Source organism: Eucalyptus grandis, chromosome 4 (assembly GCF_016545825.1).
Source record: "Eucalyptus grandis isolate ANBG69807.140 chromosome 4, ASM1654582v1, whole genome shotgun sequence".
Classification (NCBI taxonomy): Eukaryota; Viridiplantae; Streptophyta; class Magnoliopsida; order Myrtales; family Myrtaceae; genus Eucalyptus; species Eucalyptus grandis.
In genome coordinates, this window is record NC_052615.1 from 14675291 (window position 1) to 14747150 (window position 71860).

The 71860-nt window shown below is 38.2% G+C and overlaps 6 protein-coding genes across 8 annotated transcripts in view; all 6 read left to right on the forward strand.

The window, feature by feature from the left end:
- Nucleotides 1–9653: 9653 nt before the first annotated feature.
- Nucleotides 9654–25251, forward strand: LOC104442768 (G-type lectin S-receptor-like serine/threonine-protein kinase At1g11410). Its single transcript, XM_039310727.1, has 8 exons — nt 9654–10926; nt 11255–11380; nt 11823–12025; nt 12100–12310; nt 12357–12380; nt 12433–12646; nt 24481–24631; nt 24732–25251. Exons 1-8 carry the CDS (start codon nt 9654–9656, stop codon nt 25035–25037), a joined length of 2508 nt encoding a protein of 835 aa, XP_039166661.1. The 3' UTR covers nt 25038–25251.
- Nucleotides 22537–23921, forward strand: LOC108959203 (G-type lectin S-receptor-like serine/threonine-protein kinase At1g11410). Its single transcript, XM_039311373.1, has 2 exons — nt 22537–22812; nt 23177–23921. Exons 1-2 carry the CDS (start codon nt 22620–22622, stop codon nt 23473–23475), a joined length of 492 nt encoding a protein of 163 aa, XP_039167307.1. The 5' UTR covers nt 22537–22619; the 3' UTR covers nt 23476–23921.
- A 4032-nt stretch (nt 25252–29283) lies between the features above and the next one.
- LOC120286217 (G-type lectin S-receptor-like serine/threonine-protein kinase RKS1) lies at nt 29284–33160 on the forward strand. 3 transcript variants are annotated; one of them, XM_039311359.1, is made up of 8 exons: nt 29284–29471; nt 29574–30590; nt 30922–31047; nt 31519–31721; nt 31799–32009; nt 32086–32323; nt 32432–32582; nt 32680–33160. In XM_039311359.1, the coding sequence occupies exons 1-8, from the start codon at nt 29315–29317 to the stop codon at nt 32983–32985; spliced, it is 2409 nt and encodes an 802-aa protein (XP_039167293.1). In that variant the 5' UTR covers nt 29284–29314; the 3' UTR covers nt 32986–33160. The 3 variants fall into 3 exon arrangements, with proteins under 3 accessions (XP_039167293.1, XP_018727472.2, XP_039167294.1); XM_018871927.2 differs by having other exon boundaries at nt 29284–30590; nt 32680–33159; XM_039311360.1 differs by lacking the exons at nt 29284–29471; nt 29574–30590; nt 30922–31047 and having other exon boundaries at nt 31606–31721; nt 31854–32009; nt 32680–33151.
- A 4905-nt stretch (nt 33161–38065) lies between these two features.
- On the forward strand, nt 38066–41732 carry LOC104442758 (G-type lectin S-receptor-like serine/threonine-protein kinase RKS1). The gene is made up of 7 exons (XM_018871929.2): nt 38066–39348; nt 39680–39809; nt 40277–40451; nt 40526–40736; nt 40835–41072; nt 41182–41329; nt 41427–41732. Exons 1-7 carry the CDS (start codon nt 38073–38075, stop codon nt 41730–41732), a joined length of 2484 nt encoding a protein of 827 aa, XP_018727474.2. The 5' UTR covers nt 38066–38072.
- Nucleotides 41733–51458: 9726 nt separating this feature from the next.
- On the forward strand, nt 51459–53200 carry LOC104441162 (U-box domain-containing protein 8). The gene is given in 2 exon segments (XM_010054172.3): nt 51459–51889; nt 51892–53200. Coding segments are annotated over 2 exon segments (1107 nt in total). The 5' UTR covers nt 51459–51738; the 3' UTR covers nt 52848–53200.
- An 18181-nt stretch (nt 53201–71381) lies between these two features.
- The window catches only part of LOC104441161 (probable NAD(P)H dehydrogenase (quinone) FQR1-like 1), a 2304-nt gene continuing 1825 nt past the window's right edge, over nt 71382–71860 (forward strand). The window contains exon 1 of the mRNA XM_010054171.3: nt 71382–71608. Within this exon, the coding sequence (XP_010052473.1) occupies nt 71586–71608 (23 nt within the window). The 5' untranslated portion in view covers nt 71382–71585. The remainder of the gene's footprint in view (nt 71609–71860) is intronic.

Genomic DNA, 71860 nt, shown 5'->3' on the forward strand with positions numbered 1-71860 from the left:
GTTAATTATCTAGGACGAATCTGGCCTTGATGTCTTCATGAAAAATCTACCTTGGAGTCTTGAATATCACCTGATAAAATTTCATAATTTTTGGACGTCATTCGAGTATTTAAGTTAAAATATTTCAAGAACCGCGCAATCTGATGTGTCCGAATTTTTGCAAGCTGTAATGTGTGAGCTATATCTTTTTGTGTGAAGTTCTTTTGGGAATGTGTTCTTCATGGAGTTGCTGCCTTTATGTCTTGACTAACACATGTTCAGATTTCATAATTTTGAAGATCATGTGGGCATTTAATTAATATGTCTTCTGAAATTGTGCAAGCTGGATTTTGGTAGATTTCAAAAAGTCATGATGTATGGATTATTCTAAGTTGTATGGACCCCATGGATTATGTTGTCATAAGTGATTGGATCTTGCTGCACATGTGATGATATTTGGAACTACATATAAGAATCAAAATGCTGAAAATGATCTTGTTGCCATCATATCATATGCCATGTTGAAATTGAGCCATAAATGTGAATGTAAACTATGATAAATGAGAATGCCGTCGGAGGTGTGAGCCGACGATGCCCCGGGAGTGTCAGGATGGCCGGCCAGGGAGTGTAAATGCCGAATGCCCAGAGGGTGTGTGCCGGATGTTCTTGGGAGTTTTCGAGATGCCCGGGATGTGGGGGTGCCGGAAGCCCGGAGGTGTGAGCCGGGGGATGCCTCGTGATGCCAGTTGGAGTACGAGATGTCCGGAGTGTGTGTGCCGGATGCCCGGAGGTGTGTGCCGGAGGTTCCTCGCGTTGCCAGGTTGGGTGCGAGCGATAAATGTGGGATGCAAATACTGGTCCCGGGAAAGAGAAATGTGGCAGCCCAAATTGAAAGAATAAAAATTAGAAATTGAAATTGAATCGTGCATGGTATGGTAACATGTATGCATGAAAGCTTGATGATGAGTGCATGGATGTATATGCACCTATGGCATGATGGTATATGCATGAATGCTTGATGACAAGTGCATGGATGTATATGCACCTATGGCATGATGGTATATGCATGAATGCTTGATGATGAGTGCATGGATGTATATACATATATGGTATGATGACATGTGTAGGGCTGCAAGGTAAGTAATACTTGGATGTATGAATGATATGAACCATACTATGATGTCTTGATTGTTCTGTGTGATGCATTGAGTAGTTTACTGGATCTTTTACTTTCTGAGTGGTTGTACTCACCCCTTCGGGGACCAACATTTCATATTAGAAAGATGCCGCTCCCTACCGTCACGCGGGGCACCTTCTATGGCCTCCCATCTGATGTGGAGGTAGAGTGTACGGAGATCAACTGCGTTACCATCCCTGGTCTGACGTTTGTGCGAGTGCAAGTGCTGGTCATATACGATGTGGGCCTGGTTGAGGGCCTAGTCATTCAGGAGTTTCTGTCGGTTCATGTTCGCCGAGATGGAGTGTTTAGGGGGATGTTGCCGCCACCACCGCCCAACGCACCAGGATGGGTGTGATGGCCGCGTGAGGGGTAGAGAGCTGATGTTTCTTTTTAGGAATAGCCGACACTGATAGATGGAGGATGACACGTGATCGAATATAGGGGTCGAGATATCTTTTGGGTTGTAGCCGAGTGGTAGTTAAAAAACTTGGCTTTCTTTTTTGTTGTACCGACCCAAAAATCCATCATGAAAATATGTAAATAAAAGTGGCTCGGCTTTATCTTTTCCTATGGTGCTTAGTGGTGTGCATTGTATTATGATAGTTGGAGGGAGAGATGATGATATTTCAATTATGCTTCCGCTAATAAGTTGCAATGGGACTGTTTTTTTAAAAAAATGCCTATGAATTGCAATGCTTCTACTAAGAGATGTAACTAGCGTTCATTAGGTATAGCGACAGGTACCTGTGGCGACCTTAGGTGTTTCAGGGTGCCACACATTCACATTGAGACCAAAACTAAGAGCATCTATTAATAAGATCATATATTCCAAATGCAAAGGCAATAATGATCCCTTAGGAAAGACAAAAACTAGTTTCGAATTAAGCATAGAAATTTGGTACTTGGTCTGACAGAAAAGAGAAGCATTTGATGATTGCTTTGATTTCATTCTACGCATTGTATGACTGCCTCGACAGCAGAAAGAAGCGGGTGTGGAGTACTAGCCAGTGTTGCTTCAAGTTCGACATAATTTGAGGAATCCCAAACGTGCAAAACGTCTGCAACCAAGGAAGAAGAAACACCGATCAACGCTTCTTTGAAATCAAGCACTATCATTGAAGCTACAAACAAATTTGTCCTTCCGCAGCAAGCTCGAGCAGGGTGGTTTTGGATCTGCATAGAAGGTAAGTTGATCCTCTCTTGTTATATAGGTTTCCCAAGCACGCATTGAATGATGAAAATTTCTTGGCATCCCAACTTAGTTCATCTTTCTTATGGTATATGCTAGTGCATGACTACTTACACAAGGACACGCCAATCCCCGATGAACCTAGAAAGGAATTGATGTAGAGTGGAAGCGGAGAGTCACATTCGACTTGGCTTCCGCATATTGCTTGAAGGTTTTTGATATAGTGGAGTTTTATTGCTATGTCCAACAATTTTAGATTTACTGTAACTCTTCCTTCACCAAGCCCTGTTATTGCTCTTGCTACCTAAAACAGTTTCCATGTTGGTAATGTCAGAATGTGTTGTCTCCATACATCGACTTCTGCACATAACAATTACCTCTCTTCTCATTCCCTTGGCAACCACCATCTTCAAAGCATCATGATCAGATGAATCCTTTCCAAGTTTCACAGGAACCTGCATATGAATTACTTAATGTTATCAACCGACTCTTATCTCTTATTGCATGATATTCATTATTCTAAATATTTCTTTCAATGTGATCACTATGTTGTGTTTCTAGGCAAAAGGTCACCAAATGATTACCGAGCACCAAAAGATCGCCCCATCACCTGATCTAGCAAAGGGCTGCCCTCGTCAGCCTCAAGCAAGGCATGCCCGGGTGTCACACCCTAATCCTCAGGCACGCACACATTCTTCTATTTGGTCGATTTTAGAATGCGATATCCCAGGACTAAGTATCGCCGACCCTTTCATTTTTAATAGCACATGCGGAAGCAGTTATAAATAGCCAGACAATAAAACGATGGGATAGAAAAGCAAGGTCATAATCTTCATACTAAAAATTCACAACCACACATTTTTACACACATCTCATAGTATTCTACAATACTATATATACGTAAGCTTGATCTAACATCTATTCACATGCAGACAAGGATTGACAAGACAGGATGGGATCTCAGTCCTCATCCAGGTCGTACTCGAGGTCATTCTCAAGGTCCTCCTTCAGGTACTCCTCTTCGGATTCTTTCTCCTCGGGTTCCTCATCAGGGTTCTCCTCGTCAGATTCCTCCTCCTTAGACTCCTCATCCGGGTCATGAAATGGTTATTCGATAACCATTGATACAACATCTCAGCAAGTTCTACCCCCTAAGACCTGATTAGTAAACTAATACACCATCCAGGTTGCCTATTCACAACACAAGTCAGAGGACTTGCCTTAGCATCAGATTCCACCTGCATATTAGCACAGATCAAATAGACATCCAAGCAATCACATCACTGATTAATATCCCGATCAAATTGACTTAGTCGATTACACGTTAGTCAGATCATTTCTAGGTCATTCATTCCCTCCCATATAACCTCCAATAGTATACTTAGTCACAGAGTTCCATCAATGCTCTTGGGCGTCATTTTCGCCAAGATGACGTATACACTAGACAATTGCATGCGTTCTTTAAGATGCCGTTTTTGTCAGTGATATCTTTAATCACCGAACCACGCATGCCTATAACGATGTATTTAATAAACAGTTACGTGCATTCTTTAAGGCGTCGTTTTCGCTAGTAATATTCCAAATCACCGAACCATGTATGCCCATAACGATATGAGTACTAGACCGATACGTGCGTTCTTTAAGATGCCGTTTTCGCCAATGATATCCTTAATCACCGAATCACGTAGGTCCATGAATCATGTACATTCTCTCTCTGGCGCCGTTTTCGCCAACGTGATGTATATTATAGACAGGTACATGTGTTCTTTAAAGCGCCGTTTTCGCCAGTGGTGTCCTAACCACCGAACCACGTATGCCCATAATTCACATGTATAATAGACCGTTACGTGCGTTCTTTAAGGCGCCGTTTTCGCCAGTGATGTTCTTAATCACCGAACCACGTAGGTCCATAATAATGTGATAAATAGACAGCTACGTGCGTTCTTTAAGGCGCCGTTTTCGCCAGTGATTTCCTTATCACCGAACCACGTATGTCTATTACCTCGTATTTGATCGATCTCAGTTAAGAGTATTCCCAATTCAATCTCACGATTCTCTCCATCTTACAGTTCATCAATGCATTATTAATGCTAAATATCCATAGTCGGCCACCTACCAATCGATCATTCAATTCCACTCAATTTCAATCAATCAAAGAACAATTCCTTGAATTGCACAATCAATTCAATTAAGCACAATGTGGAGCTCAAACAAATAAATGGACTACACCACTACAATCAGCATGAAATTTTGGTCACTGGCCATCCCAATTGAATTTCCAGAAAAATAAATAATTAAATAATTAATTTTGGAATTTAAATAAATAAATACAATAATTCCAATTTAGCACAATATAAAGCTCAATTAAATAAACGGACTACGCCATGATCATCAGCATAAAATCCCGGTCACTAGCCATCCCAGTTGAATTTCCGGAAAATAAATAATTAAATAATTAATTTCGAAAATTAATATTTAATTACTAAAAATTCCATTTAGGCCCAAATTGCCTAATTAAAACCCAATAAGGGTCGGGAAAAATCCTAAGAAGCATCCAATAAATATTATAGGCAATTCTCTATCTAAGTACACTAACCACTTAACTAATATGCAATGCAATTAACTAATAATCACTAATCCATTCTAATCTAACCATCTAATTATACTTAACTAACACTAAAAACCTTTAAGTATAATTAGCAAACTAAGAATGCATTAGTGAGTAAAACTCACTCAAAACGACGGGATCGACACGAGGATCGATTTTCTTCAAGGCGGGCGAGCATCCAGGCTCGGGAAACCGGCCAAAACAAGCCAAAACTCCACTGCGATTCCCATTTCTGAACCTCTCTGTTCGCTGCTAGATGGGGCAAATCCGAGGCTGAGATGGCGAGGCAAGGGCGGCTAAGGCCAAGCGGAGCTCCGGCGAGTCAAGATGGTAGCGCACGGTGGCGGAGGTGGTCGGCGGCAGGCTGAGGTGGCCGAACGGGGCCGAGTAGAGGCGACTGGAAGCTGGGTTGCACGGCGGGGAGGTGAGAGGCGCGGCCAAGCACGGCTGCACGCGTGCTCGCGCGGGGACGGGCTACCGGCGACGGCAGCAGCTCCGGTCCAAGCGACGCCGGCTGCTGCTTCTGCTCTGGCGTCCTCCCAGATCTGGGACCCCGAGCAATAGACAAAGGGAAAGAAAGAAGGCGTCGACGGCGGGCCGAGGAGGGTGAGGGAGAGCGGAGGTGAACGGTGAGCGGCGGAGCCCACGAGCGACGTGTGGGTGGCGAGGTGCGGGCGGCGATGGCGAGTTGATTCGGTTTTCTTCTCTCGGCGCTGTTGTTCTGCTTCTGTTTCTGTCTTCTTCGAACGGTGAGGGAGAGAGAGAGTTTTCCGAGAGAGAGAGAGAGGATAAGTTTGAAAAGTCAAAAAGCATAAAGGAAAAGGAGAAGCAAAGTTGGAACCGGCAGAGGGCAGTCAGTGGGATTTCTTGCACGTGGGAAAAGAGAGAAAGAGAGAGAGAGAGATGTGTCGGCCAAGTGGGGTAGGGGGAAAAAGAATTAAAAGGAAAAAGGATGTTTGGCCCAAAAATGGAAAAAGGAATGGGAATAAAATCAAAAATAAAAGAATTTCTTCAAATAGAAAATTCTTATTTCAATTTCTTTTGAATAAGCTCATAGATGCCCAAAAGAAATTTCATATTAGAGTACTCGGTCCCCACTTGCATTTCTGCATCCAATTACCCTCTTGAATTTCTCTCAGATGACTCTCAACAAATCAATTGATGTCTCACTCATCAAATTGATTTGTTTTCCTCATCCAAAGATCCCTCATGCTTCTCAATTTCACAACCAGAATTAATCATCGGCTTCAACAGAATGAAAATGGCCAAGAACTAACTTTTTCCCAAAAAGTCTCGGTTATCATAAAAATCTTCTGAGACTGAGTCGATATTCCTAAGATTTATTGTGATAAGACAGAATCTTAAATTTCTAAAATCGGACTCAGATTAGCAGTTAATTTTACTCGGGCACGTTTTTAATGTGACTTAGGCTACTAGGTAGTTTTCATAATTTTTTAGGACAAATAACCCGTGATCGATTTTTTTTCGAGCCACGATAAACCCACTCGATCCATTGGCAATTCTCGGTTGTCGATTCAAATATAGACACAGGATACCAAAACGATAGTAAAATCAATAGTGCCGGTCGACAAGAATTTTCCAATTTAGTGGAGTCACCCACAATCGGTCATTCATCTTAGTCGAACTAACCTATCTCTTATCTTAATTCGATTTTTAGCTGTGCCATAATGACCTCTAAAGACGAGCACAATCGAGAAATCAATTTCTGGTCGAATTTTCAAGTCTATCTGTCTTAAAGTCCTTAATAGCTTACCCAGCTAGTCTAGTCATCTTATGAGTGACCAACTTAGAAAAAAAAACACTGTAGTCGTGTTGATAAAATACCTAATTTATTTAATCGAAATCAGAACCCGAAAATCTGGATGTCACACCGGGCCTGGGCGAGGAGGCCCATGCCAAGTCGGCTGCCCTTGCTAACCTAGGGTGAGGGATGCTTGGGCTTGGCTAGCAACCTCCATCAAGCATCAACGAGGCCTAGTGATGGCCAGTGGAGGGAAAAAGGGAAAAAGAAAAAGAAGAGAAAGAAAAGGAAAAAAAGTAAACAGCGTAAAAAAGGAAAAAAATCTGAAAAAAAAAAAAAAATATTTAAATATTATTAAAAATTGTACTTGTCAAAACTATTTGTGTCACGTAAGATAGCCGTAGTCCATGTTAGCAATTTTCAGTTAAAAAATTACTCGAATAGACTCAATTGACAAAATTGAAAAAATTTAAAACCCAATCGACATAATTAAAATATTTAAAATTGAATTGGCAAAAGTATAATAAGTTTAAAAAAATTTAAAAAAATTTCTCCCATTCTTCTCACGCGCCACCTCACATTGCCAAGACTAACCATCTTTCCTCTTCGTCTCTTGGCCTATCTTTTTTTCTTTTTTGGGTCAAATTTCTTGGCGAATGATTGAACAATCTGCTTATTCTCATGTTTAACTTGCGAAACGGTGATCCAAGTCATCTAACGATGATGACAAAGTACTTCCTTCCAGACGGGGCCAAATGGGGTGACCGAGGAATCAAAGTCTTGGGTTGCCCTTTCTTCGAGGCACCTCGCATCCACTGTTATAAGTCAAGCGAAAGGACACCAGTTGACCAACTTTTATCTCTCGTTTACTCTATTTTGCGGATTCCAAAGGCCTATATCACATCAAAGAAGGGAAAAAAAATTCTTTGTTCAAGTGAGCAGGATTAAATAAATGCCAATGTTTTTTAATTGCATGGGTGTTCGATCGGATCATGACTTTGATTATCCGATCCAAGTATGTGTACAAAATTTGCACCGGTCGATTTACACAGAGTTTATGCTGATTTCTATCACACTAGTCTAAACTTACTGAATTTATTTTATTTTATTTTATTTTATTTAGTCAAAGTAACATTTCATTCATTTCCGTCAAAATACAAGAGAGGAACATCACGGTCTAACTGCAAACCAAAACAAATTCCAACCAATTTCAAAACAAAACAAGTTATAGATAACAAGATGAATTATTAGGACAAGATTAGAAATCACCCACTCGAAGAGCAAATCTAAGATTTTTTTTTTTCTAATCAAAATTAGCGACCACCGTATTTGTCTTCAGTAATGAGCATACATTAAGATCTCCATCTATCGCCATTCAAAGAAGGAAGGTGGAACGAGCACAAATTAGACACTTGTGAAACCAAAACCTTTACGAAGCTCATCCGATTTCCTTTGAAACTCGATTTATACACCAACGAAACTTGAGAGAAGCAAAAATTCCAAATTATACATGCAACATCCAAAATCTCGACTAGATGGGGATAGGAATCTCCTCGAAACAGGAGAGATAAGTTTTTAGATCTAAACTAGATCAAAAAAAGAAAAGCTCCACAAAACTGTGGAAAGTAAGAAAAAGAGAATAGAAAACCATATTAACCACGGAAAAAGGAAGGGGGGATCCAGATCTATCTCAAAGCCTCCCCTCCATAGAAGTTGAAAAAGAAAGCTATGTGAAAATTAGAGGGAAAGGAGAAAACCCTTAGGAAAAGAGAGAAATGATCTTTTAGTGACTTTATCTAAGTTCAGCCTGCCAAGATTAATTCTTTGTAGAGTACATAGACAATCCATAAGTAGCTTGCCATCATTTACAAAGAATTGCAAATTGCTGATGATAGGCACAATAAAGGTCAGAAACGCACCCTAAGGGAACGCATTTACTTGAGATTTCAGAAAATTAGTAAAAGCTGTTGGCATTGGCACGTGAAACAAACCTCTCTGCATCTGCAAATTAGAAGCACAAAAAGTGAAGAGATTCCATATATTTCAGCAATTGGAATAAAATCAAAAGAATAATCATAATATGGTAGATAAGCTCTGTCATATGAAAACCGGAATACTAACCTTGCATAAAGGACTAATCTGAAAAGGGTTTATAGGAAATCAAATGGCATATCTGACTCTATCCTTGAAAAAGACCTACGAAGTGGCTATTTTGGTGGAAGCTGCCGGGCGTTTTGACTTGATAGAACACGTGGACAACACGATTCTCCTTTCTCTCTTTCTTGGCAACTTCTGAAGTCAATGAGTTCAAAGCAAGGACTATTCTTCTGTTTTTCACAGTTTCTGCAATGAGCTTATGAATAGAAGATTCAAGATTCGCACTTTCAGCCTCAACTAATTGTTTCCATGTTAAAATCGCACTTGATGGAAACCAATGTGGTATCCCTCCCCGTCACAACAGTTTGAAATGTCAAGTTTTCTTTGTGATGAGCAGCACGATGATAACTCGAATCCTATTCTTTCACCGTAAACCGATTCAACGCAAAAGCAAATACATCTCAAGCAATTTCTTTCGACCACATTGATTAAAAGGACTAGGCTGCTGGGAAGGGAAAGCAAGGGGAGGTGCCAAGGTACGCATCCATTACTTCAATTTACATGAAGTAGGAATTATTTTCTTGTTTCACGATTGAGAAATATCGACCGAACATCCAAAGCTTAGAAAGGAAAACATTGGTATCATAGCTTGCACTTCATTTACATGGTGGACGAAAAAGGTGACAATTACTTGCTTAAATTCATGAGAAAGGTGGATCCTCACTAATTAAGACCTCGACCAAAGACCTCAACTACACTCCGTGGTATTTGAGGTGTCATTCGTTCAGTCACTTTTGTTGCCTCAGACATCATACCACATAATTCTCAAAAAGAAAACATGAACGCAGAAAAGGGGTTAGTGTATGCCCTGCTGCTTCTTTTTCTACTTCAGGTAAGTACTTGCTTGGACATCCTAAACCAAAACAACACTCTCAAAGATGGCAATCTCTTGGTCTCCAGTGGTAAAATGTTCACTCTCGGTTTCTTCAGCCGGGGTAATTCTAGCCACCGTTATGTCGGAATTTGGTATTCTCAAATTTCTGAGCAAACCATTGTTTGGGTTGCTAATCGAGAGAGACCAATCAGTGGCACTTCAGGAGCTCTTTCAATTGATTCTGATGGAAATTTGGTGCTCTATGAGACAAATGGAAGCTTTCCTGTTTGGTCCACAAATGTTTCTTCTGCATTATCCAATCATTCTACTACAGCCCAGCTCATGGATTCAGGCAATCTAGTACTTCGAGATTTTAGCGAAAAGATGATATGGCAAAGCTTTGATTATCCAACAGACACTGTGCTTCCTTTAATGAAAATCGGGTTGAACCGCAAAACCGGTTTGAACCAGTTCATAACATCATGGAAGTCCCCAGACGATCCGACACCTGGCAATTACTCCCTTAAGATCGACGCAACGGGCTACGCTCAATTGTTTCTGTACAAGGACGGGAATCCATATTGGCGTGCCGGGTCATGGACTGGAGATCGGTGGAGCGGTATACCTGAAATGACTCGTGCTTACCTGAACTTAAGTTTTGTAAATGATCCAAACGAGGTTTCTATAATGTATGACGTCATTGACGCATCGATCATCACCAGAATGGTGGTGAACGAATCGGGGTCACTCCGACGATCTGCGTGGCACGACAGAGACCGGCGGTGGATAGAATTCTGGTTCGCTCCAAAGGACCAGTGCGATTATTACGGCAAGTGTGGGCCCAACAGCAACTGCAATCCATACATTACGGGCCAGTTCGAGTGCACATGCCTGCCAGGGCTCGAGCCCAAATCCCCGGGCGATTGGTACCTTAGAGATGCATCGGCAGGGTGCGTAAGGAGGGGAGGGGTGTCAGTGTGTCGAAGTGGGGAAGGATTCGTGAGGGTGGCACGTGCGAAGGTGCCGGACACTTCAAAAGCACGTGCCAACATGAGCTTGAACTTGAAGGAGTGCGAGGAGGAATGCCTGAGGGATTGCTCTTGCACAGCTTATGCTAGTGCCAGTGAAAGCCTGGGAGGTTCCGGGTGCCTCATATGGCATGGCGATTTAGTCGATACAAAAACATTTGCCGATTCAGGTCAAGATTTATATGTACGGGTCGATGCCATTGAGTTAGGTACTCCTGCTTCTATAACTTATGTTACTAGTACTACTTTTGTTAATGTGATGCATATCCGGCATCGTTTGTTTTATTAAATTAGTATTGTCAAGCAAATGATGAATCGAACTTCAAAACAGATTAAATTCATGAGCATAAGAATTCACAAACACAATTCTAGGAATCAAGTTCGAGCTTTTGGATCGCATAAACTGTGTATTGTTTGAGATCCACTTCGTGATATATGGTTTCAAGTCGAGGTTGAAAGAATTTTACTTCCTTTACTTGGCACAAGCATTTTCGAGGTCATTGAATCTGAAATACTGTGTTTGTACTTTCCTTTCAGCTCGTCACAGGAAGACAAGATCCCTCAGCCAAAAGGCAATGGTTGCGATCATTCTAGTTTCAATTTTGACAGCTCTACTTCTCGCCGGCTTCTTCTTGTATGGCTTGGCGATCAAGAAGAGAAGGGGTGCGTCACTTAGTCCTCAACATTCGTGCGTTTTTTATTATATTTTCCAGCTAAAATTCATCACCTCTTATTGTTCACCACTTAATAAAGGACGCAAATTTTAGTCGGTTCAATCTTGGAACTATTCTTAGCTATAGGAAGTCAGTTACGGAGTGAATTCTATGTTTTATTTAATCAATTCCGAATCTAAGAACCTTGAACAAAAGAAAGCACGATTATGCCAATTCACATCTCGACGCAGCATTTCCACAATGAAACTAAACCAGCACAAGGCCAGTTTCAGGGTACAAGAGATGAAATCATAAAGTACATCAATATATAAACCAAGAAGATCTTTTCAAGCTTACAACTTTCATTCGGTGCAACGAAATGAATTACTGAACGAGGAATCTCACAATTTCTCCAAGGTTGTAATGGCATTTATGTGGTTGTCTTGAAACAGATCGCAGAAGCCATAATCCACAGGTGAGTGATATGACCAGTTCAACGTATTTCAACGGCCCTCAGTGTGTAAAAGACCGCAGTGATGAACCGAGGGGAAACAGAGATGTGCCGCTCTTTGATCTGAGTACCGTAGCTTCGGCAACAAACAATTTCTCCGTCCTCAATAAGCTCGGTCGAGGCGGTTTTGGATCAGTATACAAGGTAAATTTCCATTACACAACAAAGCTAGTTAGAAGAATTGATAAAGACTTGCATATTGGAACTATAATTGACAGGGCGTTATGGACAATGGAATGGAAATAGCAGTCAAAAGACTATCGAAACATTCAGGACAAGGAGTTAAAGAATTTAAAAACGAAGTCCGGTTAATTGCGAAGCTCCAGCACCGGAACCTGGTGAGAATACTAGGCTGCTGTGTCGAAGAAGACGAGAAAATGCTAATTTACGAGTATTTACCTAACAAGAGCTTGGATACCTTCCTTTTCGGTACATTTTCTGCTCTCCCACTAGCTAGAATACTCTGATTTCATAGATCGACCCATGACAACGAACAATGGTTTGTTGATGTCTTGATCTTGGTCCAAACAAAACAAAAGGACCGTTGCCAGATTGGAGAAAACGGTTCGAAATTGCTTCTGGGGTGGCTCGAGGACTCTTGTACTTGCACCAAGATTCAAGGCTCCGGATCATCCACCGAGACTTAAAGGCCAGCAACATCCTACTCGACGCTGCGATGAATCCAAAGATATCGGATTTCGGTATGGCTAGGGTATGCGGCGGGGACCAAATCCAAGGAAACACAAATCGAGTAGTTGGAACATAGTGAGAATTCTTGCCATCACAATGCTTTACCTGCTTATCGATTCCAAGAGCCTCAACTCAACTAACTAATCAAAACCCCTTTTTTTTCTGCTTCATTTTTTACACGGCAGCGGGTACATGCCGCCAGAATACGCAATGGAGGGTATATTTTCGATAAAATCCGACGTCTACAGCTTTGGAGTTTTGTTGTTGGAGATCATTAGTGGCAAAAGGAACGGTGCATATTACAATGAAAATCCATCTTCCTTGGTAGGCCATGTAAGTACTAGAACTCTGAATGAGTACAAGAGACAGGACTGGACTCATACATAATACATAGCCCAATATACTCAGCTTGTTCACTACACAATCGCAGGCATGGGAGCTATGGAAAGAAGGGAACTGGTGAGGACGTTATCGACGAGTCGATGGGTGATTCATGCACCAAAGAAGAGGCCTTGAGGTGCATTCAGATCGGTCTTTTGTGCGTGCAAGAATTCGCGGACGATAGGCCGGACATGTCCACTGTTGTGTTCATGTTGGCAAATAAAGATGTGGTTCTTGCATCTCCGAAACGACCTGCATACGTTTTCAAGAGCAAGCACCATGGCGCGAATCTATCCGCAAATGACAAACCAGCTTCTGGGAATGACGTTACGATTTCGATGCTCGAAGGCCGCTAATTATGCCATCTCTTGCCATAGATTAGTTTTATGATACAAATTCACTTTAAAATATATTGCAATAATTCTCGAGATTTTGCCCTAGATTGGTTATATAGCACAAATTCTCTTCAAAAACCCAAGTAGTTTATGCAAGTATTGGGTACTAGAATGCCAAACGTGTTTTGAGCCGGCAAAAGTCCAAAAGAGAATCATTTGCATGGCTCGGCTGTCAAACCGATATGTAATCCTTTTGTTCATAATGTTTGATATGTTTTGGAAACTAAAAATTGCATGGCGCTTGCTTTTTAGTTAACTTCGATGCTTCGCTTATAAATACCAGGATTGGAGTTCCATATAGGTTATTCTCATGATCTGATATGCACAGTCATACTAAAAGGAGTAAATCCACGAAAAATGTTGTGAGACGATAGCCTACTACTCTAAAGATTTAAATTTGTATGATGTATACACGGTTTAATATTTAAATGTTACAACATTACCCCTCACGCATAGACTGAAATTTGGCCAAAGAGCAATCTCAAAAAAAATTATAATAATTGATAAAAATAGGGGACTTGAAAGATTTTATTATAGACCTCCTATTATGATATCACGTTAACATTTATAGTCAAATTAAAAATAACGACTTGGTGGCTAATTGTGATTGCCTAAGATAGAGTAATCAATACAGTCAGGTAGGCCCGTCAAACGAGTAAATCAGGTCGGATTTAGATCGAGTCATAAATGGCCCAACCTAAATAGACCAAATTTGATCCATTTGTATGCAATGCAATTTAGTAACCCATATCTGACCCAACCCATATCCAACTCGATTCATATTGGTTCCATAGTTTATCCAATTTATGAAATCTCATAGCCAAACTGAGATAAAAGTGCGAAATGAGTGAGTGTGAGATCAATTGAAGGCAAGACTAAAGAGAGAGCTATAGAAATGAATTAGGTCTAAGTAAATTATAAACCAATTTATGACTCCTTAACACTCATGTTGTATTTGGACTCATTTATTGAATATAATTAACTCATTTATAATCCATTTAACACCCATTTGGATTACCAAATGGGTTTATGACCCATTTTAATGGGTCTACAATCTAAGTACAGATAAAAACATAATTATAGAAAGATTCTTAAGGCATCTCAATTACACATTAATAGTTACCACCAATCTGTTTTACAGAATTTGATATAGACCCTTGATGTGTTGTTGGATGCTTTATCATGAAAGACCGGGGGTGGTAGCGATGCTTATCCTCTTGCTTTTGTTTTTATTTTTATTTCAATAACATTTCTCACTAACCCAAAATTAATTAAAAGAAAAAAGAAATGAAAAGAAAAGAAACGGAAGAAGGCAATAGTTACAACCACGTTGATTCTGATACAAATTTGCTAAGTGGGCTTTTCCGACATGGCTTAAGTTAAAAGGCAGGCGCGAATCTTCCAGAGATTAGAAAGCAAAGAAAAAGGTTAATTATTAAGCATGGAAAACCGGGGGACAAAAAAAAAAGATGCCGAAATTGACTTACTCAAAGTCGTTTGCGTGCGCGACGATAAAGTTAAACAAAACCCCAAAAAAAAAAAAAAATTTAAATTTAAAAAAGATATATTATTAAAAAAAAAAAGGAAAAAGAAATCAATTTAACCCATATCAACGGCCCCAACTACCATGCCACTAGAACTTTTCAATTCTCGTGGATCACGTTCTAAGCTTTCAAATTTTTTATTTTTTTTATTTTCTTCGTATGTTTTGCCACGTCAGCCGGCCACTTTCGTGGTTTTCTTTATTATTGGCCTCGCTGGGGTAAATCTTAACGTGAGGTCGAGAGCATTGAACCGGTCCATGTCGGTCGCCTCGAGCCATCGCTTTCGTGACAGCTGGCAGCGTGATTCTGTGCGAACGTGGGGGAGTGGGGGCTCAAAGGGAGGGAGGAAGCTCACCACCACCATCCCCAAACCCCAAAAAAAGTCATTTTCATTTGGAGTTCTTTACCCCCAAATGGCACCAACTAAAAGGGTGTTCGGCAAAGAAAAATAGCCATGCAGATAAAAATAAGGGTGTTTAAATAAGAATAAAATAAAATAGTATATGTCATGAGAAATTCTAAATTAGTACACCCGTGACACATTTATTCAAAACTAATTTTTTTATCATAAAAATTTTAAACTTATACATCTCTTATAATTTTTCCTTCATTAATTTCCATTAAATTTTTAGTTAAATTGTCAAGTTAAATGACACGTGATAATTGATGAGTGTATCAATTTAGAGTTTTACACTATTTTTGTCACATGTATATCAATAGTATTAATTCAATTTAATGAAAACTAATAAAGGATAAATTTATCACAAATTACCAAATTTGTGATTTTTTGTGTTAAAAAAATTAGTTTAAGGTAATTATGTCACGAGTATACAAATTTATGGCCATTGGTAGTCAAACAATTGATTTGAAGTAAATATATTATAAGTATACTAGTTTGAGGTTTTTTTTTTTTTTTTGCGATATTAAACTTTAATAAAAATTAATTTATTAGGTGATATAAAATGTTCTCACATCCCGCGTTAGGGCTTGGACACAGTTGCCTGAAGCCGATTGGTTATGCATAGAAGAAAGTAGGTGATTGATACATAGATTTTTGTTAGACATTATGAGAGTCCAGATTTTTGTTAGACATTATGAGAGTCCGATTCTAAAGAGGTAGAATTGGGACTGTTAATGTTCTTTTGGGTTAAACATGTAAATAGGTAGATTGGTCAGTCAATAATGATTAAATAAGGTAGTAGATACAGGTGACCATCTCTTAGGAAATTGAGGTCAATGAGAGAGTCAGGTACGCTCCATCAGCACATCTGCATTGCCATAGAAGAAGGCATTGGGAAGTGTAGATGGAAAGCTACTTCATTCTGAAAAAAGAGTCGAAAACTTGAGAGGATTGCCTTTCGAAGTGTTTGCAAGTAAACTGAAGCGCTCACTTCTCAGATTATGTCAAGAATATGACATTCAAATGAGTATTTTATGCATATGGAATAATACCATATTAAATATGTAATGTAAAAAATTTATGTTTTTGGGATTAAAGAAAAGAAAAGAAAAAGCAAATGTTATCAACTTGAATTTATAGATCCCCATGGACAAATAAAATTATATTTATATCACTTACACTAATTGATGTGATGTAATCGATCAACCACTTAAAATTTTAGTATGCCTCATTTCAATGCACATTTCTATTCCTTAGCCCCATATCCCTGAACAGTATTTTTTGGCATGCATCCCAACTAATTTTTTGCTTTTGAATTTTAAATGCCTGCTTCTTAATTATTTCCTAGCATTTCTCTGTCATTGTCACGTAGTGTGATGATGATCACATAAAATACCTTCCATTCGCGGCCAATTCCACTTCGTCATAAGTGACACAAACATAGTCATTGTTACCTAAGACAGTGACCACCTCATGATGTGTGTCCCTTGAGGAATACAGACACCACCACGAGGTGGTACCAATTTACATATCTATCATAGAATTCAAACAAATATATAGAACATCTTCTAAAATGACTGCCGCAAGTTGATCTCCATCGTCATTGCCGAACTTTATCTCCCCATTGACCTAGTCACCTTCTAGACCATCTTCACATGACTTATTATAAAGGCAAAGGCTGCATTATAAACAGACAAGAGACCCATGAATGATTGGATTAGACTTCAAACTTTGTTGGCTGATGATGATGCATTCATCGTCCCTCAAAATTTTTTCAATTTTAAAAATCTGTCTAAATGGAGTTAGAAAGCAACTTGTGACACTTACGTGGCTTTTATAAACTTTTTTGGCTGAAAAATCATCTAACTAAACTTTAATGGAGGTAAATACGTCACATAGGTACAAGTTTGGGATTTTTTATGTAATAAGGAAAAGTTCAAAGTAAATGTGTTATAGTGAGTATAAGGAGTCACAATTTATAAATGTGTTATAGTGAGTATAAGGAGTCACAATTTATCTCCCCCATTGACCTAGTCGCCTCTAGATCCATCTTCACGTGACTCACGAAAAGAAACAAAGGCCGCATTATAGACAGACAAGAGACCCATGAATGATTGGATTAGACTTGAACTTTGTTGGCTGATGATAGGCTTTTCCTTGCAAATATGGCATGATATAAATGTAGGCAACTCAACTTTGATATTTGATTGTGGCAAGAAAATAAGAGTTTGTTAAGGAGTTCACTTTTTATTTTTATTTTTTGGTTCAATTCTCACAGATCACCCAATTCGTGTTTTATCTAATGGGTAATACCCGGAATCTTCCAAAATTTATAAATATCGACACTCGAAACTTTTAAAATTATTGGTAATTTAAAAAAAATGTAAATTACCCATTTGATAATTGCAATTTCTATCTTTTTTTTTTTATGGAGCATTTTGTTAACGAGTATACTTGTTAATTTTCAATGCATTGTCTCTTCTCATGTTATGTGTTGCCCCTATCTTGAAAATTGAACCATTCCTAATTAAGCATGCTTAACTAGTTCCCTAGGGCACACGTTAACAGAATCCTTTTATGAATTAGTAAGGTGATGTAATGAAATAACTCAAGTAGGAATTTTCCTAACCTACTTGTTGCGTACTTTCAAAAAAGAAAAGTCAGAATTATCCTTATTTTTAACACCAATACCACTTTACTCCCTCTTTTTATAAAAATCACTAATTTACACCCTGAGTTTTGGCTTTGGAAACCAATTTACCCAACCTTAGTTACCATCAATAGGGATGAGTATAGTTTTAGGGTAGAACCTAGAATTGGAGAAATGCATAGGTGAGAACCTGCTCAATTTAAGGATTCAAGATATGCAAGATAAATTTCAAAAATTGGAGAACCCGTTTCAATGGGTAGATTCTAGATTTTAGACAAGTGGAACCTAAAACTTAGAACCTGAATCTTAAATAAGTTTTTTCTATTTTTCTTGGTGTATATCTTCACACGATTTTACGGTATTTTATGGCATCAAATGATAAGTGCATAGTATGAAACCACTAGTCTGAACTTCTATAATATGATAGAGACTTCTACTTTATTAATGTTTCATGCTCTACATCTGTCAAACATAAGTTATGGTCAACAGATTAGCAACAAGTGATAGTCATTAAATATGATAATTCACTACAATGATTTGATTAATTATACAAGTGGACCCTAGAACTTATCCTATCATTAGAACCGACACTAGAACCTATGATAGAGTAGGTTCCAAGTGCATAGTAGGTTTCAGGTTCCAAAAAATGAGGAACTTGTTATAATGGACAGATTCTAAATTCCAAATAGAACCTAAAACTGCTCATTCCTAACCATCATAACTCTGAGGACAATATCTACGTTCTCCTTCCCAAATTGGCCCTAGAGAAATTTTAAATTTCTCATGTAGGCAAAACTTCCAAAACAACTTAAAATGCAATTACCCAAATCCTAAATCAAGCTCCATGGTACCCCAATGAATATCCACCTCACTCGTTGTCATCCACCAATGATCTCCCGTGCTTCCACCCTCCCTTCCTCTCATGATCAATCAAGGTTGCCAAGGTATCGGCGACCTCAATCCACATGCCTTCTCATGGGCTTGGACCACCTCAAATTGAGGTAACAAGCCTGTGGACTTGGACAACCTTAGGTTGAGGTCATCCATGGCAACTTGCAACCTTAGATACATCAAGATTTGACACACAATCACAAAGAAATAAAAAATCAAGACAAGAAAAAGAAATATAGACACAAGGTTTTTATCCCGATCCATCCTTAAATTAAGGTTACGTCCAATTGAGCATTCCACTATGGTTAATACCTCACACCTCTATTATAACTCTTAATTTACTAGAGAAAAATGTTATATATGCCCAATAGCTATTCATAGGCTGAAACTCAAATTACCAATAAAATATGGACTTAAATTGTAAAAGTCTTCTAGCAAGCTTAGGGGCACTGCCTCCGCAACCATTGGACCCTGCCTACTCATCGAGGAACGCAACTTCTATGCCTTCTTACTGATGGGGAGAATGAACCATATTCTTAACAAAATGGAGGTCATGAGCAGCATCAAGACTACAGACCACGGTGGTCATAGAGAGAGAGAGAAGGTGGCTGCTAAGACGGCAGTGAGAGAATGGTGGGGCGATTGTCTGCGGCAGGGGATGGTGGTGGATAAAGAGATATTAGAATTCGTGGCATCGGATCTTGCGAAATTAGAAACTGAGATTCCGGCTAAAGTCTGAATGACGGGAAATAGAGCCTTTGTACTATGGGACTAGCAAATAGTTAGTTCAACATGGGTTTAGAAATAGAGACTCAAGTGGCATCAACATCAGTGGTAACTAGAAATCTTTTTGTGATACACGCCACCCAAAATTTAAAGCAAACTGGCAATATCATTGATCTTATTGCAACAACGATGGCTTTCAAGAAATCAAGCTCTTGGGAAAGGAATAGGCAAAAACGACAAATCCCATGTGTTGCCGTCCTCCACAAACGCGCTAACTTCTTTTTATCTTTTGAAAAGCCGGGGTTGACGGTGGATGATGTCCGGAGTCACGTGGGCTTGTAGTCTAAGTAGCATTAACACATGATACGATATAACACAACACGTCGACACATCATTTTTTAAAAATAGAGAATTTCGACACATTAGGATACGTTATATATTAAATAAATGTTTTTATGTTTAATTAATTTAATTCAAATTCAGTATTTTTACTTTTCAAAATTATTTTTTAATTTCATTTATTTATTTTTTTAATTAAAAAAGAAATCTTCTTTCCCTCATCCATCCCCCAAATTTATTTTGCTTTCCCTCCCCACCATCGTCCATTTCCCCCCACTTTATTTTTCTTTCCCTCCTCACCACCGACAGACATGCTATCCTATCACTTTCCCTCCCCCCAAAATATGTGATGGCCATTAGAGTCCCCTTTTTTAATTACTTTTGAGTTTTCTATCAAATACCCTAGCTTTACTTTACCTCCTCCTCGCCGCTCATTGCACGATCCCCTTCCTCTCCTCTTCCTCTTGATCCTTCTCCTCTCCTCCTCGCCGCACAAGCACCTTCCTCTCCTCTTCCTCTCACCTTTGGCCCTTTCTCCCTCGCAGCTGCAGCCTCGTTGGATCCATCATAGCATCACAGTGGCGGCCCTCGCCTCAATCTATGCTCTTTCTCTAGCCATCTCTCACCATCACTCGCGGCCTCGTCTCTACTCCCTCACCGTCGCTTCCACCCTCCATCGTCTACTGGACACGCGTGTCCAAACGTGTCAAGCAAAAGTTGACCACGTGTCGGAAAATCCGACGGGCATTGACCGCATGTCCGACCGTGTTCGAGCATGTCGACGTGTCCGACACACTCCGACATGTGTCGGACACAACACGGAAGCATGGACAACATGTCCGTGCTTCATAGCTTGTAGTCCTTCACCATATTTAGCAGTCCATGCTGTGGCCTCACGGTTGAATGGAAAGAGCAAATCCCACTTACTCATCATAAACCACGCGCGCGCGCGAGAGAGAGAGAGAGAGAGAAGGATGCGGATGATACGTTTCCTATTTCCTTCCATGCTCAGCTTTTTCACCATCAAAGCTGCTGAATTCACCCACACCTTGAACACCTTGAACGGCCATTACTGCTTAAACTCAAGCACCTTCACCCCCAATAGCACCTATCACGCCAACCTCAATCGCGTTCTCGATGATCTCGTCAGAGACGCGGGCGCCAACCCTGATAACGGGTTCAACTTCACTTCAAGCAAAGCCAGCTCGAGCAACGCCGTCTACGGCAGCTTTATGTGCAGAGGCGATGTCTCCAAGAAAGAGTGCGCGGATTGCGTCGGGAACGCGAGTATTCAAATAACCCAGTTATGCCCGATGACAAAAGTCTCCTTCCTGTGGTACGATCGGTGCATGTTGCGCTACTCCGACACGAATTTTACCAGGAAGGTCGAGCTAAAACCTCGGTTGGCTGGATACAATGAAGAGAACATATACCAGCCTGCTGAATTCATGAAGGTACTGACTGTCACTACGGATCACGCGGCTAGAGAGGCTGCTCAGCATCCTCCTAGGATGTATGGCCATGGCGACGCCAAGTTTAGTCAGGAGAAAACGTTGTACACGTTCGCCGAGTGTTGCTTCCGAGTTGCTTTGTCAGGTTTGAGATTTACCCGTTTTACGGGAGCAGCTCAAAAGGTAAGGTAGAACCTAATAGTTGATTTTTCAAAAGTTCATCATCATGCTTCTTACTACTTCAAAGATTACAACAGAATTTGTGTTGTCCGCTTTGCAATTTCTTGACCATTGGGTAGTGTACCCCGATAACAGAAGACATAAAAACTCCAAATTTGCCCAAAACAGATGCCTCTTATTGTTGCTTCATTTTATTGTATCTGCACTCTTACTAATATGAGATTAGAAGGGCATAATCTTGGAGTTTTTCCTATCTAACTTATGTGGAGGAGAAAATGCTCCAGAGCTTTGAGAAGCTTCATTGTAAACCACAATATCATTCTACATTATGATTATATATGAAAATTAGCAAGCATCATCTTCTTGATAAGTCAAAAGCTGAATGATCAGATTGAACATCTTAATTACCTTGTAAACCGGACCAAATCCTCCTTCTCCTAACTTCTTGTTGTTCGAGAAGTTATCTGTGGCAGCTTCTATCGTTTGCAGATCAAATTGCAGGGAATGGAGTTCAGAAATTTGCCTCTTAACTGGCAGTTAAATAATTCAGATATCTTTAGACTCTGGTGAAACAGAATCAATAAAATTGTATGCATGCAATAGCAGTGTTTCTTCGAGTTACCAATCTGATCTTCTTTAATACCACTTTTGCTCCCCCTTCTTAGGATTCTTTTTCTTCCTCGTAGTATATGCCAGACTATCATGTAAAAAAGTAGCGCCACTCCTACGGCTGCGGCAAGGATTGCAGCATATATTTTCCACTTAAAGTGCACTTTCCCTGCATTTGTTGTCGGAGTTAATAGTTTCATTTACATACATGGAAGTATGGCTCGTTCTAGTCATGACAACGTCATGTTCCAGCACACACACGAGACAAGATATTCCCCGACTCCATTCAAAAGCTGTGGCAGACAGTTGAATTGACTGTACTTAACCGAAACGTGCGTTGAGTAATCCAACTGCAAAGATTTCAACTGTAGCAGAATTGAAAAAAAAAAAAAAATCTTTTGCTGGCTGAGAAACTCTAATAACTCCTTGAAGAGCAAAGAAACAGCTTATATTATTGTCTTATTTCTCCTGATCTCGTCTTGATGAAACTGTTTGCTTCTGATAGTTGTTGCATTCATTTCCGTAACATTTGCAACTTCCAAGTTCTTGTGCCTTCTTTTACAGCTCGTACTCTTGTCAAGACGACAATGGTGGCAACGATGATATCGGTATCTGCAGTAGTGTTGCTGCTCTTAGCCTTTCTTATGTACTGCCTTCGGCTGGTGAGGAAAAGAGGTGTGGTAATCTTGCCTTGATAGAAGCTTTTTCGACCATATATATTACTCAGTCTGTTTTACAAGTAGGTAATTATTTAGATGTTTAGGGATAAGAAATCCATTAAATTAAAATTGGAGCTAATCTAGCCAGGATTTTAGGCTACAGGGTGGTTGATTTCAATTCTGGAAACCTTGATCAACGAAGCTGCGAAAACAGTGCTTGATAATTAAAAATGCTGTATTGTGACAGCAGATAGAAGAGGAAAATTTGCATCGTTCCTGCCTCTAAAAAGAATTCCCAAATTGGCCAGAACGGCAAAACAAGAAGCAGTACAGAATTGCTTTCATTTTCATAAGCGTTTTGTTCAACTGTGTAAATGCAGATAGAAGAGGGCGTAATCATCTATTTGGTGTTGCCACAAGCTCAACATATTTCAATGAAATTCCAGGTCTGGAAGTCCTCGACAGCAAAGGTAGGCGAAAAATAGATATACCGGTCTTTGATTTTGAAACTGTAGCTGCAGCCACAAGCAATTTTTCCTTTGCCAATAAGCTTGGCCAAGGCGGTTTTGGATCTGTATATAAGGTAATTAATCTCCCTATTCAACTGAATCCAAATGGTGATTGGATATTAATATGTATATTCTTCCAACTTCAATTGTCTGTCCCTTATGGGGAATGATGTCCTTGAATAAAATGCTCGGAAGGGAACCAGTTTTATTGTAAAGGACTGTTTTGCTATTTTGAAATTCTCGAAAGGTATTGTGATCTGATTACTTCCACTATATATATGGAGGTGCATCTTGTGTCGACTCTTATCTACCCGTCGTCACAAACACATGAAGAAAACATCCTCCCGGGAAGTTTACTCATAGCAGCTTTTGAGCCACTGGCTTCACACGACAGGTCTAAATATTTATTCCTGTGATGTGTTCATTTTCACAGGGTGTTATGAATGACGGAACAGAAATAGCAGTTAAAAGGCTCTCAAAATATTCTGGACAAGGAAACGAAGAGTTCAAAAATGAAGTCAGGTTGATTGCCAAGCTCCAACACCGGAATCTGGTGAAAATCTTAGGTTGCTGCATTCGAGAAGACGAAAAATTGTTAATTTATGAGTATTTACCCAATAAAAGCTTGGATTCATTACTTTACGGTAAGTAACCTCTTCCAATGGCCAAAAAAAATTTCGGTCTACAGCTAGTAATATGGATAATAACTTGAGGTAATCCCCAAAATTGGTCCAGATGAAACGAAGAGATCACTTCTGGATTGGGGAAAAAGGTATCAAATCGCTTATGGGGTGTCTCAGGGACTCATGTATTTACATCAGGATTCAACTCTTGAGAATAATCCACAGAGATTTGAAAGTTAGCAATGTCTTACTGGATGTTGCACTGAACCCCAAGATTTCAGATTTTGGGTTAGCAAGGATATGTGGAGGAGACCAAATTGAAGGAAAACGAAACGCGTGGTCGGGACATAGTGAGTGTTTTTCTTAAGCATTAAATTCTACTTCATCTACTTAAAAAAATGAGATATTAGAACATGGAAAAAGAACTCCGACCAACCATTTTCTTTCTTTCATACTAAAGTTTCAACCTTTTGTTATGTCTCCCAAACTTCAAAAGGAATTTTATAAGATGAATGAGATGCTGATTACTTTTCTTCTTTTTGGCTTCCACAGTGGGTACATGGCACCGGAGTATGCTATGCAAGGCCAGTTTTCTATAAAATCAGATGTGTACAGTTATGGAGTTTTGTTGCTAGAGATCATCACAGGCCAAAGAAATAGCGGATGCTATCATATGAATCCCTTTTGCTATTTAATTGGCCATGTAAGTATGAAACTCTTATATAATTCATCGCTATGCACAACTTGACCAGGCTCTACAATCGCAGTCACAATCTGAGGTGTCTGGTATGTGTGATGTCCAGGTATGGGAGCTGTGGAAAGGAGGAAAATGCATGGACATTGTGGACAAATCAATTGGCAATACATATTCTGAAGAAATCGTATCAAGGTGCATTCAAATCGGTCTTTTGTGCGTGCAAAGATATGCATCGGACAGGCCAACTATGTCCACAGTGGTTTTCATGTTGGGAAATGCTGATGTGGTACTTCCGTTCCCGAAACAGCCCGCATTCATCGACGAGAGTGACTACAATGGAAATATTCAGTTGACATGCAATGAAACATGTTCTGTTAACAGAGTTACAATAACAGCTGTTGAAGCTTGCTAGCCACATGCCACCACAAGTCCACTGCGGTACTACTCAACTTGAGAAATTGAGATGCTTCCTGTATCGGTAGATAGACGACACCTGAAGGCTAATCGTGTTGTGTATGAGCTAAAAGTTGCTCTTGTGCTTAGGAGAAAAGTTTACATGTAGATTAGATATAATAGACTACTTTTGCAAATTTCCTTGAATATACATGAGGTAGGAATTATTTTCTTGTTTGATGCTTGGGACACGTTGACTGAAAATATCAAGCTCAGAAAGGGTAAAGTCGGTGTCACATCTTGAATTACATTTACATGGTGGACGAAAAATTTACAACTACTTGCTTAAATTCATGAGAAAGGTGGATCCTCACTAATTAAGACCTCGACTACACTCCAGTGATATTTGGGGTATTGTTCGCTTAGTCACTTACGTTGCCTTAGACATCATACCATAGTATCCTAAAACAAAAAGACGATATCAAAACAGAATTAGTTTATGCCAAGGCCCAGCAACCGGCTAGAAGAGAAAGAAGAAAGAGGGAGGAAAAAAAAAGGAAAATTTCAAAATAAATAAATAAATAAATAAATCTTAAAAAATACTTAAAAAAAAAAATTCCAAGTCACAAAAAAAAAAAAAAAAAAATTGAAGGTTGAACCAAATGATTTCTTATTCTTTTTCTAATTGAAGAATCAAAATTTTAGGATCATACCAAACACATTCTTCTCATCAAACTCATTTAGGGAATAAAATTGGAAAAAAAAATATTTTTGAACTGAAATTATTTCTGAAATAAAATTTTTACCAAACACACTTTTACTGTTATCCCATCATTTTCCTTTTATGAATCGTATGTTGATTTGCTTTTACAGGGTGTGACAAACATGGAATGGAAATGGCAGTTAAAAGGCTTCTCAAATATTCTAGACAAAGGATCGAATAGTATAAGATTGAAGTTACATTGATTGCAAAACTCCATCTTTGGAGTGTGGTGAAAATTCTAGGGTACTACATTGGAGAAGCTGAGAAACTGTTAATTTGCAAGTATCTATCTAACAAAAGCTTGGACTTCATTCTAATGTGTAATTGAGAAGGAGAAGAAAAGAAGAAGGAGGAGGATGATGATGATGATGATGATGATGATTATTATTATGATTATTATTATGATTATGATGATGATGATTATTATTATTATTATTATTATTATTATTATTATTATTATTATTATTATTATTATTATTATTATTATTATTATTATTATTATTATTATTATTATTATTATTATTATCATTATCATTATCATTATCATTATCATTATCATTATGATCATCATCATTATTATTATCATTATTATTATTATTATTATCATCATTATTATTATCATCATTATTATTATCATCATCATTATTATTAATGATCATTATTATTAATGATCATTATTATTAATTATCATTATTATTATTATTATTATTATTATTATTATTATTATTATTATTATTATTATTATTATTATTATTATTATTATTATTATTATTATTATTATTATTATTATTATTATTTATGTTCTTACGTGACTTGTGAACTCGAACTAGAATACTGCAATTTCTTCCTTTTTCTCTAATCCAAGATAGACTTCACCAAATTTTGAACTCCCTTGAATTTGCTTGGAGATAAAGTCCAACTTAGAAGACATCCAAAATACATGCAATACTTCAACCAGGTCATGTTCTATATACTTCTGCCATGTCAGATGTGTATAAACTCACACTTAATACATAACACATCACTAGCTCATAAGTATGGGAGCTATGAAAAGGAGGAAATGCCTAAACATTGTCGACTAGTCAATTCGCAATTTGTGTCAAGAGAGGAGGCTTCAAGATGAATTCAGATCTATGTCTTGTGCATGCAAGAGTTCCCATGCAATGCCTACGGTCTGTGTTCATGTTGGGGAATGCTAGTGTGTCGCTTCCGTCTATGAATCAGCCTGCGTTTGTCTTCAAGAAGAGCTACCATGGAGCAAATGCATTGTCTAGTAATGGCATTGTTTCAGCTTCTATTTATGATGTTGGGATTACTACAGTCAATGTGTTATAAATAAGTTCACAATTTTTTTAAAAAAATAAGTACATTGAAAGTCTTAAAACTTATCATGAAATGACAAGTGAGTCCTAAAACTTTCAAAAAGTGCAATTAAATCGTAAAACTTATCACAAAATACAATAGTCCTACAACTTTCAAAAAGTACAATCAAATCCTAAAACTTGTCAAATTGATATAATAAATCTTTCCATTTTCTTGCATTTTTTAAAATTTTAAAACTCAATTAAACTTTCGTGATAAATAATATGACTTAATTGCTCTTTTTTGAAAATTTTATAATTTAATCGCACTTTCGTAATAAGCTTTTGAACTTGTAGTGCACTTTCCTTTTCTTTTTTTTTCTTTTTTTCTAAAAAAGGCACTTCTAAAAAGATTTGCGCAGTACATATGTATGTTAAACTCTGAATGTAATTACCTAACGCCAAGTACATTGACAGTAGCTTTGCACAAAAGGGACTTGAAAATATTGCATAAATTGATTTTGAAGCCTCAAACTCACATCAGCATAGTAATGCACCGAGACTAATGTTGAGGAAAGTGTACTAATCTCTCTTCTCGAGCCTCACATCCGAGGGATCTAAATTCCTTTCCTTATCACTTTCTGCCACCATTTTTGGTGAGAAGCCCTGGTCACTTGGTCAGGGTTTCCCCAAGTTACCTTTTCATCTACCCTTCAAGAACTACAAGACACCCGCTTGTGCTAGTGACATATCAAGGCGACAATAAACAAATAAATGACCAAATGGACAACTGAGTAAACGAACAACCGTTGATAGATTGTGGAGTCTGTTCCATGGGGTTGCCGTCTTCTCACGCCACCTCGCATGGCCAAGAGAAACCATCGGTTTGTCTTTTTCTCTTGACCTATCTTTTTTCTCTTTTGCGGGTCAGACTTCTTGATCCATGATTGAACACTGTTTAATCTCTAGCCTCGCTCGTGAAACGGCGGTCGAAGTCATCTAATGAACGGGGGAAAGTGTCCCTTCCAGACGGGGCCAGATGGATGACCGAGTGCTCAATGTCTTGGGTAAGCTTTGTTCTAGTCAGCAGGATCAAATATATGTTAGTGCTTTTTCAATTGCACGAGCATCAGGCGTGGTTACTTGGATCATGAATTTGGTGATCCAAACAAGTGAGTGTACAAAATTCTAATCGGGTCGTGTTACACAGAGTTTATGCTGCTTTCTGTCACACTAGTCTAAACTTAGTGACTTTAATTCAGTCTGCCAATATTAATTCTTTGTAGGGTAGACTGGCAATCCATAATAGATTGCTGTCATTTTGACAGTATTGCAAATTGCTGATGATAGGCACAATACTGGTCAGATACACACCCCCAATGAAACGCATTCACTCTTGAGATTTTAGAAAATTCTAAAAGCTGTTGACATTGACAGGAGAAACAAGCCTCTCTGCATCTGTAAATTAGAAGCACAAACAGTGAAGAGGTTTCGTATATTGTAGAGTGATCAAATCAAAAGAATCATCTTAATATTGTAGCTTAGTTCTGTCATAAGAAAACAGAGAATACTAGCTTTGCGTAAAGGACGAATCTGAAAAGGATTAAATGGCAATTTGACACTAGCCTTGAATAAAGACCTAGAAATGGAATTTTTTTCCTCTGTTTCCGCAATGACATTAGGATATTGAATTTTCAGGCTCGACTGACTGTTTCTATGTTAAAATCGCTGTCAATGGAAACGACACGGTATCCATCTCTGTCCCAACAGTCTGAAATGTTAAGTTCTCTGCAGGATGGGCGGAGTGATGATAACCAAGAGCCCTGTTTATTCACGTGGAACCGATTCAATGGGGAAGCAAATACACCTCAAGCAACATCGATCCACCACATTAATTAAAGCGATAAGGCTGCTGGGAAGGGAAAGGTGAGGCGAGTCCCAAGGTGCGTGACCATTACTTCAATTTACATGAAGGTGGAATTAATTTATTGTTTCACGATCGAGAAATATCGACCAAGAAGAGTATGAAGCTTAGAAAGGACAACATCGGCATCACGGCTTGCACTCCATTTGGAGATCGAAAAGGTGACAATCACTTTGCTTAAATTGATGGGAAAGGTGGGTCCCCACTAATTAAGACCTCAACTACACTCCGTGGTATTTGAGGTATCATTACTCAGTTACTTTTGTTGTCTCAGAATCATACCACTGTATCCTCGATAGAAAGACAGCATGAACACAGAGAAGGGGTCAGTATATGCCCTGCTTCTTCTTTTTCTACTTCAGGGAAGTACTGGCTTGGACATCCTAAGCCAAAACAATACCATCAGAGACGGCAATCTCTTGGTCTCCAGCGGTAAAAGGTTCGCTCTCGGTTTCTTCAGCCCAGGTAATTCTAGCCACCGTTATGTCGGAATTTGGTATTACCAAGTTTCTGAGCAAACCATTGTTTGGGTTGCTAACCGAGAGAGGCCAATCAATGGCACTTCAGGAGCCCTTTCGATTGATTCTGATGGAAAGTTGGTGCTCCATGAGAATGGAAGCTTTCTTGTTTGGTCCACAAATGTTTCTTCTGCATTGTCCAATTATTCTACTACAGCCCGGCTTATGGATTCAGGCAATCTAGTCCTGGTTCAAGATTTTAGCGAAAGGGTGATATGGCAAAGCTTTGATTATCCAACAGACACTATGCTTCCTTTCATGAAACTTGGGTTGAACCGCAAAACCGGTTTGAACCGGTTCCTAACATCATGGAAGTCCCCAGAGAATCCGACACCTGGCAATTGCTCCTATAGGATCGACCCAACGGGCTACACTCAATTGCTTCTGTACAAGGACGGGGATCCATATTGGCGTGCTGGGTCATGGACTGGAGATCGGTGGAGCGGTATACCTGAAATGACTCATTCTTTCATCTTTAACGTAAGCTTTGTAAATGACCCAGACGAGGTTTCTATAATGTATGGCGTCATTGACGCATCGATCATCACCAGAATGGTGGTGAGCGAATCGGGGTCACTCCGACGATCCACATGGCACGACAGAGACCAGCGGTGGATAGAATTCTGGTACGCTCCAAAGGACCAGTGCGATTATTACGGCAGGTGTGGACCCAACAGCAACTGCAATCCATACGATACGGGCCAGTTCGAGTGCACATGCCTGCCAGGGTTCGAGCCCAAGTCCCCGACTGATTGGGACCTTAGAGATGGATCGGCAGGGTGCGTAAGGAGGGGAGGGGTGTCAGTGTGTCGAAGTGGGGAAGGATTCGTTAAGGTGGCACGTGTGAAGGTGCCGGACACTACAAAAGCACGTGCCAACATGAGCTTGAACTTGAAGGAGTGCAAGGAGGAATGCCTGAGGGATTGCTCTTGCACAGCTTATGCTAGTGCCAGTGAGAGCCTGGGAGGTTCCGGGTGCCTCATGTGGCATGGCTATTTACTCGATACAAGAACATTTGCACATTTGGGTCAAGATTTATATGTACGGGTTGATGCCATCGCGTTAGGTACTCCTATTTCTGTAACTTATGTTACTAATACTACATTTGTTAACGTGACGTATCTCCCGCAACCTCAATTGTTTCATTAAATTAGCATTGTCAAGCAAATGATGAATCAAACTTCGAAATAGATTAAATTCATGAGCATAAGAATTCACATCCATGATTCTAGGAACCAAGTTTGACCTTCTGCATCGCATAAACTGTGTATCATTTGAGATCCGCTTGGTGATATCTGGTTTCAAGTCGAGGTTGGAAGAATTTTTCATTCTATACTTGGCACAAGCACTTCCGAGGTCATTGAATCTGAAATACTCTGTTTGTACTTTCCTTCCAGCTCGTTACAGGAAAACAAGATCCCTCAACCAAAAGACGTCGGCTGCAATAATTTTGGTTTCGATTTTGACAGCTCTACTGCTCGCCGGCTCCTTCTCGTACTGCCTGGTGATCAAGAAGAGAAAGGGTGTGTCACTTAGTCCTCAACACCAGTACGCTCTTTATTTATATTTTCCGGTTAATTTGTCTGCTTAAATTAATTCTTCACCAATTAATAAAGGACACAAACTTTGGTTGGTTCAGTCTTGGAACTATTCCTAGCCGTAGGAAGTCAGTTAAAGAGTAACGTCTATGTTTTTATTTGATCATTTCCGAATCTAAGAACCTTGAGCCAAAGAGAGCATGATGATGCCAGTTTAGATCTTAATGCAGGATTTCAACAACGAACCTAAACCAGCACATGGCCAGTTTCAGGATACAAGAGATGAAATCATACAATACATCAATATATTTACCAGGAAAACAGTTGTAAAAACGTTTGGAAAGATCTTATTAAGCTTAAAACTTTCATTCGGTTTAATGAAATGAATTCCTGAATGAAGAATCTCACAATTCCTCCAAGGTTGTAATGGCATTCACGCAGTTGTCTTGGAAACAGATTGCAGAAGCCATAATCCACCGGTGAGCGATATTACCAATTCGACATATCTCGATGGCCCTCAGAGTGTAAAAGACCACGATGACAGACCCAGAGGAAACAGAGATGTGCCGCTTTATGATCTGAGCACCATAGCTTCGGCAACAAACAATTTCTCCGTCCTCAATAAGCTTGGTCAAGGCGGTTTTGGATCAGTATACAAGGTAAACTTCTATTACACAAAAAAGCTATCTAGAAAAAACGATGATACAGACTTGCAAAGTGGAAATCAATTTGACAGGGCGTTATGGACAATGGAACCGAAATAGCTGTCAAAAGACTATCGAAACTTTCAGGACAAGGAGCTGAAGAATTTAAAAACGAAGTCCGGTTGATTGCGAAGCTCCAACATCGGAACCTGGTGAGAATACTAGGCTGCTGTGTCGAAGAAGACGAGAAAATGCTAATTTACGAATATTTGCCAAACAAAAGCTTGGATGCCTTCCTTTTCGGTACGTTTTCTGCTCTCCCACTAGCTACAATACTCCGAAAAAGCAATGGTTTGTTGATGTCATGATCTTGGTCCAGACAAAACGAGAACATCGTTGCTGGATTGGAGAAAACGGTTCGAAATCGCATCTGGATTGGCTCGTGGACTTTTGTACTTGCACCAAGATTCGAGGCTCAGGATCATCCACCGAGACTTAAAGGCCAGCAATGTCCTACTGGATGAAGCAATGAATCCAAAGATATCAGATTTTGGTATGGCTAGGATATGCGGCGCAGACCAAATCCAAGGAAACACAAATCGTGTAGTTGGAACATAGTAAGCATTCTTGCTATCGCAATCCTTTATGTGTTATTGAGTCCAAGAGCCTCATCTCAACTAATTAGTCGAAACCTCTTTTTCTTCCTTCATTTTTTTCTACGGCAGTGGGTACATGTCGCCAGAGTACGCAATGGAAGGTATATTTTCGATAAAATCTGATGTCTATAGTTTCGGAGTTTTGCTGTTGGAGATCATAAGTGGCAAAAGGAACAGTGCATATTACCATGAAAATCCATCTTCCAATTTGGTAGGCCATGTAAGTACTGGAACTCTTAAATAAGTACAAGAGACAGGACTGGACACAGACATAATACATAGCCTGAAATACTCGCTTGTTCACTACACATTCGCAGGCATGGGAGCTATGGAAAGAAGGGAACTGCGAGGACGTTATCGACGAGTCGATGGGTGATTCATGCTCCAAAGAGGAGGCCTTGAGGTGCATCCAGATTGGTCTTTTGTGCGTGCAAGAATTCGCGGACGATAGGCCGAACATGTCCGCCGTTGTGCTCATGTTGGCAAATAACGATGTGGCTCTTGCATTCCCGAAACGACCGGCATACGTTTTCAAGAGAAAGTACCATGGCGCGAATCTATCGTCAAGCGACGGGACGACTTCTATGAATGACGTTACGATTTCGGAGGTCGAAGGCCGCTAGTTTTGCCGTTCTCTTGCCCTAAATTAGTTATATAACAAAATCTCTTTAAAACACTAGCAGTTTATGCAAGTATTGGGGACTGGAATTCCAACACTGTGTTCATGATGTTTGGTATGATTTGGAAACTGCAAATTGCACGATGCTTCTTTTTTAGTTAACGTTGATAATTCCCTTAGAGATTACGAATGTAGTCTGATTTAGGTTATTCTCGTGATCTGACATACATATTCATACTAAGAGGAGTAAACCGATGAAAATTTTTGTCAAACCATGGCCTACCATTCTGAAAACCGAAAGATGTCAGATAAATGTGTGGTATAATATTTAAAAAGTCTAACAGTTCCCCTCACGCACAAGCTGAAATTCAGCCTAAGAGTAAGCTCATAAAATTATAACAATAGAGACTAGTAGAGGCCTCCAAAGATTTGAACTCAATCCTCCTATTATGATATCATGTTAACATCTGAGTCAAATAGAACATAAATGTAACCTCATTCACATTGAGACCAAAACTATGATCATATATTCCAAATGCAAAGGCAAAAATGATCCCTAAGGAAAGACGAAAACTAGTTTCGAATTGAGCATAGAAATTTGGTACTTGGTCTGACAGAAAAGAGAATCATTTGATGATTGCTTGGATTTCATTCTACACATTGTATGACTGCCTCGACAGCAGAAAGAAGCAGGTGGGGAGTACTTGCCAGTGTTGCTTCAAGTTCAACATAATTTGAGGAATCCCAGACGTGCAAAACGTCCGCAACCAAGGAAGAAGAAACACCGATTGACGCTTCTTTGAAATCAAGCACTATCACTGAAGCTACAAACGAATTTGTCCTTCCGCAGCAAGCTCGGGCAGGGTGGTTTTGGATCTGCATAGAAGGTAAGTTGATCCCCTCTTGTTATATATGTTTCCCCAACCAGGCATTGAATTATGAAATTTCTTGGCATCCCAACTTAGTTCATCTTTTCCCATGGTATATGCTAGTGCTTGACTACTTACACAAAGTGTTGTGAAAAGGGGCGAGCGATTGAACAAAATATAGACAGATGAAAAAAGTAAATCGGACACCAGATTTATGTGGTTCAGTTGTAAAAACCTATGTTCACGGGGAGAGCAGCAGCGAGTTTCACTCGATACAAGGAGATTACACACTCAAGTCACTTAAACACTCTCTTGGTGTTTCCCAAGCCCTAATTACACTGAATACACCAATTTTTCTTGGATGTAAATCACGAAAATCTTTACCGCACGATAAACACGAAGACCCAAGCCAAGCACCCAACACCTATGAATGTCTCTCACGAACAGAACACTCACAGCACTCAGAGTAAAAACAGCGCTTCAATGTGTGGCTTTCCTCCCTCTCGGCGGCGGGCAGCTTCTCGTGGATCCTTCGGCGGCGCCTCTCCGAAAGAGATGAAAAACCTTTTATACGTGTGCCCAGAAAAGGTCAAACAATTGACCTGGGCCCACCATCCACGTATTTAGCTTCACGCAGCAGACTTCCTCTCTCGGCGGACGTGTGTGTGTGCGTGTGTGCCTAAGGTCAAAACTTTGACCTTGGCCCCACCAATAAACCAATCTTCGCATGAATAGGAAATGCCGTGCAGGAGCTTCACGAGTTTCGGATTCCGCTTAATTTCCGAAGAGGAAATTCGTATCTATTTTAATTTATATTTTTTATTTTATAAATCCATCAAAAGTCCAATGAATCTCAAAGTCAAGTCATAAATTAACACAAAGGACACGCCAATCCCCGATGAACCTGGAAAGGAATTGATGTAGAGTGGAGGCGGAGAGTCACATTCGACTTGACTTCCTCATATTGCTTGAAGGTTTTTGATATAGTGGAGTTTTATTGCTATGTCCAACAATTTCAGATTTACTGTAACTCTTCCTTCACCAAGCCCTGTTATTGCTCTTGCTACCTAAATCAGTTTCCATGTTGGTAATGTCAGAATGTGTTGTCTCCATACATCGACTTCTGCCCATAACAATTACCTCTCTTCTCATTCCCTTGCAACCACCATCTTCAAAGCATCATGATCAGATGAATCCTTTCCAAGTTTCACAGGAACCTGCATATGAATTACTTAATGTTATCAACCAACTCTTATCTCTTATTGCATGATATTCATTCTTCTAAATATTTCTTTCAATGTGATCGCTATGTTGTGTTTCTAGGCAAAAGGTCACCAAAAAATGATTACCGAGAACCAAAAGATCGCCCCATTGCCTAATCTAGCAAAGGGTTGCCCTCGTCAGCCTCAAGCGAGATATGCCCGGGCCTGGGTGAGGAGGCCCATGCCAAGTCGGCTACCCTTGCTAACCGAGGGTGAGGGATGCTCAGGCTTGGGCTAGCAACCTCCGTCAAGCATCAACGAGGCCCAGTGATGGCTAGTGAGGGAAAAAGGGAAAAAGAGAAAAGAAAAGGGAAAAAAAGTAAACAGCATAAAAAGAAAGGAAAAAAAAAATCAAAAAATATTGAAATATTATTAAAAATTATACTTATCGAGCTAGTTGTGTCACGTAGGACGGCCGGAGTCCATGTTAGCAATTTCCAGTTAAAATTGCTCGAATAGACTCAATTGACAAAATTAAAAAGATTTAAAATCCAATCGACATAATTAAAATATTTAAAATTGAATTGGCAAAAATATAATATATTTAAAAAAAAATTAAATAATTTTCTACCATTCTTCTCACGCGCCACCTCACATTGCCAAGACTAACCATCTTTCCTCTTCGTCTCTTTGCCTATCTTTTTTCTTTATGGGGTCAAATTTCTTGGCGAATGATTGAACAGTCTGCTTATTCTCTTGTTTAACTTGCGAGACGGTGGTCCAAGTCATCTAACGATGATGACAAAGTACTCCCTTCCAGACGGGGCCAAATGGGGTGACCGAGGAATCAAAGTCTTGAGTTGCCCTTTCTTCGAGGCACCTCGCATCCACCGTTATAAGTCAAGCGAAAGGACACCAGTCGACCAACTTTTATCTCTCGTTTACTCTATTTTGCGGATTCCATAGGCCTATATTACATCAAAGAAGGGGGAAAAACGCTTTGTTCAAGTGAACAGGATTAAATAAATGCCAATGTTTTTTAATTGTATGGGTGTCTAGAGTATTCGATCGGATCATGAATTTGATTATCCGATCCAAGTATGTGTACAAAATTTGCACCGGTCGATTTACACAAAGTTTATGCTGATTTCTATCACACTAGTCTAAACTTACTGAATTTATTTTATTTTATTTTATTTTATTTTATTTAGTCAAAGTAACATTTCATTCATTTTCGTAAAGATACAAGAGAGGAACATCACGGTCTAATTGCAAACCAAAACAAATTCCAACCAATTTCAAAACAAAACAAATTCTAGATAACAAGATGAATTATCAAGACAAGATTAGAAATCACCCACTCAAAGAGCAAATCTAAGATTTTTTTTCTAATCAAAATTAGCGACCACCATATTTGTCTTCAGTAATGAGCAAACATTAAGATCTCCATCTATCGCCATTCAAAGAAAAAAGGTTGAACGAGCACAAATTAGACACTTGTGAAACCAAAACCTTTACGAAGCTCATCCGATTTCCTTTGAAACTCGATTTATACACCAACGAAACTTGAGAAAAGCAAAAATTCCAAATTATACATGCAAAATCCAAAATCTCGACTAGATGGGGATAGAAATCTCCCCGAAATAGGAGAGATAAGTTTTTAGATCTAAACTAGATCAGAGAAAGAAAAGCTCCACAAAACTGGTGGAAAGTAAGAAAAAGAGAATAGAAAACCATATTAATCACGGAAAAAGGAAGGGGGATCCAGATCTATCTCAAAGCCTCCCCTCCATAGAAGTTGAAAAAGAAAGCTGTGTGAAAATTAGAGGGAAATGAGAAAACCCTTAGGAAAAGAGAGAAATGATCTTTTAGTGACTTTATCTAAGTTCAGCCTGCCAAGATTAATTCTTTGTAGAGTACATAGACAATCCATAAGTAGCTTGCCATCATTTACAAAGAATTGCAAATTGCTGATGATAGGCACAATAAAGGTCAGAAACGCACCCTAAGGAACGCATTTACTTGAGATTTCAGAAAATTAGTAAAAGCTGTTGGCATTGGCACGTGAAACAAACCTCTCTGCATCTGCAAATTAGAAGCACAAAAAGTGAAGAGATTCCATATATTTCAGCAATTGGAATAAAATCAAAAGAATAATCATAATATGGTAGATAAGCTCTGTCATATGAAAACCGGAATACTAGCCTAGCAAAAAGGACTAACCAGAAAAGGGTTTATAGGAAATCAAATGGCATATCTGACTCTATCCTTGAAAAAGACCTACAAAATAGCTATTTTGGTGGAAGCAGCTGGGCGTTGACTTGATAGAAGACGTGGACAACACGATTTTCCTTTCACTCTTTCTTGGCAACTTCTGAAGTTAATGAGTTCAAAGCAAGGACTATTCTTCTGTTTTTCACAGTTTCTGCAATGAGCTTATGAATAGAAGATTCAAGATTCGCACTTTCAGCCTCAACTAATTGTTTCCATGTTAAAATCGCACTTGATGGAAACCGATGTGGTATCCCTCCCCGTCACAACAGTTTGAGATGTCAAGTTTTCTTTGTGATGAGCGGCACGATGATAACTCGGAATCCTATTCTTTCACCGTAAACCGATTCAATGTGAAAGCAAATACATCTCAAGCAATTTCTTTCGACCACATTGATTAAAAGGACTAGGTTGCTGGGAAGGGAAGGCAAGGGGAGGTGCCAAGGTACGCATCCATTACTTCAATTTACATGAAGTAGGAATTATTTTTTTGTTTCACGATTGAGAAATATCGACCGAACATACAAAGCTTAGAAAGGAAAACATTGGAATCATAGCTTGCACTTCATTTACATGGTGGACGAAAAAGGTGACAATTACTTGCTTAGATTCATGAGAAAGGTGGATCCTCACTAATTAAGACCTCGACTAAAGACCTCAACTACACTCCGTGGCATTTGAGGTATCATTACTCAGTCACTTCTGTTGTCTCAGACATCATACCACTGTATCCTCAATAAAAAGACAGCATGAACACAGAAAAGGGGTCAGTATATGCCCTGCTTCTTCTTTTTCTACTTCAGGGAAGTACTGGCTTGGACATCCTAAGCCAAAACAATACTATCAGAGATGGCAATCTCTTGGTCTCCAGCGGTAAAAGGTTCGCTCTCGGTTTCTTCAGCCCAGATAATTCTAGCCACCGTTATGTCGGAATTTGGTATTACCAAGTTTCTGAGCAAACCATTGTTTGGGTTGCTAACCGAGAGAGGCCAATCAATGGCACTTCAGGAGCTCTTTCGATTGATTCTGATGGAAATTTGGTGCTCCATGAGAATGGAAGCTTTCTTGTTTGGTCCACAAATGTTTCTTCTGCATTGTCCAATTATTCTACTACAGCCCGGCTTATGGATTTAGGCAATCTAGTCCTGGTTCAAGATTTTAGCGAAAGGGTGATATGGCAAAGCTTTGATTATCCAACAGACACTATGCTTCCTTTCATGAAACTTGGGTTGAACCGCAAAACCGGTTTGAACCGGTTCCTAACATCATGGAAGTCCCCAGACGATCCGACACCTGGCAATTACTCCCTTAGGATCGACCCAACGGGCTACACTCAATTGTTTCTGTACAAGGACGGGGATCCATATTGGCGTGCCAGGTCATGGGCTGGACATCGGTGGAGCGGTACACCTGGAATGATTAGTGCTCACATCTTTAACGTAAGCTTAGTAAATGACCCAGACGAGGTTTCTATAACGTATGGCATCATTGACACGTCGATCATTGCCAGAATGGTGGCGAACGAATCGGGGTCACTCCAACGATCCGTGTGGCAGAACAGAGACCGGCGGTGGATAGAATTCTCGTTCTCTCCATGGGGACAGTGCGATTATTACGGCAAGTGTGGACCCAACAGCAACTGCAATCCATACAATAAGGGCCAGTTCAAGTGCACATGCCTGCCAGGGTTCGAGCCCAAGTCCCCGACTGATTGGTACCTTAGAGATGGATCGGCAGGGTGCATAAGGAGGGGAGGGGTGTCAGTGTGTCGAAGTGGGGAAGGATTCGTGAGGGTGGCACGTGTGAAGGTGCCGGACACTTCAAAAGCACGTGCCAACATGAGCTTGAACTTGAAGGAGTGCGAGGAGGAATGCCTGAGGGATTGCTCTTGCACAGCTTATGCTAGTGCCAGTGAAAGCCGGGGAGGTTCCGGGTGCCTCATATGGCATGGCTATTTAGTCGATATAAGAACATTTCATGATTCAGGTCAAGATTTATATGTACGGGTCGATGTCACTGAGTTAGGTACTCTTGCTTTTGTAACTTATATTACTAGTACTACTTGTGTTAATGTGATGTGTATCCGGCAACCTCATTTGTTTTATTAAATTAGCATTGTCAAGCAAATGATTAATCGAACTTCAAAACAGATTAAATTCATGAGCATAGGAATTCACATCCACAATTCTAAGAACCAAGTTTGAGCTTTTGGATCGCATAAACTGTTTATCATTTGAGATCCACTTGGTGATATATGGTTTCAAGTCAAGGTTGAAAGAATTTTACTTCCTTTACTTGGCACAAGCATTTTTTAGCTCATTGAATCTGAAATACTGGGTTTGTACTTTCCTTTCAGCTCGTCACAGGAAGACAAGATCCCTCAGCCAAAAGGCAATGGTTGCGATCATTCTAGTTTCAATTTTGACAGCTCTACTACTCGCCGGCTTCTTCTTGTATGGCTTGGTGATCAAGAAGAGAAAGGGTGCGTCACTTGGTCCTCAACATTAGTGCGCTCTTTATTATATTTTCCAGCTAAAATCCATCACCTCTTATTGTTCACCACTTAATAAAGGACGCACATTTTAGTCGGTTCAATCTTGGAACTATTCTTAGCTATAGGAAGTCAGTTACGGAGTGAATTCTATGTTTTATTTAATCAATTCCGAATCTAAGAACCTTGAGCAAAAGAAAGCAAGATTATGCCAATTCACATCTCGACGCAGCATTTCAACAATGAAACTAAACCGGCACAAGGCCAGTTTCAGGGTACAAGAGATGAAATCATAAAGTACAGCAATATATAAACCAAGAAGATCTTTTCAAGCTTACAACTTTCATTCGGTTCAACGAAATGAATTACTGAATGAGGAATCTCACAATTTCTCCGAGGTTGTAATGGCATTTATGTGGTTGTCTTGGAAACAGATCGCAGAAGCCGTAATCCACAGGTGAGTGATATGACCAATTCAACGTATTTCAACGAGCCCCAGAGTGTGGAAGACCGCAGTGATGAACCGAGGGGAAACAGAGATGTGCCGCTCTTTGATCTGGGTACCGTAGCTTCGGCAACAAACAATTTCTCCGTCCTCAATAAGCTCGGTCGAGGCGGTTTTGGATCAGTATACAAGGTAAATTTCCATTACACAACAAAGCTAGTTAGAAGAATTGATAAAGACTTGCATATTGGAAATATAATTGACAGGGCGTTATGGACAATGGAATGGAAATAGCAGTCAAAAGACTATCGAAACATTCAGGACAAGGAGTTAAAGAATTTAAAAACGAAGTCCGGTTAATTGCGAAGCTCCAGCACCGGAACCTGGTGAGAATACTAGGCTGCTGTGTCGAAGAAGACGAGAAAATGCTAATTTACGAGTATTTACCTAACAAGAGCTTGGATACCTTCCTTTTCGGTACATTTTCTGTTCTCCCACTAGCTAGAATACTCTGATTTCATAGATCGACCCATGACAACGAACAATGGTTTGTTGATGTCTTGATCTTGGTCCAGACAAAACAAAAGGACCGTTGCCAGATTGGAGAAAACGGTTCGAAATTGCTTCTGGGGTGGCTCGAGGACTCTTGTACTTGCACCAAGATTCAAGGCTCCGGATCATCCACCGAGACTTAAAGGCCAGCAACATCCTACTCGACGCTGCGATGAATCCAAAGATATCAGATTTCGGTATGGCTAGGGTATGCGGCGGGGACCAAATCCGAGGAAACACAAATCGAGTAGTTGGAACATAGTGAGAATTCTTGCCATTGCAATGCTTTACCTGCTTATTGATTCCAAGAGCCTCAACTCAACTAACTAGTCAAAACCCCTCTTTTTCTGCTTCATTTTTTGCAAGGCAGCGGGTACATGTCGCCAGAATACGCAATGGAAGGTATATTTTCGATAAAATCCGACGTCTACAGCTTTGGAGTTTTGTTGTTGGAGGTCATTAGTGGCAAAAGGAACGGTGCATATTACCATGAAAGTCCATCTTCCTTGGTAGGCCATGTAAGTACTAGAACTCTGAATGAGTACAAGAGACAGGACTGGACTCATACATAATACATAGCCTAATATACTCAGCTTGTTCACTACACAATCGCAGGCATGGGAGCTATGGAAAGAAGGGAACTGCGAGGACGTTATCGACGAGTCGATGGGTGATTCATGCACCAAAGAAGAGGCCTTGAGGTGCATCCAGATCGGTCTTTTGTGCGTGCAAGAATTCGCGGATGATAGGCCGGACATGTCCACCGTTGTGTTCATGTTGGCAAATAAAGATGTGGTTCTTGCATCCCCGAAACGACCTGCATACGTTTTCAAGAGCAAGCACCATGGCGCGAATCTATCCACAAATGACAAACCAGCTTCTAGGAATGACGTTACAATTTCGTTGCTCGAAGGCCGCTAATTATGCCATCTCTTGCCATAGATTAGTTTTATGATACAAATTCACTTTAAAATATATTGCAATAATTCTCGAGATTTTGCCCTAGATTGGTTATATAGCACAAATTCTCTTAAAAAACCCAAGTAGTTTATGCAAGTATTGGGTACTAGAATGCCAAACGTGTTTTGAACCGGCAAAAGTCCCAAAGAGAATCATTTGCATGGCTCGGCTGTCAAACCGATATGGAATCCTTATGTTCATAATGTTTGATATGTTTTGGAAACTGAAAATTGCATGGTGCTTGCTTTTTAGTTAACTTTGATACTTCGCTTATAAATACCAGGATTGGAGTTCCATTTAGGTTATTCTCGTGATCAGATATGTAGAGTCGTACTAAAAGGAGTAAATCCACGAAAAATGTTGTGAGATAATAGCCTACTACTCTAAAAAATTAAATATGTAATGATGTATACGCGGTTTAATATTTAAATGTTACAACATTACCCCCATTGCATAGGCTGAAATTTGGCCTAAGAGCAATCTCAGAAAATTATAATAATTGATAAAAATAGGGGACTTGAAAGATTTTATTATGGACCTCCTATTATGATATCATGTTAACATTTAGAGTCAAATTAAAAATAACAACCTGGTGGCTAATTGTGATTGCCTAAAATAGAGTAATCAATACAATTAGGTAGGCCCGTCAAACGAGTAAATCAGGTCGGGTTTGGGTCGAATGATAAATGACCCAACCCAAATAGACCCATTTTGATCCATTTGTATGCAATGTAATTTAGTAATCCATATCTAACCCAATCCATATTCAACTTGATTCATATTGGTAAACACTTCCATAGTTTATCTAATCTCTCAATTGAAGGCGAGACTAAAGAGAGAGCTATAGCAATGAATTAGGTCTAAGTAAATTGTAAACAAATTTATGACTCACTTAATACTCATATTGTATTTAGACTCATTTATAATTCATTTAACATCCATTTGGATTACCAAATGGGTTTATGACCCATTTTAATGGGTCTACAGTCTAGGTACAGATAAAAACATAATTATAGAAAGATTCTTAAGGCATCTCAATTACACTTTGCACATTAACAGTTAACACCAATCTGTTTTACAGAAATTGATATAGACCCATGATGTGTTGTTGGATGCTTTATCACGAAAGACCGGGGGTGGTAGCGATGCTTATCCTCTTGCTTTTGTTTTTATTTTTATTTCCATAACATTTCTCACTAACCCAAAATTAATTAAAAGAAAAAAGAAAAGAAAAGAAAAGAAAAAAAAAAAAAAGAAACGGAAGAAGGCAATAGTTACAACCACGTTGATTCTGATACAAATTTGCTAAGTGGGCTTTTCCGACATGGCTTAAGTTAAAAGGCAGGCGCGAATCTTCCAGAAATTAGAAAGCAAAGAAAAAGATTAATTATTAAGCATGGAAAACCGGGGGACAAAAAAAAAAAAAAGATGCCGAAATTGACTTACTCAAAGTCGTTTGCATGCGCGACGATAAAGTTAAACAAAACCCCCCAAAAAAATGAAAATTAAAATTAAAAAAATTATTAAAAAAAGGAAAAAGAAATCAATTTAACCCATATCAACGGCCCCAACTACCATGCCACTAGAACTTTTCAATTCTCGTGGATCACGTTCTAAGCTTTAAAATTTTTTTTTTTTTATTTTCAAATTTTTTTTTTTTTTCTTGGCCTCGCAATTTTCTTCGTATGTTTTGCCACGTCAGCCGGCCACTTTCCATGGTTTTCTTTATTATTGGCCTCGCTCCCCAAACCCCAAAAAGGTCATTTTCATTTGGAGTAAATCTTAACGTGAGGTCGAAAGAAAATAACCATGCGTTGAACCGGTCCATGTCGGTCGCCTCGATCCATCACTTTCGTGACAGCTGGCAGCGTGATTCTGTGCGAACGTGGGGGAGTGGGGGGGCTCAAAGGGAGGGAGGGAAGCTCACCACCACCATCCCCAAACCCCAAAAAAAGGTCATTTTCATTTGGAGTTCTTTACCCCCCCAAATGGCACCAACTAAAAGGGTGTTCGGCAAAGGAAAATAACCATGCGGATAAATATAAGGGCGTTTAAATAAGAATAAAATGAAATAGTATATATCACGAGAAATTCTAAATTAGTACACTCGTGATACATTTACCCAAAATTAATTGTTTGACCATCAAAAACTTTAAATTTGTACATCTCTTACAGATTTTCCCTTTATTAATTTCCATTGAATTTTATGTTCAAATTATTAAGTTGAATAACACGTGATAATTGATGAGTATATTAATTTAGGTTTTACACTCATTTTGTCACATGTATACTAGCTTATGGTTTTTTATAGTATTAATTCAATTTAACGAAAATTAATAAAGGGTAAATTTATCATAAATGTCCTAACTTGTGATTTTGAGTGTTCAAAAAATTAATTTGAGGTAAATATGTCACGAGTATACTGATTTAGGGTCTTTGGTAGTCAAAAAATTAATTTGAAGTGAATATATTGCAAATATACTATTTTGAGGTTTTTTTATGATACTAACCCTTAATAAAAATTAAATTATTAGGTGATATAAAATGTTCTCACATCCCATGTTAGGGCTTGGACACATTGCGTGAAGCCGATTGGTTATGCATAGAAAGAAAGCAGGTGATTGATCGATAGATTGTTGTTATATATTATGAGAGTTCGATTCTAAAGAGGTAGAATTGGGATTGTTGACGTCTTTTGGGTTAAGCATTTAAATAGGTAGACTAGTCAGTCGATGATGATTAAGTAAGGTAGTAGATACAGGTAATCATCTCTTAGGAAATTGAGGTCAATGAGAGAGTCAGGCACACTCCATCAACATGTATGCATTGCTAGAGAAGAAGGCATTCAGATAGATATAAGGGTGTTTAAATAAGAATAAAATAAAATAGTATATATCACAAGAAATTCTAAATTAGTACACTCGTTATACATGTACCCAAAAAATAACTTTTTGACCATAAAAAAAACTTTAAACTTGTACATCTCTTATAGATTTTCCCTTCATTAATTTCTACTGAATTTTACCGTTAAATTGTTAAGTTAAATGACACATGATAGTTGATTATTATATCAATTCAAGGTTTTACACTCCTTTTGTCACATGTATATCAATTTATGGTTTTTCATAGTATTAATTCAATTTAACGAAAACTAATAGAAGATAAATTTATCACAAATTACCTAATTTGTGATTTTTTGTGTTAAAAAAATTAGTTTGAGATAATTATGTCACGAGTATACCAATTTATGATCATTGGTAGTCAAAAATTAATTTGAAGTAAATATATCATAAATATACTAGTTTGAAATTTTTCATGATATTAAACTTTAATAAAAATTAATTTATTAGGTGATATAAAATGTTCTCACATCCCGTATTAGGGCTTGCACATAGTTGCCTAAAGCCGATTGGTTATGCATAGAAGAAAGTAGGTGATTGATCCATAGATTTTTGTTATACATTATGAGAGTCCAATTCTAAAGAGGTAGAATTGGGATTGTTAATGTTCTTTTAGGTTAAACATGTAAATAGGTAGATTGGTCAGTCGATGATGATTAAGTAAGGTAGTAGATACAAGTAACCATCTCTTAGGAAATTGAGGTCAATGAGAGAGTCAGGTACGCTCCATCAGCACATCTGCATTGCCATAGAAGAAGGCATTGGGAAGTGTAGATGGAAAGCTGCTTCATTCTGAAAAAGAGTCGAAAACTTGAGAGGATTGCCTTTCGAAGTGTTTGCAAGTAATTGAAGCGCTCACTTCTTAGATTATGTCAAGGATATGACATTCAAATGAGTATTTTATGCATATGGAATAATACCATATTAAATATGTAATATAAAAAATTTATGTTTTTGGGATTAAAGAAAAGAAAAGAAAAAAAAAAGCAAATGTTATCAACTTGAACTTATAGATCCCCATGGACAAATAAAAGTATATTTATATCACTTACACTAATTGATGTGATGTAATCAATCAACCTCTCGAAATTTGAGTATGCCTCATTTCAATGCACATTTCTATTCCTTAGCCCCAGAATCACTGAACAGTATTTTTTGGCATGCATCCCAACTAATTTTTTGCTTTTGAATTTTAAATGCCTGCTTCTTAATTATTTCCTAGCATTTCTGTCATTGTCGCATAGTGTGATGATGATCATGTAAAATACCTTATATTTGCGGCCAATTCCACTTCATCATAAGTGACACATAGTCATTTTCACCTAAGACAGTGACCACCTCATGATGCGTGTCACTTGAGGAATACAGACACCACCACGAGGTGGTACCAATTCACATATCTATCATAGAATTCAAACAAATATATAGAACATCTTCTAAAATGACTGCCGCAAGTTGATCTCCAAGGTCCAAACAAAAGGTGGCGCTCCGCGGAATTTTGTGCGGGATGTCGCTCGCGCATACGTGAGAGAGAGAGAGAGATCGGGCAACCACGGCGGTGACTATAGCCTTTTTGTTCCTTTTTCCATTTCTCCCTTCTTTTTGTTTTAATGTATCTAAGCTCATCATCTCTCCCGAGTCGAGTTATTTCATTTAGAGTAGATACTTTTGATGTATGTCTAAGTATATGCCCTCCCGGGACATTGCTGAACTCCATTCGAGCATATCTCATCCACGAGTATTATCAATCTCCGAGAAGAATGAACATTTCCTCATAAACCTTTGACATGCTTATTATACAAGGCAAAAGCCATTAAAAATCCAAAACTATGCTAACTGTAATACATTTAACTTAATTTTTTTGTGACATGAAATACCCTAAATTTGAATTTATGTGATACATTCACCCTCCCCCAAAATTTTGTCAACGAAAACCATTAAAAATTTGTCTAAATGGAGTTAGAAAGCAAATAGTGTTAATATGACACTTATGTGACTTAATTGAAATATAAACGACATTATTTTGGCTGAAAACTTATCTAAATAAACTTTAATGGAGGTAAATAGTCACATAGGTACAAGTTTGGGATTTTTTATGTAATAAGAAAAAAGTTCAGAATAAATGTGTTATATTTTGTATAATTTGGAATTTTTAATGTCACAAATTAGAAGCTTAGAGCAACTTTGTTACAGTGGAAAAAATTTAAAATTTTTTTTTATGGCTTTTTTTCTATCATATAATCTATGAAATTAGGGAAAAGTGAGGATGGATAGTAAGTCACGATTTCTGTTTTAACCCGCCGAACGTCAAGACAAAGCGAAGCACCCATCTATGTAAAACTAAGGGGTACAACCACACAAAGTTTACTTCTAGAGGACAATTTGACCTACACTATATTGTTAAGGAATAAGGACAATAATTAAACAATGAAAATAGGCTCTAATGATCAATGTGTGATATTCTGAATCCTTATTACTAATGGAATCGAAATGATCTTTGGATTGATAAAAAAGATCCTTTCAATTTGCTAGAATTCGTTACTTGAAGGAAACTAGATCTCGCAGAATCATATTGAATATTTGACAATACATTTTGTACCTTGCTAAAAAACTGATCCTTGTTTACCAACCACACATTGTCTAATCTCTCTCTCTCGCAGAATCATATTGAATATTTGACAATACATTTCGTACATTGCTAAAAAAGTGATCATTGTTTATCAACCACACATTGTCTAATCTCTCTCTCTCTCTAGAGAGAGCATATAATCTCGTAGCCCCTCAAAGAACACAAACTATATTCCACATGTCATTTCTCTAAAAATAATCACGTATATCACTTAAAATAACTAATCAATTAAATTATTTTCACTATCGACAATAACTTATGTCTAAATACTATTGTGAATGATAAAAATATTTATTGTCCATTTACTTTTGTGAGTAACACATGCAATTATTTCTAAAAATATTTTTAAAAATATTTTTTATTTTTGGCGGAACAAATGCAATGAAAACAATCTTTGATATTTTTTTTAATATATAAAGTTTGTTAGGGCGAAGATCTAAAGAATTACGATGCACTGGAAATCTCAATTTTATTCAATGTTTTTTATATCGCTAGATGTGATCTTTGTCAACTTCGAACGAGCAGAACAAACCCCGTGCCTCTCTTTAATTGCAAAACTTTCTTGTTTTTTTTTTTTTTGCAATTTACTATTCACAACATTGAACATGTGCTGCGGCACGAGGTTTGCACTATTCAAGCACGTTCTAAAGGCGCATAATTCCAAGACAATCCTCATCTAAGGTCATCCACTCATCTTTAGGACGACTCCCAACATCTAACTATTTTCTTTTTCAAAAAATCACCCAACTAATCCCAAACATATTACACATTTATGAAATCAGTTTTGAATTTTTCAATTTCTTTAGTTTAGTCTTAATTTTTTGCGTAAAATTTTCATATAACCATTCTAATTAATTTTCATACAAAAATTCTTAGGATCTAGTCATTGTGAGTCATTTTACATGGTATGCCGTCATGTCAACAACAAAAATTGGTCGGAAATATTACATTAGACTTCTGCGCAAAGTTTTTTTTCACCAAATTGACAAAATTGAAAATTTGTGACTAAATTAAAATCTGCACGATAGGTTTGGACAGGTTCTCCATGTGTTTTACAAGCTCAAAAACATTAGAATTATTGATCATGTATTTAAACATTATACAAAATTTTCTTTTAAATTTCGTTTATTTTGCTAAAAACGAATGATTTGGAAAATAATTTTTTTTAAATAATCTATCGTATCGTCAACAAAAATTGAATAAACGAAAAATATCTTCTTTATCCACAAAAATGTCTAGACATAAATTATCATCAGTAATGAAAAAAATTTCATTGACCAATTATTTCAAACGATACGAATGATTATTTTTACTAAATTATTCATTTTTCATGAACACTATCGGAGCCTTAATCACTAACTACAATGAGCAAAATTTCCCAGAGATTACGAACTGACCCCACAAACAATCTTAAATAAATTTTTATATTATATTTCCTCCAAATGTCATTTTCGTTGGCTCATTTCTTTTAATTCCACGATTTAGCCAATCCGGAAAAAGAGAAAAAGTGGGGGCAGAAGGAAATTAATAAACTAGAGAAGAAACGCGTTGCTTGAGGCGATGGCATGAAGAGAAAGAGCCACGGATTGGACGGAAGTTAAGAGGAGTTGACCCACCCGGTCGTCACGGGACAAACCCCCTTCATTATTCCAACGGCATCGCGCCCAACGACCGACACGTGGCAAATGCATTGCACCAGCAATCACAAAAATATTCGATTGTACGGACTTTCCTTTATTTACAGGGATGCAGTATTAATTCGGCAGTACCGTTAGTAAATAGCTTCCCTTTTATGGGTTTGCATTAATATGTGAATTAATTACAAGTTCATATATGACAAGGGTAAATGGTTCTAGATTTTATCTAAATTCCATTTAGAACGTGGAATCTATTTATTGGAATAGATTTTTCAATTTTTGAAATTTAAAACTTATCATGAATACACAATAACCTGAAATCTAGTAGTTTTGAAGTCAGTTTTAAAATCTACCAAATTTCTACCTATACTATTAATTGAACGATTTTCTTTTTTTGTTATAATTTATTAATCATGACTCATATTTTGATATAAAAAATTATGAAATATTAACAAAATAAAGGTTTTAATCATGAATATCTCCGGAAATGGAAGTTCAGATTAATGATTTTAGATCACGCACTTATTATTGAACGCAATGAAATAGCACGTGATCATGTGAATATATAAAACAAGAACACCATAGATTTGTTTTGGATACTAAGTTTTCGATTCCACTTAGAATTTGTTGGAACAAACTCCTCATTTTTGAAATCCGAGTCTTTCCATGCATATCCTAAAATTTAAAACTGAAGTGATTTCCTTCCGTTTAGTTCTTAGATTGTCGAGTTTACTTTGAAATCATGCTGACTCCTATCATCTATCAGCTCAATCTTCTAGAAAAATTGTGCTTTCGTCCCACATAATCTCATTATTATAAATATAGTTGACAAAATATAAGCGGTTTTTTTTTTCTTTTTATATAATCTTTTGTATCAGGGGGCCAAATTGTGTGATATAAGCGATTCGTAATTTTCAAACGGCACTTTTTCTGTGGACCACCTTTAAAAAAAAAAAAAAAAAAAAAAAAAAGGAGGAAGGAAAACTCGTCATTCACGGGAGAAAACCAGCGGTCCGATCAAAGCCCCCACGCAGCCCCCGACCGTTCGTGACTGTAGACTTTTCCCCGTGACAGCCGCGGGCCCCACCTTCACTTTCGTTACGTTACTGGAAGCTTTTTCCCCTTTTCTTTTCTTTTTCTTCTCCATTTTCTTTTTTCCCATAATGGGCATTAAATTAAAACGGACCGTTGGACCCGAAAGCGGGGGCGAAATGACCCTTTTGCCCCTCCCTCTTTTTTCCCCCCTAATCAACTGCTGAGAACAGGGCTTTTATTGGCTTTTTCTCTCTGTTTTTTTTTTTTTGGGGGTGCTTTTTTCCCCCTTTTTGGGTCTGTCATCAATGAAAAAGTCGAGAGCGTATGATGACTTTCGCTCCCCTCTTCCCCTTCCCCTTCCCCTCTTTGTTTCCGGCAAAGTGACCGACAAGCACCAATTGCTGATTGACTCGCGAGAAATAACCTCTTCCTCAATTTATTTCCCGGGCATGTTGTATGCCAAGGTTGTCCTTTCATTTGTTCCATTGGCAGGATGAGTTCGTCTAAATTTTGAGATGTAAAATTTGAAAGTACCCCCATTTAGGTGGGAAAGACAAAGATACTCTCAGAAATGAGGGGAGCCGTTGGGAGTTGTCCTTTCTTTTGTTCCGTTGCCAGAGGGATGAGGCCGTGCCGACCAACAGAAGGGTAACTTCCAAGGAAGTGGGGCAGTATGCTAGTGGTTTCTTCTTTTGTCTTGCTTCCCAAAGGTTCAAGACCCCGCAAAAATGGGTAGTCATTGAAAACTACTGTCTCTAAAGGGATTCGATAGTTCCGCTTTAAACGGCTGTATTTGCAAAATGAATATTGAAGATAGTAGTTAATGTTGTCGCTTTCGTAATTTTTGTAGATGATGTAACTTAAAATATCAAGGAGATGTGACGAGGGGTAATAGACTGACCGTTCTTTCTATCATAGTCTTAAAAAATTGAATTCGAGCCTATCAATGTGTCATGACTTAGTAAGTATTACTATGTCGTTCATGCATCTATTAGCAATTCTAATCGTTCGAGTGAGCTAGCAAAGTACCATATCTACGTCCCACTCATTGTATGGAGCATGTAACACTATATCATGTGATTTTCCTATTGTGGAAGTTGGTCTGTTCTCATTGTATTGGTTCAAGATCCACGTGGGTCAAGCTCCATGTACTGAACTTTGAAGGCAAGTCGCTACCATGTGTCGCTTCGCACAAACCGATCTAAGACCCAGTGTGAAATCTCGAACGTTTTGCAATTAAAACAAGATGCATCGAAGTGAATATCAGTCAAAGGAAAATTTGAATACGACCTTAGTCCGCCGATCTTCAAATGCACCACGAGCAAACTCTTTACGACCTAACTCGCCCGAACGCACGTGTTGCGACACATCACCGCACCGTCGCGAAAACCTACGCGTAATCAAAAAAATGCTGTCGAACCTTTGACGAATCTAAGCGGTTCCCGAAGTGTAATTCGGGCAGAATCCTCCGAACGTTTGCCGAAACGAGCTTTAGCCGCAAGCCGAGCTCGTTTCGTCAACCTGCTTCGGGCCAAAAGAAGATAAAAGAAAAAAAGAAAAGAAAAAAGAAAAGCTCCTGCTTAATCTTTATACCCATGGAGGAAGAAGGAGCAGTCTCCAATTCGAATTCTCGAGTCGTTTCTCTCTCTATATAGCTTCTCTCTCTAGAATTTCTCTGCCAAAAACCTCATAAACCCTGCAACGGCAGAGCAAGGACGCCATTGACGGACCTCGGTGGAGAGAGGGAGAGGGAAAGGAGCGAGGAGATGTCGACGACCCAGTTGCCGGACGACTTCCGGTGCCCGATTTCGCTGGAGATAATGTCCGACCCGGTGATCCTCTCCTCCGGCCACACCTTCGACCGCTCCTCCATCCAGCGGTGGCTCGACGCCGGCCACCGGACCTGCCCCATCACCAAGCTCCCCTCCCCGACCGCCCCTCCCTCATCCCCAACCACGCCCTCCGCAGCCTCATTTACAACTTCGCCCCCGCCCCCGCCTCCGGCGCCCGACCCGACCCGGGTCCGAGGCCCGAGCCCGGCGCCCTCGTGGCCGCCCTCACCTCCCGCGCCTCCCCTCTCGAGGCGAAGCTCGAGGCTCTGGCCCGGCTGACCAAGCTGTCCAAGCGCGACCCGGTCTTCCGCCGGCGGCTCACCGAGTCGGGCACCGCGTCGGTGGTGCTCAGCTGCGTTGACTCGGATGATGGGTTGATGCGCGAGAGGGCTCTGAGCTTGCTGCTCAATCTCAGCTTGGACGATGATAACAAGGTGGGGTTGGTGGCGGAAGGGGCGGTCTCGAAAATGGTCGGCGCGTTGAGGGCGGATTCGGCCAACTGCAGGGCGCTGGCCGCCACGATAATCACCAGCTTGGCGGTCGTGGAAGTCAACAAGGCCACGATCGGTGAGTACCCTTTTGCGATTAGTGCTCTGATTTCGCTTCTGAGGGATGGGAATGTCAGGGAGAAGAAGGAGGCCGCGACGGCGCTCTTCGCCATATGCTCGTTCCCGGAGAACCGGAAGCGGACGGCTGCGAACGGGTCGGTGCCGGTTCTGATTAGGGCCGCGGATTCGGGGATCGAGAGGGCGGTCGAGGTGTTGGCGATGTTGGCCAAGTGCAGGGAAGGGAGGGAAGAGATGGGGAGGTGTGATGGGTGTGTGAGGGTTTTGGTGAAGGTGCTGAGGAATGGGGGCTGTAAGGGAGTTAAATGTGCGTTGCTGACTCTGTATTCACTCTGTTGTTTTAGTGAGAGAATTTGTGTGGAAGTGAGGAGGCTTGGGGTTTTGGAGATGTGCATTAACTTGGTGGAGGATGATAACGAGAAGATTAGGAGGAACGCCACCAGCTTGGCTCAGCTTCTTCAGGGTGATTCCAATTGATCATGAGATGATCATTTGAGGGGGTAAATTTGTGGATGATTTTGGAGGGGTTGACATGAAATTGGACGTGTGTTTTGTGGTCAAGGTTCGGTTTTTGAATGATGCATAGGCGAGTCAGGTTTGTTGTTCCTGTGTCTTTCTCACCTTTTGTTGGATAGATTTCTGTACAGGGCAAAAAAAAAAGTTAGATTTTATTGATGGACATGTTTTCTGTATCTTGTATATTTGAATAAAGATAACAAGCATGGGCTGTTGCTCCAATTCTACTTGATTGCTCTGTATTTTCTGGTATGAAGAAAGTTCATTCTTCTCCGATTTTGTGATCGAATGACTTCAAGAAATCTGTTTGGATAGTTTAATAGATTCTTCTTTTGGTTCGTTTGGTAATACTAGTAATGGAGGAAAGCTAGTTCTAGAGGGTGAGTTTTGCTTTTCCATTTGAAGCTCGCGACTGGTAGAAAAGGAAACTGGAGGCATTTTTCTGTACTAGGGGTGTTACCCGTTTTGTCAAATTAGTTGTTTCTCTGATGGTAGAATTGAGGGAGTCTGAAATGAGTGTGATTCCAATTGTCCAATTTGACATGTTCAAACTGTGCGAAGATGTTTGCCTGTTTGATTTCTGATATTCTGTACATTATCTCCTCATGGTTTAATCTGGTCTGGCCATGATTAGCTTTTTTTGAATGGCCTTGAGTTAGCTAAGGTCTCATTCATACCACTGGTTCTATATCATAGTGAAGGAAATTTAGGGAGAATTTTCTTTTCACTTAGATCCACTGTCCCTGTCTTAACATTTATCAGTTGTATTCGCCTTGCGATGCTTTTAGATGATTGACATTTGCTCAGTTGGCATATAGAAATTCAAGGCTGACCCTGATGTAGAAATAGTTTATACACACTATGGTGGCAAAGGATATAGTGAAAAGTCTCTCTCTCTCTCTCTCTCTCTTCACCCTGTATATTGCTGCTCATCAAGCCAATTGTAAATAAATGTCAATTGCTGCAATATCGAGAGTTTCCTTGGCAAGCTTTCAGTCGACTGGCTTCCCATAGTACGAGTACATGTGCTGGAGACCTTAACTCGGCTGTCCGACGCAACCCTTCCCAAGCGAGTAAGTGCAGTAACTTCTCCTGCTTCCTTTATGTGTTTCATTTTGCAATTTGCTCGACTTCATTGCGGTGCAAATAGGAGTTGCAGCGGGTTGGTTACCGTAGGCAATTGTTGGGTCACCCGACTTGAAACTCTCTCCTCTGGTCAATCCGTGTTTGGTGGGTCTCTCTCATCTACTGTCGTTGGCTTCACTTCAACTGCCAAGCTTGAAGAGAGCATTAAAAAAGGCTTGTGCTTGTTACTTTAAAAAGAAACTGGAGAGGCGCACGAGTTTGCCCTTGGTTGACCTGATTTGGTCTTCTCTTTCTCTGCAACATGTTCACATTGATTGGTTCATGTATTCGTCGTGCTTGGCAGTGGTTGCCGGCGGACAAGAGGGATGTGGTCAGCAAGAGAAAGGTCTTGGTTATAAAGCCACCATCCTTGGGTAATTAAAGGTTTTGGCATGTTTTGTCCAAAGGGTTGAACCGGCCTAAAATATTGTTTGTACACGAGTTTACACATTATGAATATTACCCACGTCCAAATTTAACTAGAATCAGATGTGGGTAACGTGGGTTCTCGTAACCTTCTAAAGAAAACCCTATATTGGAAAATACCAAATAATTGGTTCTTGCAAACTCATTGCAGTATCTTGCTTCGAATTTAAGCGGTTTTGAATGTTGTGTGGTTGCGAGGATTTGGGATCTGGAAATGCACCATTTTTGGAAGAAAATGATTTTTTTTTTTTTTTTGTAAATGGGGCATGAGAATAATTGATATAAATGTGCAAACAGGTCTCCAAAGTTAAGTACGTATTTGGTATCTTCATAAATAGAGTTTTGTAAGCAATCATTGGATGGGAGATAATGTCCGTTTGTGGTAGTTTTCCTAATTCAAGGAAACACACAACATTTAATAGATTACTAAGAGGAGGTAGAATAAGTTCTCGGGAAAATATTGTCTGGGAATATTAATCCTTATATCCTATGAATGTCTTGGTAGACAAAGATCCTTAGACATCTAAGGATACAACAGATTTTCTCGTCAGTGGATTATGTGGTCCATTCTTGCCATGACCAATGACAAGCGTTATGCTGTTCCTGAAACTCCAACCGAAATTTTGATATGTTCAAGAATATTTACCACCTTGGGTGATCAAGGTGGCTTTATCATGTAAGTCGGCGATATGTTATTTCGTGCGGACCTAACTCTTCTTGAAAGGTAGATACTTTGAAATTCCTAAAAGTAAGTCATGAAATTCAATTGGGGGGCCATATTCGAGTTGACAAATTAGCGGTTACCTAATCCGAGGAGTTACATGTGGGGTGCTGGTAGTAAATATAGTAATCCTATGTATTAGATTAATCAGAATTGACTAATGGAGGCATTAGTGTGATTATGCAGTTCACGATTTGAAATCAGAAAAGTCAATTTGAAGATATGTCTATGGACCTATTTTCCAATTGGATCAACTTGACCTCAGTTTCTAATGGCGTCATGTCACCTATCTAGCCTTCGTGAATTGATAAAATCACTTTTTCTGCTTGACTTGAGAATAAGAAGGTTCTGTCAGATTATATTTTCCATCACCTTCTTTTCTACAGCTTTCCCTTTCGGGAGTTTATGGTCTTGGGACGGTAATTAGTGCGCAACTTGGCAGTACAATTTACAGCAACGTTCATTGCAATAATGGCTATTACGTTACAGGTCTATTATAAATTAATTGCATACTTGTAATAGTTTATTTCGCGGTTTTTTAATCTAGAATTGGTAATTTTTCTGAAGTCCTAGTGATTTCACATCGATAAAGAGGGCCTCTCTTTGGCCCACTGCAGTAGAGAAGCAAATAGGCCTGTAGACTGGGTTGCAAAAGCCCAACGACAGAACTACCTTCTTAGAAATTGGGTGACTAACCCCCCGACAGCTTTATTTGATTTATTATGCGCCGATGTTCTTGATGTATTTTCTCCGAACTTCGCTAAGTAAATGAAGAGCAATCGTATTACCAACCAAAAAAAAAGAGGCAGCAATTAAGGGAAACCTTTTTATTTTCTATTGTGTTTTTCAATATATTCTTCCAATCCTTATGGAAAGAAACTCTCTTCAACTATTCTTCTAATTTTTAATATTAACACATTATGAATGTTACCCACGCCCAATTTAACTAGAATTAGATGTGGGAAAGGTTCGGGCTCGTAACTTTCCAAAAACCCCATATTGAAAAAGATCAAATAATCATTTCTTGCAAACTCATTATAGTATCTTATTTAGGATTTAAGTGGTTTTATATGTTTCGTGTGGGTGCGAGAATTAAGGATTTAGGAGCGAGCATCTTTCGAAGAAGATGATATTTTTGTAATTAGGGATGGGAGAGTAGTTGATATAAATATGCAAATAGGTCTCGAGGTATGTATGTATTTGGTATTTTTCACAAGTAAAGGTGTGTAAGTAATCATTGGATGGAAGATAATGTATGCTTTTGGTAGTTTCCCTTTTTTCAATTAAACACGCAACATTATAATAGATAGCAAACTATGGGTTGTATAATTTCTTGGAAAAATGTTGTCTACGAATGTTAATCCCTACGTCCTATGCATGTTTCGGTAGACAAAGATGCTTAAATGCATTGGATTTGCATGAAACCCACATGATATAACAAGAGAAAATGACCAAAAAAGTCCTAAACATTTTGTAATTGTGCTAATTTAGTCATAAACTTATTTTTTGGCCAATAGAGTCTTAAACATTTTACAATTATGCTAATTCAATCCTTCTGGCCAAAATTAGGCGACCAGTGCTAACGTGGCCGTTGACTAGTGCCGACAACAAATTTTTAATAATATTTTATTTTTTTCTAATTATTTTATTAATTATTTTAATATTTTTTTTACCTTTTTTCCCTCCCTTCTCCTCCCCCTCCACCCTCCTTCATTTGGCTCCAACAATCCACTAGCCCTCATTGGTCACCGGACTAGCCCTCATTGGTCACCGGACTAAGGCTGCTAGGAGAGCTTGCCTCACCGTTGTTGGGCAAGGGCAAGCCCCCACTGAATCTGGTGAGGGCTTGCCTTGCTGGACCTAGCGACAGCGAGGCCCCCTCATTGGATCTGGTGAGGGCTCACCTCACCGTCGCTGGGTGAGGGGTAGCTCCCCTAGCCACTGGCGGGCAAGCCCTCGTTGGATTTAGCAAGGGCTTGCCTTGCCAGCCTAAGCGACGGCCGGCTAGCCCTCACCAGTCGTCGGACTGAGGGGATTGGACAAGCTCGCCTCACCCAGCAATGCCAAGCTTGCCCAGCCACTGGCGGGGGCGAGCCACTGGTAGGGCGAGCCCTCGCTGTAGTTGGGCGAGGGGCGAGGACTCCCTCACTATCGCTCAAGCTCGCGAGGTGAGCCTTTACCAAATTTGGTGAGGGCTTGCCTCACTAGTGGCTGGGGGAGCTACCCATCACCCAGCGATGATGAGGCGAGCCCTTGCTAGATCCGGCGAGGGCTCTCCCCGCTTGTGGCTGGGTGAGCTTGCCCTCAACTAGCGACGGTGAGGCAAGCTCACCTAGTCGCCTCAGTCTAGCGATCGGTGAGGGCTGGCCGGTCGCTGGAGCCAAAGAAAGAAGGAGGAAGGGGGAGGATAAAAAAGAAAAAAAGAAAAAAAAAGAAAAGAAAAGGTCAAAAAAATTAAAAATTAAAAGAATAAAAAAATATCAAAAAATTTGTTGCCAGCACTGGTCAGCGTTGACAATTTTGGTTGGAATGCTTGAGTTGGCACAATTATAAAAAGTTTATGACTCAATTGGTCAAAAAAAAAAAATAAGACTAAATTGGCACAACTGCAAAAGATTTATGACTTTTTAGATAATTCTCCCGATATAACAAAGTTTTGGATATTCCATGAATGAGTATCTCATCAGCAGATTATATGGTCCATTCTTGCCATAACCAAGGGTCATGCTGTTCATGAAACTCCAATCAAATATTGGATATGTTCAAGAATACTTATCACCTTGTGATCAAGGTGGCTTTATCACATAAGTTGATAATATTGTATTTCATGTGGACCTAACTGTTCTTTGAAAGGTAGATATCTTGAAATTCCTAAAGGTAAGCCACGGAATTCAATCGGGGCCAAATTCGAGTTGACAAATTAGCAGTTACCTAATTGGAGGAGCTATATGTGGGATGCAATAGTAAATATAGTAATCCTATTATATTAGATTAGTCCCAATTGACTAATTGATGCATTTTTTTTTTTTTTTAAGGAAGTATGATTATGCCATTCACCATATGAGATCAGAAAAGTCAGACTTGAAAATATGCCTATCTTATGTAGGAGGCTCTATAGACCTACTTTCCAATTGATCCAATTTGACTTCAGTTTCTAATTGTTTAATGTCACCTATCTACGTTTGATTATTAATTATAATTAAAAGCTACGTTAGTTTTTACTGAACTTATTTGGATCTGTATAACAATAACACCAAATACATGATTAATAAATATAATGGTGAACAATTAAAACATTGATAAAAACAATGATGTTATCTTTTATAATATATCGCAATTTAATATATTTGAACGTATCCGTAATAATGATTATATATTTCTAATTATATTAATTAATCTTCAAATTGTAGTAAAATTTTAATTTTCAGATTCCATCGTACTATTAGTTATAATAACTAATGCGTGTTTTAACATAATCCCATATATATAATTAATTTTTTATGATAATTATACATTAATTATCAAAAATCAAAAAAGTTATATATCAAAATGCAGTACCTTGAATATATAGGATATTAAACCCATGATTGGCTGTTCAAATGATAATTATTATTTATAATGTTATTTTTATACATTCATATGTTATGTGCTTAAATGTTAATTCTATTAATAATTTATTGAAATATAAAAAGATTAATTATCCGGGGGCTAAGGCATGGAGGCGCAGCTACGTGAAGGCCCATGAAATGCCTTGCAAGCCCCATGAATTGGTGAAGTCTAGGACTTTAGCCTGTACATGTGCCCTGATTTAGATGATTTGCAAACAATTGATGAAATTTGAATGGACGACTTCACTTCCTGATTTGCAAATTAGGCAATGCCCCAACTAATTACACCAACTCTTCAGAGTCAAATATAAATAAATATTTGACAAAAATAAATTTTGCATCTAATAATACATGGGAGCCATTAGACATACCGACCATATCAATCCTGATTGTAGGGGTAATCTGAGAATTCTAATGCTACTCCCGCTTATTACACATGTCAGTCATGAAACTAAGCAACGTAAATAAACCAAAGAGTACAATAGGTATTACAATTACATTACCGCATAATTCACGTGCTTATTTCATTACTACAACCAGACGGGCTGCTAGCGAATTATAATTCAAATAGGTTCAATATCTGGTTGATAAAAAAAAAAAAAAAAAAGATTTCCCGTAGCATGAACTTTTAGGTTTGACGTCACTCGACCTATCGCAACCTCCTGAGGCAATCTGCAAAGAAGTGATTGTTTGCTAGTCTTGCCAATCATGGCACTGCAAGCCAATATATTTATTCCTTCAGTTTTTGTCAAAACCTCATAAATCAGGTCAAATGATAAAAAGCGAGTATCGTTATTTATTTCTTTGAATTGCAAGGGGACAAGCATAGAGACTAGACGGGAAGATCACGGAACACTTTACAAGTCTTAAATTCGATTAAATTTGGGCATTTTAATATGTGCAAGTGGCTCTAAATTAGAGATTTTGTTTTACATAGTAGGATTTGAATAATGAAATTTCCGATGCACCAACCATGCAAAAGGAGGATGGATACGAGCAGGAATTTCGTTAATCAACTGTGACGATAGGCTTACATGCTGGCCTGCTATCCCAGCATTTGGGCCGGCTCATTATACTCTTAAATTGTCGAAGGTGAATTGCAATTTGCCGAGAAGCCCAATTGAGCCTAGCAAATAGTCAAGATTGCTTCTTAGTTCTTGCCAGCAACCCTATCTTGTAGTCGCGGATCGTGCTCGTGTTGGGTCAAGTTAGAGCAGCATGTTAATAATATAATCCCGACATGGCCATTCAACTTCATTATGTGTAGATCATTCAATTAATCATGCACGCAAGAACTTTGCTCCTCGCATAATTTAACCAATTTGTTAATTGGAAATACATACGAGATATGAATAGCTCGATCCATAAGTGAAGTGGACCACTGTAATTCCAAGCACAACCCACCATAGAAGTATCTATCAATATATATAATGATGGGAAGAGACTTCCTACTTTTCAGAATTGATCCACCTGACTTTTTCTTTTATCCTTAAATTCATTTGGGAGGTTTGGCAACCTCAAGAAATTTAAAAATTTCAACTTGTTAATTGAACCATAGACGTGATAAGGATATGCAAGGCACAATACATAGGTGAAGTGGACCATTGTAACACCTAGCTTTTGCTGTTAATAGACAAACATTAGTTGAAATATATTAAAATTTAGAAACAATACATTTGAAACTCATTGACAAACCCCACCTCCATCGAACTCTTATGCACGCTAAAGATTATATTCGAGAGCAAAATATGCGTAAACTTTCTAGAAAAGTGTCGACTCTTACTTTCTCCTTTTTCTTTTTATTTTAGCAACTTGTGGCAACGTGTGAGACTCTTTATGAATTATTCAGCTGAATTCTATCATTAGTTAAGTTACTGGCACGGGCCAATTTCCAATACAATCATGTAAAACCCCAGTAGAATTGCAGGCTGATCGTATCTAGCGTATCGTGTTCGAATCATGTTCATATATCTCGCGTCCAAATAGGCAATCCTAGGAAAGCTCTCAAAATGGACAACCCTCAACTCGCCGGAAAAAAAACCAAACACATGAATGTTGCAATAGGACTTCAACATGTCGAGACGAGGTGGTGGATCCCGACATTGAACCTTTGACTGTGGAGGAACTGATATGCTGGCGGTCGGCCAACTTTGATTTTCCCTTTATTCTTTTTCTTCTTAAAGCAAACAGAAAAGATAACAGGAAAGTGATGTGGGTTGAGATGAATCATGTGATGTTACCACGCACGCAGGAACACGAGCCTTTTTCATGATTGTATCCTCCCAAAAAAAGCCAACTCGAAGCATGATTATGCAGGCGGAAGACGATAAAGAAATGGGAATCGTAATTACCCATGAGTAGTTCATAGAATCTAAGGAACCGTTTAGGCTATAATGACTATAATGACTTTGATTGCTAGAGTCAATTGGTGATCCACCATTACTGGGTTACAGGATTACAGCCTGCTATTTGGACCTAACAAGTCATGAACAAGCTTGTTGTATCTGAGTGGCTCGTGCATATGGTGCCCCTAAGTTAATACTTGGCTAGTAGGGGTCGTCCCCTCGACCTTTCTTGAATGGCTACACTTTTCGAGATTGGGTTGATCATTGTTACTCCTTGAGAGTGCACTTATAGTTCTTGATAAACCTGCCATTCGCCTTTCTTCAAGGAGATCAATTGTGTTGGATATCGGTCTAATCTACTGTAACGTTGTGCTTAAATTGACCTAATTATGTGGAAAGCTGTACCTCGCTAGTCTATGTCATGCAGTACTATGTTGTGGCATGTAGCCCAAGCGCTAATCGATCGTGTCTATTTGTGATCATGCTTATGTCATCGCTTTGTTGTCTATATGCCTGCTCCTATTGTATTCATATTTTTTTCTTTTCTATTGTCGATCACTCATTAACATTGACTAGGGCTTTGCCTTCTATTCTTAGTGTCTCCATGGAAATCATAATTTTCCGCTAGAATTGAACTCGAAGTCAGTCGGTCACGTGCCTGTCGGGCAAGGCCGTGCTATGGGTGGCTCACCCAACCGCGACCTCAACAAGGACAAAAAGGAATACCGATGAAGCTTCATGGCGCTTGGCTTGCATATTGCCGAGAGACTTCCAAGATTCTTCCTACCTACGATGTTTCCTTGCATCTAAGTTGATCCCCGATGCGTTAAGACTTTTCTTTCGAATTGACACATGATGACCGGTTTGGGTTTCTAGAAGTGTCTCATAAACTTTTGTGCAACGCACAGACCCCTACTTTGGAGAGGTTTACGTCCGTCACCACGATGTTCGTTTTGTCTCTTCTGAATTTGGAGATGATGTGACGTCCTTCTTTTTTTCCAGGATGGTTGAGAGGCTTCATCAGGTCCAATTAATAGTCGGTTAGGACTTTGATCGAAGAACGGAAATATTCCTTAAAGTTTAGCGACCATACTCATGTTTCATACTAAAAGTCCAATCAAATTCTTGTAAGAATTTAATATATTATATATCACATAGAAGTCTAAGTACCTATTTGGATTGATCTTTACACTTTGCTTAATCTGAATCTTACAACCTACGCACTTTCACTATTTTAAAGTTCACATATGGTAAAAGTACTTTTGGCTTATTTTTTGGGAGTAAAAAACAAGCCCTGATACACTAAAAACAAAATTTCAAGCTAATAATTAATGGGGAGTGTGTAAATGAACTAGGAAGTGCTCAGAATCCGATTAGACGGGCTTAAAATCTGTGATTTCCATGAGGATCGGTTCATTTCCCGATTTTGGATGTGGAATTGCCAGCTCGCTTAATTACCTGGATTGGATCGGTACACATACAATTCTTTTAAATTTTTTATGTTTTAACATTTAGATCAAAACTTTAATATCTTCTACATCTCTCACCTCACTCATCTCGTAGCATTGTTTGCCTCTCTCACCCTAGCTCTTGATAGCCTTTGGCCTCATTGATCCCTCTATCACTCTCACTTTCGATCACCTCCAGCCTCATCGCTCCTTTTGTCACTCTAACTCTCGATCACCTTTGGCCTTTGACCTCATCGCTCGCTCTCAAGTTTCATACCTTTTTTGAAGTGGGGTCATTTCAACCAGTTCCATGGACGAACAGTTTCCAGTTCTAGTTTTTTGAAACTAGCCATTGATAGTTCTTAGTTCTAAGGTGGAAGCTGCCCACTCTAGAAATGATTACCCCTACAACTAACTTTAATGATATATAATGCAACTTTTCAAACTTTTCTTAGGGAAATTATTCACCTTCTAAAAAATTATTAGGATATTAAAAGAAGATGTGATTTGTTAGTTAAATACTCCAATAAAATGGAAAAAGTACCAAAAAAGTCATAAATATATGGCATTAATACAAATTTAGTTTTAAACTTTTTAATTAGACCGATTCAGTTATAAACCTTTACATATTGATATCAATTTAGTTTATTCAGTCAATTTTGAGCTGCGATGTTGACATGGACACCCGGTCGGTCGGTGAACATTGACGTGACAACCTTTAAATACTTTTTTTTTTTAGAATTTTTTTTTTCTTTTTTTTTTTTTTTTTTTCCTCTTCTTCCTCTTGAAGAAGGCCAAGAGGAAGAAGAGGAAAAAAAAGAGAAAAATTTAATTAAAAAAATTATTTCAAAATTGCCATGTCAGCGTTCGCCTGTCGAATGGCATCCACATCAATGTTAGCTAAACAAAATTGACTAGATGGATTCAATTAGTATAAATATGAAAATATTTATGATTATATTAATCTAATTGAAAGGTTTAGAACTAAATTGGTACTAATGTCATAGGACTTTTTTGGTACATTTCCCACAATAAAACTATTAAATGAAGAGGTGCTTTTGATATTTCGATGCTCTAACAACTTTGAATGACATAACATAAGGGCCTGTTTATTTAGGTTTAAGTGAAAGTAGAAAGGTCTCGTCAAATTTTAAGATATTATCCAATTTGCATTAAAAAAAAAATTCTGTGTTAATCCAAATATCGTGAATGTTTCAGACAGGTTAAAGAAATTCAAAGCGAATCTTTTGCAAAATCTATGTTCACATTTAAAAATAAAAATTAAAGGTCAATCAAGCCAGCCCTAAATGGCCAAAATATCGATATTCGGCTAAGGCGGACACAAGGTTGGCAGGTCAAATCTTTTAAATGCAGGAAGATATTTGTGGAACCTCAGCTGAAGTCTTGAATTACTACGAACTAAGAATATTCCATGGGAAAGATTTCGAATCGATGCCTTTTTACCTTGACCCTCCGAAAGTTTTGTCATGACATAACATTAAAAAAAAAAAATTAGTTGGCACAAGGACCTGAAAGATGCTTTGCAAGGTCGTCGTACGACTCGTTCAAGCCTGCGCACAAACAGTATAGAAATAAACAAATATATATATATATATATATACTTGACAAAAATAATAATTAAACAAGAAAATCCGTTTACTAGGAGAAGGAAAAGCAAAACTGAATGCGAATTTGGACAGTACCCGGCGGTCTTGTTAATTTATTGATTTTTTTAGAATCGATTTGTACTTGTCATGTGAGCCTGGTGATCTGTACCCGGCAAGCCACTCAGAAGATGTTTGGAATTTAAAATCCTATTAATTTATTCAGTTTCTATATATATTATATCTAATTTCGCTGCGTCCGCACGACTCGCCCACTATTTTATGGAAAGTCAGGGATCTCGACGCCTCAACAGCTGTGTGGTTTGTTGTATCTAGACGACGCCGCTGTCCAAAAGCAGAGGATTTGATCTGACAAATTAATGAATTATTTCCTGTTCTAATATATATATAAATTTGGAGTGCCGGCTCGCCTGCTGACACAACTAAATTCACTTCCCATAGCCTGGTTTTAGTTTCATTTGATCTTCTCCTATGAAGTTAATTGTCAAGTATATATAGATTGGCAACATATGAGGAGTGAAAACCCATGTCATATAGAGGATTACGAAATTTAAATATTAGCTCAATTTTGAAATATGCACAAATTTAATGGTGAGATAGGTCCTTAACCCTATAATTACATCGTGTTAAACGAGTTTCTAGATCAATTTGGGATGAGTATAATTCTAAAAAAAATTATGAATTTAGCAATTGATGGCGACTTGTTATGCAATCTGACTTGATGTCACTAAAGCATCATTAAATCATTATGTAACTTGACTCGATATAGTTTGCATATTTTTAAGTGTATTTTGAATCTGAGTTACTTGATTGGTTGGTTTGGGACTTTCCATATGAAAAATTCATCTCGGATTTTTTAATTCAAAGTCGCATTGATAGGGATTGAATTTTAAGTCTACCATCCCAATGTGAACCATGGGAAATATTTAGGTGACGATAGAATGATGCAATAGTGAGGTATGGAATAAATTTGTTATTTTTGGACAGTGACGTGAGGAATACGAATTTACCTTATTGAATCCGTTTGGTAGATGTTAAGATTGCCTTTAAAAGAAAAAAAAATCCCGTGTACGGTAGGACCTCTGATTTGCAAAATTGCAGTAAAATAAGGTCATTATAGGTTCCTGCATAGAGCATGAGAAAATTAATGAGTCGCCCTCTGATTTGAAACTTGTTGTCGAATATTCATTTAATGCCTTTCTTTTCTTACCCATATATTCCATAGATATATTTGATCTATTCTATAAAGCAAAGATGACCTCCTACCCACGAGGATCGCAATTCTTCTCTTCTTTTCCAAAATATCCTTTAGCAGTTTTTTTTATAAAGAGTATTCTATTGATGGAGAATTCGAATTCCTAATTTGTCAGGAAGTGTAGAAAAGAAACTATTTTCCAAAAACTGAAATTCTCATGATCCCACCCCTCGATCGTAGGGGTTTAGTTTTGGTGCTAGTTTTTTTTTTCCTTGATTGAAAGAAAATTATATTTATTATTCAAAAGAATACAAAAATACATAGTATTTGTGACAAAGCAAAGTGAAACAAAGCATGAATGTTGGAAAACAAAACCAAATCCATGAAATAAGGAGAATCAACAAGCATTAGCAAAGTTAAGCACAAACTCGTTTTACAAGAATAAATCCATCAAACAAAATCAACAGCTCACTAGATCTTATGTTTTTGTTAGTGATAGGCACACGTCGAAAATTCCTTCTCTAGTAATTATGACGTTGTCAGTTCATGGTGTGTGTCTAGGTTTGGCTTCCTCAATACCATTATCGTATAGAGACAACCATAGTAGGTTAAACAAATACAAATATAAGATGTGGAGGAGTAAGTCTTTGTAATTTAACGACACGTCAAAACTCCTATGATCATCATTGAAGCTGGAGGTAGAAAATCTGTACACGAACAAAGCAGAGAGGCATTCAATCCCCAAAGATATATTTATCAAACTCTCATATTTAGATAAGGAGAGGATAGCACCCAAACCTAGAAAGAGATAGAGAAAGTTTGAACTCTCAAATCGAAGATTGGACTAGGAGAAAAAAACTCCCAAATCTAAATCGGAGAGAAGAAAAAGTAAGAAAAGAACAATAAACACAAACAATCAGAGATGGAGGAGAGTGAGACTAATTCAAATCCTACCCCATGGCTAAAGGATGAAGAAGATGATGGAGAGAGAGAGAGAGAGAGAGAGAGAGAGAGAGAGAGAGAGAGAGAGAGAGAGAGAGAGAGAGAGAGAGAGAGAGAGAGAGAGGACTTTTCAGCTCCTTGATAGAGCATTTTTGGTGTTAGTTCTATTTGCCCTTTTCGTCCAAAAAAGACGGATTCGAAGGTTTTCTTCTCAAGGTAGAGAACTTCTCTTGTTGTCCTTCCTTCAATTGGTCATGACTCCTAATGGTGTGTATGACAAAATTTCTATTTATCTACTTCTTTATTTTTTTTTCTTTTTGGAATAAAAATTTTGGTAATAAAATTTATTTCTAGAATAGATTTCTATTCTAGAAATAGATTTGGAGTAAAAATCAGAAATTGAAACTTTTAACTTTTTTATTTATGGAATAAAAATAAGAAATGGAAACTCTTCTTATTGTTTATTCTTGTCACCTCCCGCTGCCTACTTGTCATCCCTGGGACACAAGCTGCTGGTCACCAACCATTGGACATCGACCGCTAGACACCCGTTGCCTGTCGCTAGCCGCCCATTGTCAAATGTTGAACACTGGATATTGGCCACTCACAAGACTCCAGTCACTCACCGAACACCGATTGACAGACACCACACAATGGTCATTGTCACCTTAGAAATAGAAATTTTATTTTGTTATCAAATGAATTTCTATTCCTAAAACAAGAATTTTGAATTATTATCAAATATGTTTTTTTACTCAGAAACTCGTTCAGGAAATAAAAATTGAGAAATCAATTTATAACCAGAAAATGACTTATGTTCTAGAAATTTTGTTATATGTGCCTTAATTTCTTCTAATCCAATTAATCATATAAATTGGCAATCGAATCGAAAACAAGTTAGAGGCATCTTATAAGTATTTCTCTCTTTGAATGTACGTGTGCAATTTATTTATTTATTTATTGCGAATTGATGCTTTAGATATTTTGTAATAAAAAAATTCTAGCAAAAAGGATATAAATGTCAATTTTTGATATATATTGTGCCAAGCATAATTAACACGAACATTATTAAGAAAATATTGTCTTATCATAGTGACAATTTCATTCGAAAGATTATGGATAATATAAATATGTTATTATTCGATGAGATTACTAACCATGGCTAATATGCCTTTCTTTTGGTAAGGTCAAAGAGAAGTTTAGAGATATATGACAGAGATTGAAATGTGACTAAAGAACGATGCAGGCATGACATCAACAGGGTTTGGATATAAGTAAGGTGATAAAAATAAAAAAGTGTGAGAGTGTGATTGTGTGCATCCGAAACATCCACAAATACGATAAAATTTAATGCAAGCAGGAAGAGAAATACAAAATGAACTTTATCAAGAAACCATGACATCATAATGCATAGTTTGTTAGGAATTATTATGTAAAACTGACGTTGGGATGACATCGGCACGTGCTTATGTGTCGTTGGGAGGACGAGATTGACCGTGTCAAAATAATAATAGTCAAACGACATTGTCTGGAGATACACGTAGTTTTTTTTTTTGGTCGAAGGAAATACACGTTGTTCAAAGCAAAGATTATTTCTTTAAAATATATGACACGGAAAAAGTGCGATTATTAGAAAAATGTCGACGTGACATGTAGGAATATTAACATTACAAATACAAATATAACGACTCTAAGGCGCGGAGTCTCGAAACGGAAATTCTCGGATAATTGACAAAATCATATAAAAAAAAAAAAGTCACGGTCCAAAAGTGCCGGTACATTCTTTCATTTATAAACATTATAAATGGGTAAGTGGAAAATAATTGATCCTTTCATCCAGGAAAGAATTATCTTTTTTTTTTTTTTGAAAAAGAAACATGAAAATCCATAAATTAATGATCCCATTTTTATTTGCCATTTATTTAAAATTTAAAATTTGAATCTTTTCAATCTTATAGACATTTTTTTTCCGGAAAAAGAGTTTTCTCTTTTTATATGTATGCATATTCTTCATATTGTATCAATGATCTCTTTTTATTAGTTAATATTTTAAAAATTTTCCAATAAGGCAATTTTACAAATTGTTTTTAAATGTCAAGTTTTTATAAACAAGCAACGCGTGGGTACTTTTACTAATATGTATACTGCCAATCATAATTAACAAGAACATTATTAACAAAATATAGTCTTATTATAGTTACAACTCATGAGGAAAGATTTTGGATAAAAAAAGTATGATGTCAGTTGAAGGACCTTTAAATGAGATTGCTAACCATGGCTAATTTGCCTTCTCTTTGGTAGGTCAAAGAAAAGTTTATTAGATATACTGCGGAGATTGAGATGGGACCAAAAACTGTCAGCAGCGTAAAAATGACATCCGAAACGTCTGCAAATGTGGTAAAATAATGAAATTCAACGCAAGCAAGAAGAAAAATACAAAATGAACTTATCAAGAAATAATGATATCATGATGCACGGATTATTGGGAATTATTACGTAGACATGACGCTGGGATGACATCGACAATGTCTACATACTTATGTATTGTTGGGGGGAAGAGGTTGAACAGGTCAATGATTATAAAAATCGAACCACGTTGTCGAGAAATACATGTACTTCAAACAAATGATTATTTCTTTAAAAACGTGGCCGGAAAAATTGCTAGTACTAGACCAATGTCGATGTGATGAATAACATGTACGAATATTAACATTACAAATACTACCATAACCAATCTAAGGCAGGGGTTGAAAAAGAAAATTCTCGAATAATCAACGTAATTATGTTGAAAAATTCATGATCGAAAAGTGCTATTGTTCTATAAATAAAATTCTTAAATGGGTAAGTAGAAGATAATTACCCAGTAAAGAGTTACCTTTTTGCTAAAAAATAAAAATCTGTTATTTCATAGTTCAATTTTTATCTGTCATTTATTTAAAATTTAAAATTTGAATCTTTTCAATCTATATACTTTTTAAATTTTTAAATCTTGAAAAAAAAGGTTAAAGGTGACATTTTCAAAAATATCATTTATTGCGTCAATAATATATTTTTATTAATTAATAATTTTTGTAATAATATAATTTTGCAAGATGTTTTAAATGTCAATTTTTTACATATACGTAGCATGTGGGTACTTATATATAGTACCAACCATAATTTACATTAATGTTATTAAGAAAAAATTAATTTACTATGGGTCTAATTCCCCTAAAAATCCCCAAACATTAACACTGAACTTTTTTTTTTTTTTACAAAATCAAAACTTTAGGTCTAGTTCTAAATCTACATTACATTTTATTTTGTCGAAAAAAATCACCAACTTTCAATCTATTCTTAAATCTACTCCCGTGAACCAATCCTAACGAACAAGGCATTTCCACTATTATAACAAATCCATATCACCAAGGTGATTTGAAAAATTATTTTCAAAATGAAAACGTTTTAAAATATGAAAACTAGGGACGACTTACAGTAATTTTTAACAGAGGGCTAATGGAGACATATTTTGAGACTCTTGATCGGGATTGGACCTATAGTTGGGTCTTTTTTTTTTTTAAATAGAAAAGTTTGAGGCAGATTTGGACTAAATCTAAAGTTTGGAGATTTTCTTTTCTAGTAAAAAAAAAAAAATTCCAGACAAAATTGGAACTAGACCACAAATTGTGCTTTTATGGAATTGAGCCTTTTACAATAATAACAACTCAAAAGGAGATATTGTGGATTATAAAAGTATAATAGTGATTATTAACCATGGCTTAGCTCAAAGAAAAGTTTACAGATTTAAGATGGTGATTGTAAATGACTGAAGAACGACGCAGGCATGACGTCAACAGCGTTTCCACATAATAAGGTAATAAAAAAAGCTTGAGAATGTGATTGCTGACATCCGAAACGTCTACAAATATGGTAAAATAATGAAACTCAACGCAAGCAAGAAAACGAATACAAAATGAACTTATCAAGAAACCACGATACCATAAATGCATAGGTTATTAGGAATTATTACCTAAGAATGACGCTGGGATGACATCGGCAATGTCTACGTACCTATGTATCGTTGGCGGGAGGAGGTTGAACATGTCAATAATTATAAAAATGAAACGACATTGTCTAAAAACATGTGTACTTCAAAGCAAGGATTATTTCTTTAAAAGAATATCGATGTTCCAAGCACAAATATTATCATTACAAATACAAATATAATGAATGTAATGCAAGAGGAATCGAAATAAAATTTCCTCCGATGATCAATGGAATTTACATAGAAATATGTCATGCTCGATAAGCATCGATACAATTTTTTTTTTACAAGGGTTAATAACACGAAAAATTCCAAACTGATTTACTTATGATAAATTTATTTTTACCACTAAAATCCTAATTTGATACCCTTGGACAAATTTGCCTTTTGTAGGTTTTCGTTAAATTTTATCGGGAAATTGTTTGGTTAGATAACACATAGCAACTGACGAATGTATTAGTTTGGGATTTTACCTTCCATTTATCATATATATTGGTTTGTGATTTTTCGGTGGTATTAAACCAATTTAACGTAAATTAATGGAGGATAAAATTATCACAAATGTACTGGTTTGATATTTTTGGTTAGTTTGGTTTTTTGTGGTATTAAACCATTTAACATAAATTAATGGATGATAAATTTGTCACAAATGTACTAGTTTGAGATTTTTTGTGATAAATTTATCAAAGATGTTCTAATTTGACATTTTTGGTTAGTATCGGATAAATATATCATAAGCATATCGTTTTGAGGTTTTTCGTAGTATTAAATCTTTTTCTTTAATAAATAAATTTCGTAAATGGATAAGTGCAAGATAGTTAAACATGGTCAATGGTCATCACCTAGGAAAGAACGGTATCTTTTTTTTTTTTTTTTTTAAAGAGAAAATAAAACTGATCCGCAACCTAAATTGCGAAGGCAACGATGACTATTCCCGTAGGTAACAATACAGGATTCTCATTACTCGAAACGTGATGTCGGGATGACATCAAACCACGCCAACATAAATGGACCGAAAGGAGCACAGCTCACGCACGATTGCGATCCACGCCTTTAATGTCGCGACTAGATTCGAGCGACCCCTCCTGCGCAGACGGCACTATAAATAGGGGATCCCCTCCTCGTTCTTCCTCCCTCATCTGCCAACGCCGCTTTCGCAGTCCGTTTTACGAATCGAATCGACCACCGTCTTCGCTCGTTGCACTCACGAGAAGAGACGCCAACAGGAGCGCTGTCATCAATGGCCGCCAAAGTCTACATTGTGTGAGTACCGTGTCTCGCGAGTTGCCTCCTTAAACGCTGCTCCGTTGGCTTTCTTTTGGTGGGGGGTTTATTTTTTGTTTGTTCTGCTCTGCTTTCGGATGCTCTGGTTTTGCTCTGTTCGACTGTGAATTTGTTTGCGCAACTCTTTCGTTGGCTTGTTCCTGTTTCTTGGTGATCGGAATTCGTATGTAGTTTCGGTCCATTGTTCGTGGGTGAGAGTTCTTTCGACAGTTTTTGTCTTGTGAGTCTCAA

Coding starts and splice junctions, on each gene's coding strand:
- LOC120286217 (XM_018871927.2), top strand. CDS start 29,315: ATGAACACAGAGAAGGGGTCAGTATATGCCCTGCTTCTTCTTTTTCTA. Junction 30,591..30,921: donor GGTTGATGCCATCGCGTTAG/GTACTCCTATTT, acceptor CTTTCCTTCCAG/CTCGTTACAGGAAAACAAGA. Junction 31,722..31,798: donor GTTTTGGATCAGTATACAAG/GTAAACTTCTAT, acceptor TCAATTTGACAG/GGCGTTATGGACAATGGAAC.
- LOC108959203 (XM_039311373.1), top strand. CDS start 22,620: ATGAAACTGTTTGCTTCTGATAGTTGTTGCATTCATTTCCGTAACATT. Junction 22,813..23,176: donor TCGGCTGGTGAGGAAAAGAG/GTGTGGTAATCT, acceptor GTGTAAATGCAG/ATAGAAGAGGGCGTAATCAT.
- LOC104442768 (XM_039310727.1), top strand. CDS start 9,654: ATGAACGCAGAAAAGGGGTTAGTGTATGCCCTGCTGCTTCTTTTTCTA. Junction 12,311..12,356: donor CTTGGATACCTTCCTTTTCG/GTACATTTTCTG, acceptor CTGATTTCATAG/ATCGACCCATGACAACGAAC. Junction 12,647..24,480: donor AATCGAGTAGTTGGAACATA/GTGAGAATTCTT, acceptor TGGCTTCCACAG/TGGGTACATGGCACCGGAGT.
- LOC104442758 (XM_018871929.2), top strand. CDS start 38,073: ATGAACACAGAAAAGGGGTCAGTATATGCCCTGCTTCTTCTTTTTCTA. Junction 40,737..40,834: donor CTTGGATACCTTCCTTTTCG/GTACATTTTCTG, acceptor ATCTTGGTCCAG/ACAAAACAAAAGGACCGTTG. Junction 41,330..41,426: donor CATCTTCCTTGGTAGGCCAT/GTAAGTACTAGA, acceptor ACACAATCGCAG/GCATGGGAGCTATGGAAAGA.